The sequence below is a fragment of the Echeneis naucrates genome, chromosome 3, assembly GCF_900963305.1.
Source record: "Echeneis naucrates chromosome 3, fEcheNa1.1, whole genome shotgun sequence".
In the NCBI taxonomy this organism is placed as follows: domain Eukaryota; kingdom Metazoa; phylum Chordata; class Actinopteri; order Carangiformes; family Echeneidae; genus Echeneis; species Echeneis naucrates.
Genome location: NC_042513.1, coordinates 14341676 through 14410000, shown reverse-complemented (window position 1 = coordinate 14410000; position 68325 = coordinate 14341676). Strand labels below are relative to the sequence as shown.

Sequence of the window (68325 nt, the reverse complement as noted above, 5' to 3'; positions counted from 1 at the left end):
TGAAATTTGACTATTAGATTTTTTTTGCCCTGATTAAATTATATTGTGTATATTAGAGATGCTGAAGCTGGTGGTGCTAATGCTCCAATTTTTTATTTGCCTACTGCCAATAAAACAAGGAGAAGTAGTAGATGATGTTCATAATAATGTAAAACAGTCTAGAGGTTCTTTGGCAACATCTTGTTGCTTAATTCCCTTTTTGTGTTTGTGTTCCGGTGATCCGTTTTAACTAAAACGGGGGGATAAAAAAATAAAATAAAATTCACAGGAATTGGGAAAAAAAGTCCCAAGTATCGGAGAGTTTGCTTGAATTTGCTGTATTTAATGCAGTCTTGTGATTTGGGGCAGATTTTTCTTTTGACAGTCATATTATCAGGGATTAACAGCTGCAGAGTCAGTCATTCTATTAGAATGAAGAGGAAAAGAATTAAGACTGACTATGATGGAAAGAGGGGGCATCTGGATGGAGATTTTTGTCTCATTTAAGTTTACATCTGTGGCGTTTTCAACTGTATCTGAAAACTTATCCTATTCGAAAGTGGAGTATTTAAAAATGTTAAATGTTCTCTTTTAAAGATTGATATAGATAGCACAAGACACACCAGTTAAACCATCGTCATCTGGAAAAATTATGTAAAGACCAGCAGGAGTTCCCAAAGCAGCACAGACCGCCCTCATGATGTATTTTCTCCCTTAATGATGTCCTCCAAGATCAAAAGTCATCTTAAAAAATCTGCACCCATTCTTCTCATTCTGAGCCATTTCACACAGTTACTTATACACAGTTGCCATGGCAACAGGACATTATGACACCTACCTAATCCACTTTGTTTCATCTCAGGTGACTGACGTGAGCAAAAGGAGAAGAGGCGATAACTGCCTACTTTGGAGGATGACGTCTCTGACAGGACCTGTTGAAAACGGACAGATACACCTGAGAAACCTGAGATTACTTAATATCATGAACCAGCCTCCACTAACAGCTATTTGTTTGCAGAGGGAAACATGACCTTGAAAAACAGGAGAGGCAAAAACCACAGATGACAGATCTATAAAAGACACTGATTAAATAAGCAACTGAAAACAAACACTGTGACAGTATTAGCTGACAAAACTAGAACTGAAAATCCACAATAAAACTGGTTTCAGGAACAAAATTTGGTGTATTGTTCTTTGACTCTCACCTCCATAGAGCCAGTCTTACGATTACGTATAAGTGGGGACCTCCTCTGAATGGTAATTGGCTCAGACAGCGGCACAGCACGATCCGTCTCATCTCTGGAAAGGTCCTCAAGGCTGCCAGGGTCAGTTTGTTTCTGCCCATTCTGTACGAGCACAGACAGAAATCATATTCAAACTGCATCTTCTGAGCAATGGCACTGAAAATGATTGGATGTGGTTGTACCTGTCGTCCAACCTCTGCAGAAGCAGGCCTGAAGCCAAAGCCAGTTGGCGCATTCTCTTCTTCCTCAACACCTTTGACGCCTGGGCTGAAGTGAAGCTCCACATGGAAGCGTCCCTCAGAAGTCAGGTCCTTCAGGTAGGGGGGTGGGGGGGGGGCATAAAGAAAAATCAGTAAAAGATAAGAGATTTTCTTCTGAAAATCAATTGAAACGTCATGCAAAATCCCTATTGTCTCTCATGAACCTATTAACATGAAATAAAAGTAAATAAAAAGGTTGGGGAAAAAATTTTTCAAAAACCTGTATACATCGCAAAACTGGAACCCCATTCTCCCAGTTATCCTGACCCCCCAAATAAACCATATAACCTTCCGTTTTAACACAAACAAACATAGCAGAACCTTCTTAATAACCTACACTCCAAAAATTGGTAATAATCTGAACAACCATTTGATGTCCATTTTTGGTTTCTTTCAGTTTTCCCTACTTGCCAATTTTGGTACATTTCAGTTGGTATCACAGTATCACACTCTTTATAAAGAAAATATAAAGATTAGCCCTACAGAGACAACTTGCAAAGCCAGATTGAAATATAAATTATTCAGCCTCTAATTTAAACATTGTAAAATTTGACTTTATGGTAACAGAAGTTCAACCTGCATAATACAATGTCACGTGTAACATGTAGCAAGAAAAAAAAAAATGAGATTAACAATCAAACAACAACACTACCTTATTGTTGTCCTCATACAACATGATGACAATCTGAGTCATGTAGTTAAGTTCAGAGACAGCACTGAGGTAATCCATGGCACGCTTCCACTGCTGGTCCTTCTCCTCCTGCCATCCACACGTACACACACGTACACACACACACACACACGCACACGTACACGTACACACACGCACACGTACACGTACACACACGCACACGTACACGTACACACACGCACACGTACACACACACGTACGTACACACACACACACGTACACACGTACACACACACACACACACACACGTACACGTACACGTACACGTACACACACACACACACGTACACACACGTACACACACACACGTACACACACACACACACACACACACACACCAAAACAAAGTTTATTGACAACTTGTACAACCATCTGAGAGTTATTCTAAATATAGGATGGAAGTTTGGTTTCTTACATCCAGCAGGCCTCCATAACGGAAAATACTGAGCAAGGAGTGGACATGGCTCTCACTAGTGAAATATAAGCGTGTCCTGACATGGCGCCCAGGAGACAATACTCCACGGGAATACCTGTGAATATGGGACTCAAGTCAAATCAGTTTCAAAAATAAAATCATGGGGCACTGTATCAGACACTTTGAAATATTCTCCACACATTTTGCCTCAGAACTCACAGAGGGTGTAGTTTGTTGACAGACTCATCCTCATGGGTCCTCTGCAGGTCAAGGCGAATCTTTCTGACCAGTGGGAGGCAGTAGGCATATGCTATGTCCAACTTCTCCACCTTATTTATGCCATATTCCTGCAAAAATACCAAAAATGATAAAAATGCCTGAAAGCTGCTGAACAGGTTATAGCAATAAATTAATGTCTCGGTTCACAGAATATGAAACATTTAATCAGATCTTATTCACAAACTGAATCCATAACAAAATTTGCCTGATGATTGCAATGAACTTTGTTTCGTGGACAAAAAGCTCAAACACATGAACAATAATTGTACATATTAGTTTTATTTACTTGGATGCCATGGTTTTTGAGTTTTAATCCATGTTTTTTTTTTTTTTTGGGGGGGGGGGGGGGGGGGGGGGGGGTGGGTATGTCTTGTAAATGTGAAATTATTTAGTGAAGTTATTTGGTTACTGCTTTATTTACTTGATTTTTTTATTCCTTCCCAAAAAAACTTCAGATAATGCTTTTTTGCAATATTCCAAAAGGTCACAGCCCTGTCCATTTTCACCTCAATTTCCTACTAGTCCTCTCTCACCTGTGGGATGACGATGTCTGCAAGCGCTCGAGACAGCCGGAAGAGCTCCAGTGTGTCCTCCAGGCCCAGAGTAGCATTGTGGATAACATCGTATTTCACACAGTCATAAATGTCAGGTATTTTACTGATATCATAGCGGCCATTCTTCATGCGGAAGTCTCTCTCAAGTTTGGACCAGCGTTGCAGCATCAGCTCCAGTGTCTCACTGTGGTAAAGCTGCAGGTCTGAGGAGGGGCACATGAGGAACAATTTAAGATGAGTACAAGATGAATCAAAGGCAATTTGATTATAACTGAAAAACATGTGCTAACTATTACCAGCTAAATGATAATATCAGCATTGGTGTAGCAGAAATTGGACATAAAGTAGAGCTAAGAATCATTTTTTAGTTTTGCAGTTGCCTTAGAAAAAGAAAAAAAGAAGCCAATAGCTAAAACATTTTGACTTAAAAATATAATGACAATTGGTCCAATAATGTTTGATTGCATTGAGGTTTCATTGAAAATGCGTCAAAGTTTAAGCAAATGACATCCATCTCTAGTAAACACAGGTGTTTGCTCACCGGCTGACTTTGGGTCCTCCATTCTTTTACGGATCTGGGATGTGAGGCTCTGGATGAGGGCATAGACCTGGTCACATATGGCCACTGGGTTCTGGACTATCTTCATTGAATTCACCAGAGAGGCACTACAGGTTGGGGCCAGCTGTCATAAAAAGACAATAGTATTGCAAAGTTCCAAAATAAAGAGCCAGTTAGGTAGAATAAATAACGATTGACTAATTTCATATCTCAAAGACCCCAAAAGATCAGGGCCTGCCAAAGTACACAAAACCTGTGTACTTCAGCAGAAATCTTTAATTTCTTACGTGACATAGAGAGGAGAGAATAGATTACTATTTAGAGCATCAGTTAGGGAGGAGCAGCTCTAGTGGTTAGATTCTGGTCATGCAAACAAACATGTATGCAGCTAAGTATAACCACAAGACAGGACTTGCTGTCCTATGAGCAGGTACAAAAATTGGTTTTTACTCATCTGTCAGGCTCTCAGGTTGTGCCTCAACAATGTTTTCCCAGAAATTAGAAGCATACACAGATGCCTTATTTCCTGTAGTATCCCAGGTTGAATTTTAACTATGACTTAAAAGAGCAAATCTAAATCTGTAACCATGAACTACTGACTGACCTCTAAGTTGCAGTCTGTAAATAATTGATCCAAAAGGTTGCAGGCAGCAACAGGTCATGACAGACGAAGTAGGGCTTCTCTTTCCAGGAGGTCCTCACAAAACAGAAGCACTATTGAGGCTCAATAATAAACATTTAAAACTAGTCACCCTGTCGTAGTCCTCATCAGTGAAGTCCCTGTCCTTCTGCAGAATCTCGTGGAGTCTGGCCTTGACACGGTGCTGGCAGCTGCTCAACGAGTCACTGTCATTGTCCAGCAGCCCGTTCATGTTGGCACTCTTCACCATCTGCACCAGGATTGGTGTCAGCTCACCCTCCAGAGCCAGCAAACCCTGCTCACACACCCACACAGACAGACTAACCAATCTGAGAGCAGCACAAAGTCAAAGTAGCATGCCACTGTTGGAAAAACAAGGTTTGGCCTCCAGCTTCAAACTTACTCTTTCTAGAAACCACAAACCTTTGCAAAAGCTGCAGCTGTCATCTGCACTCTCCCTTCATCAGATGCATATATCTTCAGGTCATGTCTGTAGGTGCTGTGTAACCTCAGTAACCCACAGCCTGGAAATCCAGCATAATCCCCTACAAGACAGAACCAACAATAGCCATCAGTGCACGAACAGAGTGCTGGTTTAAGTTTGCAGTAAAAACTGCAGAAATCAAGCTCAAATGCATCAGAAGAAAAGGACATTAATGTGAGGAATAAGAACATAGAGCAATAGGATGTGCAATAGGATGTCACCACCTTATCTAACTGGAGAGCTGACCTTTTCTGAAGCCTTTACTCACAAATGTAGCTGGAATAGCTTGTGACTCTTTTTCTTGCCTTGTAAAAGCCGAGAACTTGTTCCAAGGTTTTTTTGTTTATCGTTACATCTCATGTTTACTGTTTACTTTTATGTCAGAAAAAGAATGCATTTTTACAAGTTTACTATCCTCGTATTCCCTTAGTTTTTTTTTATATATATATATATATATATATATATATATATATATATATATATATATATATATATATATATATATATTTTTTTTTTTTTTTTTTTTTTTTTTTTTTTTTTTTGGCAGGTGGGGTTTCACTATTACTGCCATATTTACTTTGTTCAGGGTCAATTTGAAATATGATACAGTATGCAGTCTTAGACTTACAGTCATGGAAGTAACTCACTGAGTTAAACCAGCTTAGATGTTTACACAAGTTGATGGATCAGTGGCCAGTGCGAAATTCAGATACATTGAGAATAACTGTGCAAAAGCAAAGTCTACAGATTGTTATTGATACAGAATGTAATAACGCATTTTGAATCCAAATTATGATGATGTTCCAGCGTGCACAATAAAAACAGAAGTAATGGTCTTTTGGACCCACCTTTCAAATGACCCTCTCCTCACTTCTCTGACTTTACATGGATCAATGGCAGTTCAATTCAAACTAAGTAACGAAGGTCCCTTACATTTTTTGCCCAAAGCCTCTTAATAATTTAATGAAGGAGAATGGAGAATTGAATATGTAGCTATTTCTCTGCTTAAGCCTGTTGACATGTTGATGTTCAGACCTACTGTACTCAGAATAGCACATAACAGCACAATCAATGCAAACACAATATGGCAATATTGCAAGGTGGCCAAATCACTGGAGCTGCAATTATTTGGCAATGAGTGACAATGCTGTACCCCCGATCAGACCATAGGCATTGTAATGCTACACAGCCTGCAAATCATATTCTTCCTAATTATTTTAATGAAAATAAAATAGAAAAACAACAAACTTAACAAATCAACTGAACTATCTAACTGCAATATCTGGCAACATAATTGCCATATAACTTTTTTTGCATATCATCCAAGCCCCAGCACTTAGATTATTAAATCTTGGGCTTGACCACTGAGCATTTGGACAATCCTGACTACTCTCACCTTTGAACTCAGTGGTTATTTTGATGCTAACTATAAACATGAAAAGTTCCATGGCTCTAACTTTCAGAGTAAAGAAATCATACTGGCAACATCTGTCCAGAGACCTTAGCATTTGCCAAAATACTCACACATGCTGGTGGTTCTCTTTATAGTAGGTATTTCCCTGACTATATTTTGCCATAATGACACATATGCACTGAAAAGTAGAAGAAACACCAGTCGTACTGTCTTGGGTCTATTATTTTTGATACCATTATAATTCCAAAGGATCGAGGGGCAGTGAACAAGGAATCAAATACTGCATGACATTTTGACAGTCTCACCTTGTCCTCCAGGGTACATACAGCGGAAGGCCCTCCCTAGCTCCTCAGCCTGCACTCTGCCAGCAGGAGTTAGTTCCCCTCCCCACTTCAGCACCAGCAGCAGAGAAGGGCCCTCAGTACGTGTGTCTAAAAAACAAATTCAGAGGAAGGTAGTCGGTGAATGCTGTGTTTTGACAAGCTTGAGCTTGGCAGCATGTTATTATGAGGAGATAAGAAAATTATATCTTCCTACCTTCTTCCTCACTGGAAGTTTTGGGCTTTCCATGGGGCAGGTAAGTTAGTTGCACTTTTCTGTTAATCCCAGAGAAATGGCCGTACCTTTATGGAAAAATATAACAAATCTGTTATCATTTTCATGAATATACATTGCTGGGTGTTGTTCTATTAAATTCATTTAAGTTTACCACTGCCTGTCTATGTGGACTCCAAACAAAATGCTTTTAATTAATGTACAAACAAGACTATTGTGTGCAACCACCCCCAAAAACACACCATTAAAAAAACAATGCTGAGCATCAGAGAGTATAATTCTGTATAATTTACCAAACCAATATGTTTTCATAGTTTATGGAGTAGGCCTAAGTGCACACTGGATTATTGTGTGGTTGCATGATTTACTAAACCCCCAGTGTAAAATGAACAATACTTTCCAAGATGACCCGTATATTAATAAAATTGATAAGCTGCTATTTCATGTGGGATCAATGGTTAATAAAGTGACCTGGTTTCCTTGCTCCTTACATTTCCAGAACAGTCTTCAGCTGCTCCAGTTTTGACTTTTTCTCTTCTATCTCACAGTCAGTGTGCTGTCCTAGCTCTACTAACAACTGCCGTGTGATGTCCAGCACCTCCTGTTGAGAGACGCAGATATTTCCACAAGGTCATTCACTGACAAACTGGGAGCTAAGTGTCCCCACCCTCCTTCTGATTTATAACTACCTGCAGCTGTTTTGGCTTCTTCAGCTTTAGTTTCCCTGTTTTGTATCCTCCATATTTTTCAAACAGATCAAAGAACCTAGATGAATCAAAGATAAACTTCATATTAGCCAAAGACCTTTAATGTGTTATAACAGTAAAAAAGAGGGCAAAAAACAAAGAGCATACATGGGGTTTCGAACTTCCATCTTCATCTTTTGTTTAGGTGTTCTGTCTCCATGACGGATGACAGCAATAACACAGCGCAGCTCCATCCTGATGAGAAGTTTAAGCAGAAACAAACACAATTCATAAATAGACTTTTGTGGATCCAAATCAACGCAATCCCTCAACGCTGATTTTTTTTCATTTGTTTGTTTTTTTTTTTTATGTAAAAGACAATGATCAAAGACATTTTTTAAAAGGAAAATAACATATTTAAAGTTATAATTTTTTTCCATCAAATTCACAAGCTTTATCAAGGGCTCATAGGAACCCTGAATATAAAAAGAAGCTGCATAATTGATTATTGTCAAGTGTCTTGACACTAAGACTAATTGTCCTTTGTTGAATACATCAGATCAGTAACTGGACTTGCCTTCATTCAGCGTTTCTCACAATTCAAAATACATAGGCCTCTAATGTAAACGCATTAACTGTCTTCTTTCATCTTCTACTATTATGACTCACATAGTCCCTGAAGTGGTGGGAACAATGGGGATGTCCTCTGCCTCAGTAGGAATGGACCAAGGAATATGAAACTGAGGAGCCAGTTCACGCATCACAATGTTTCTGGAGACCCATGAAGACAAATATTGAGTCAATTATCAATTAACTAAGACCAGCTCAACAGAAAATTGTCCAATGTCAAGAGCTACTCCTAGTACCCAAGGATCTTGGCACAGTCATCATAGTACTTCATTGAGTTCTTCACAAAACTGAATCCATTGACATCACACACATAGGAGTGGCCATTGGCTCGGAGAAGATCAAAGCCACAGACAGTTTGCTGTATTGAGATGAGAATAGGGCGTATATGTGTCAGTGGTGAGGGGAAGAAGTATAATTGTATTTGTTAACAATGGAAGAATAAGTAAAGTGGGACAAACCAGATTTACCTTGAAGGCTAAGCAGACTTTACGGGCTACCAGTTTCTCCATGGCTGAGAGCATGACAGGGTAGCGGACTTCCTTCCCTTCGCTGTCTCTCTCCACCTTTCCGTCTAAAGCTGGGGACTTCCGCGCCTCAGCGTGAGCATAGTCTGGCCCCACAGTGTAGACCTAAGGCCGCGCCATTATCTCAATTACAAATTTTAACACTTGATCCTCAAGCATTTAAACTGTTTCCTCAACAAAAGAGAATGCAGATGCAGTAATTGATTCTATTACTGGTTTTACTTCATACTTTATTTTCATTTCTAAGAAATAATGTTTATTACAGAGGGAGACGAGGCCAATCAGAGCCCTAATATATTCAAAACACATCATCTTGGCAGTAGAGGCTACATTATTGTTCCCATATCTGGTGAATTTATTAAAAAATATGTTGAGTGGGAAATATTAGCACTACCCTTGAAATAGATAGGAGTGAGAATCACAAACATTTTATAGTTGTTAATCATTTGTACTAATAACTCAAACATGTGACTTCAGAGGTGCAAAATACTATCCATGGGAAGACAATAATTAACAATGTTCTACCTTGACATCAGTGCCATCTGTTGGCATGAACTCTTCGTAAATGTAAGAGCCCGTCTTCCTCACACAGCTCTCAGGTGAGTACACACTGCTTCGACTCCCAATCTGCACCAGTCACAGGGTGGAAACACCATCATGCTTAAGTAAAGGCTGCAGCTCTGGATTTGACAACATTCAGCCTGATTTATTAAATAAATAATATTATTATTATTTGTTTTAGTTAGGTTCAAGTCAATTAACAGTTGCTAATCATTGTTGCTTAATAGAAAAAAAGAAAGGTACGCAAGCATTTAGACTGATATAACAGACTGTCATTATGGGTGGGACCTTTCTGAAGAGGCGCTGGCTTCCACCACCAGCAGTGGTGGGGTAGTAGATGTAGACGTTGTGGTCTTCGGCACAGACAGGTTTCTCAACAAAAGGCTTCTGGAATATCTCTCCATTCACCTCCACATGGTCCTCTCCCTCCACCAGGTTACACTCTGAGATACACAGACATAAACAGTAAATGTTTTTTTTTTTTTCCCCCAGGAGGCAACTTTTTCAGAACCACAACGTTTGATCTCCTCAAAATGAAGTAACCCTTCACTCTGAACAATGTGAAGTTCAATGGCTGTTTTAAAAAAAATTCTTATTGTCAAGGAAGGCAGATATCTGATTGCTCATCATTTCAAGATCTGTCTCCCTGTCATGGTGTAAAAACAGCATTTAAATTCCATACCCATCATATCACAGCACTTAAGTATGGGACACTTGCAACTGCTTGACATTTGATATTATATTTAGCCACAAGCTGAAATAAAACCAATACTCTCGAACTGAGTGACCTTGGGATGCTGCATGGACTGGGCTCAGGGTTGTTTGTGTGAGGTGAATAGAGTCTGCAATGTATTGTTTTTTTTCCTTCATATGACATTAGGAAAGTGCAAATTTGTTTATAAGAGGAGTTCATCATCAATTGCAAACTGACCATCTGGCTTATCTGGGTCACGGTTGAGCACAGCATAGCGTGGCAGATCAATCCCTTCCTCCTGTAGGATGCGATACACCTCTCTCCTTTTAAAAAATAAATGAAATTAAAAATCTATCTATAATCATAATTTTACAAAGCTAATACTGATTTGCATGCACAATTTCAATCATTCCTTCAACAGAAAGTTAAGGTGGGCGGGAATACCTGTCCTGTATGTAGTACTGCATGTTCAGGTCATTGATGAGCAGAGGGTTTCTGACTTTGGCGTAACTCACTGCCTTATCCAGTGGGAAGCCTGGTTTAGATGCAGAGAAAGATTTCAGTATGTGGAGCTCATAGGTAATTTACTGTTAGGAAATTCAAGTTCCAATATAAGGCCAAGACATTGTTTGAGAAAACACCCAACAGTGACAACTTTCAGGCAAACAGAATGAACCTGAAGTAGAACGGTGACATTGTTTTAAAGGATAGGCACTCTGTGTACTGTGCTTAAAGTCATCTACGGAATCCACATGATCTAACAGGCTATAAACAGGATGAGTATCATGCATCCTTACAGTGCTTTTATTTAGTTTGATGTCCTTTTCATAACTCAAGACATCACATCAACTCAGTAGAAAACAAACTGAATATCTACATTGCAGAATTATTACTTAGCGTGTCTGGGCATGCATGTGTTGTGTGACTGTACCCTTGGAATGGAAGGAGATGAGGCAGTCACACAGAGGCCATTTGTCCACGGGCTCATTAAGGATGACATCCTCAGGGAAGATGACCACAGTAATGTACTCAAATCTGCACAACCTCTCCAGGATCTGGGTCATTGGCTTGGACTTCGATTTCTTCATCATGCAGCAGATCCCCACCACGATCTGTCGCTCTGGGGGCTGGAGAGGGAAGGCGAGAAGGAGAGCATCACGTCAATTATTTGCCAGTTGGTTGAAAAATACAAACTTAGCTTTGTTTCCGATACTGAATATTGTAAAAATAGATAAAAAGTTTACATTGATACAACCAGGGTCGAGCATCCCTTTGATTACCTTGGACCAGCAGCACACTTTTAAATAAAACCTTAATCAAGTGTGTTGTGCACAATCACAAGATAGCAAAGCTGGTATTAGGTATGCACTAAACTCTGTTTACTTAGAAAAAGACTGCTAAGTTGGCCCGTAGCTAGCATGCCACATTCAGTATGAGTATGTCCTTTGAGAACCCGTTCCACCAAGCATCATGAAAACAAGGAAACCTGTTTTATGTCAGATTAGAGAGCTGATGGTAATGCATAGACAATCTGGTTTATAATTGCACCTGCAAGAAAAAACCTTCACATCAAGACTGGAAAAACCAGTGGCGGTTGTACACCACTGCCAACCAGCCAAGTTTCAGGAAACAAGGTCACACTCTCTCCTTCTTGAGTTACAGTGTTGAATGAAACCCTGAAAGGCTTTTTCAGGACTCTATGATGTCACATTGAAGGTAAACTTTAGACAACTTGCATGTGAATTGGTACCACATTATGAACTCTAATCGTATTAAACATTTGTGTTAGATTGTTTCATAATTGCTGCATTATTTATGGCGGAAAATGTAAAAAATTTGTTTTTTCTGAGATCACAGTGTCTTTCAATGACCACAGTAATCTTTTAATCCAAGTGAATTTTGCAGGAAATTTGAAAAATACCCTTATGGCATGAAATCAAAGGCATGAAATCAAAGTCATGAAGCCAATTCTGTTGAGTATTAAAATACCAAATGACCTGTCAGAGGGTTTAAACAAAATCTGATCAGTTCATGCTTGTGTGCAAGTGAATTTGATGTAAAATTTGAAGAAATTCCCTCAAAGCATTATTACAACATTTCAGACAGGTGAATTTGAGAAAACAGACCTTTGATCTGCAGCATGCAGACTAATTTTCAGTAACCAGGTTAGGTCAGTCCTTGTAAACACTCTAAAGTCTATTTAGGGTGCCTGATTTATTGAGGGGCAAATAAATGATCCTGGTCAAAAGCACAATAGGCATTAACAAACAAGACCTCTTTTGAGAAGACCATGCGGTGTTTTCACTGTGGTCAGTGGGGTGTCCAGTGTTAACTGAAAGCCCTCTGCTGGTGACCCATTTGCATGTTATTCTTCACTGACAACCAGATACCTTTGACTTTCTAACATGTGAGTTATGTGGAGGAACCAATTATAGTATAGGTTTCTTAAACTGAGAAAAATCCTGCACCGAGTCTGTGTCTTCATCATCCTCATACAGCTCCATATCTGTCCTTATGCTGTCCTCCAGGACCTCGCTCTCATCGTCCTCGCAGCCCACGAAGAATCTGGGAGCGCCACGCCGGCTCTCGCCTGGGCTGTTGGGCTCTGACATCACAGTCCCCCGCGGCAGCCCTCAGCGTCCCACCGCGCCATCTTTCACCAACACATTTCTGCAGCAGGCTGCCAATGGGAGGGCACGAGGCCTGGGTAAAAGGAGAGGTCCACTCTGGCCAAGTTGGACAACAGAGGTGCTGCGTGAAGGTGCGTGTGTGAAGCAGAAGAGCAGAATGAAACAGAATGAGCAGGACTCAAACAGAGGATGATATGTGAGCTATTATGATGTAAGTCAGTCTTCCACAATGATGTCGTTGCAAAAGCGCCACATTCTTCATTCACCAATTTCACATCTCATATGACTGGCTTGGGTTTCTGATGACCTTCAGCAACTTGGAAGCTGAAGCTCTAATTGTCTGATGACATTTTCTTCTTTCTTCCTCCATTTGCATGAAATAGTCCTAAAAGCCTACAAAAAGAACAAAATATTTAATTTTACTTGTGGAATCTTGCTTTGTGTTTTGAATGCTATTAATGTGTGATGTCATGTAATTATTAATTAATAAAGTAATCACAGCAGTGCACAACCTTCAGATGATAATGTATACTCTTCACTCTTCATCCATGTTTGTTGGATGGATGAAAACAGTGTTCATTTGGGTCAAGTCTGTGGCTGTTGAGTACAACTATTATATCATTTCTTACCTGCTGCCTGGTACAGAAACTCATTAATGTCCCAATTTTGGGACTGGTCTGTTTCAAAACAAACTCTTGCCTAAGTGGATTAGTGTTTCAAATGTTGAGCATAACAATTAATCTCTTCCATTACATCGCCTTACTCAGGATACAAGCAGGGCCACAGCTCCTACTGTGCACACTAAAATTTTATTATTATTATTTTTTTTTATGTGATTTTGGGATTTAGGCAACAGGGCCAGCAGGCTACAATGCCTGTTGTGAATTCCCCTGTATATCTATTGTGACATCTTTTACGGATCTTTAGACAAACATTTTCTGTTTTAACCATAACATAATCCTGACATGGTTTTAATGAACCTAAGAAATGGGAAAGAAAAGGGGAAAAGGGGAAACAGGGAAACTGTAACCAATCCAGTGATGGGACAATGTGAACATTTATGGCTGCAACTAATTCTTCTGGTACTCTTCGTGTTATTGATTAATCTCCTGGGCATTTTCTTGATTTATGTTTTACTATACAAAGTATATAAATAATTTCATTAGTGTCTAGATGCCACGTAATGACATGTATACTCTGTTTTCTTCTATTTAAATACCAAATACAGAAATTTGAACGACTTGTAGGACACAGGACGCTTTAACAAGCATCTGTAAAATTTTTTTGAGTGCAGGGAACATTGCTGCCATTTACTTAGCAGTACAATTTAAATAATAATAAATTAACATTTTCAAGGTTGCAACTTGTTGACTTATTATTATTATCATCAGCATTATATTGCAACGTTGGAGAATTGATTAGCTCATGAAAGAAATTCACCATACCATCGGTGGCAATGAAGAAAGAATAATAATTAAAAAAAATAAAAACTATCTTAAGAGACAAGAACTAATGTGGACCTGGTCTCGAAATCATGTCTCAAGTCAATGTGGGATCACATTATTGGAAAGAAAACTAACACACAATTACTGTGGCAGAAAAAAAACAACAACAACAAAAAAACACTGTCATCCAAGCAGCACCTCCTGTTCCCATTGGACATGGACCTGATAATTTAATGGTGGCCATATGGCGGGACGATGCACCGACATAGGGCCGATCAGGGAGCAGCCAGAGCTAACGCTGACCTTTACGTGAGACTGATGGTTGCTAATGACACTGGTTTGAGGCGACAAGTTCACCGACATCACGCACAATAACACAGTAAATAAGTGTGAACACGGGGGCGCAGGTGCCGTGTGTAGGCGTCAAACACAATAATGAGACAATGAAATGATATTATTGGCGTGTGAAACGAACCTCCGAGAGGACAAGTCGTTTTAAAGCGGTTGTTTCCCGTTATTTTAGCAGTATAACGGACATTTAGCTGGTGTTAGCCTTTTAGCATGCAGCTAACTGCTATCCCAACTATGGAGACAGGTCGTCAAGGGCCTGCATTTGATACACATATCAAATGTTCGGGCTGTTAATGATGTCAGCGCATTTAACACCGGTGGCATGTCGGCGGTATTTCACGTACAAGACGGAGACAGACAGATTTGAACTCACAGTGTGGCTGAAGGGCTTGTGTCGCTGCCATCACCCCGCTTCCTTTCCTCCTGACAGTTTGCCCGTGAAACCAATCTTTATTTTTTCAGTTTGACGCACTGACAATGGACCTCCGAAGTAACCAATGGAAGAAGAGAATGACGTGATGAAGGCGTATCCAAGAGTCAAACGAGCCAATAAGCGACGACCAATCTGGGCTAAACAGCCCCGTAACGTCAACGATTATACTGTGCAATGACGAGGAAATGACGCCAGGTGGCGTTTTGGGGATTAGATTTATCATTAAATCTGTAATTATTAAGATGCTATCTGTAAGTATTCTTACTGTTTCATCTAAACTTTGTATAGCCAATCACGGTTTAAATACATTCACGTACCGCATTCTGGACACTTAAGAACAGCTTAAATGAATATCCACCTGCACTAATGTACACTGATGGATAATGCATTACAGACTCTGGGTCCCAGGGGACCAGGGGACCAGGGCACCAGGGGACCAGTGCACCAGTGCACCAGGGGACCAGGGGGGAAATTTTCTCAGAAGAGTCCTTTAGCTGAGCCACTGTATAAAATGGCATTTATTGATATACAACTTAGACACCAGGGCTTTTTGTGTTTTTCTTGTTTTTCTTTCTCGCTGCCATGTGGAGCTGCTAAGCATATTTTCACAGTTAATGTTGGTGACAATGTGAACAGTGACAATAAAGGATTCTATGTCTATGGGAACACAAAACTATAAAATAAAATTACAAAACGAATACAAAGAAATATTGAGACAAAGAAACTCATAAAAACACAAAACAGCTACAGAGAGGGAAATCCCCTCAAAGAGCCAGAAAACAACCATTCAGAGAAGGAGAAACTGTTCGTGCACCAAATCACAAAATCAATACTGTACAAAGAGATGCAAAATGGCTGTAATTCAAAAATAATCACAGAGGCAAAATAACTGCAAATTTAACAACCACAGCAATACATCCGAAATCCTCATGGGGATGGAAAATAACTTTACATGTAGATTAGCTGGAAATATCTACAGTATCTAAAGTAGCAACTAAAAGATGATTCATTAAAAGTCAGCACAGCCAGGCTGAAAAGAATTACAATATATTCTGTCTACTGTTTTTGCATGACAGATTCACTTATTATTGCTTCTGGTATTGCTTAAGTTCACAACAGGAAAGTTTATGGTGAGCTCCCCTTCACAAACTCAGCATTTTTTTAAAAGACGATCATGCCCTCCCTCAGCAAACTACCGCCGTTGATGTAAGAGTCAACACTGATGTCAGCCTGTCTCTGAGCCTTGCTGTGCAGACCAGTCCCTGTGACTACCACACCAACCTGCCCATTACGTAAATGTGCGCAGGCCAGCTGGAGCTGTTGCTGCAACAAACTTCCCATGGTCACAGTGTGCCACTATGCTGCTAATGAAAAGAGCATTTTATAAGCTGCAAGGTGAACAGAGAGCAAACAAGGCTCCTCTATAATCGTACTGAACATGGGAAAGAGAAGACACACCTACTTGCACAAATATTGTCAGGATGAAAATAAAAATGCCTTTTACCTGTAAACATGTGTGTGTATATATATATATATATATATATATATATATATATATATATATATATATATACTATATATATATATACACTAAGGATTTGCACTAAAACTAACAGGCAAGAAGGGATTTTTGCAGTTGGGACTGAGCCCAGATTGAAGTGTGCGGGGTGAAGTGGCAGCATTTGATTTTCAGTCTAAATGATGCTTGTCTCTTCCTTTATTATACCTCCGGCAGCTTTCACAAAGACCCTCTGTGAAGAATCGTACTGCATACCACCGTCATATGGCTCCAATTTTCCAAAGCCAGGGGTGTTACACTGTCTGTGACTTACAGGTCAGACCAGGACAAGGTTCCTCGTTATAAATTCAGTCCCAGTTTCTGCTACTGGATGCTTTGGTCTCCAGGCCAGGGCAGGAGTTGTTGGGCCCCAGACTGTCAGTAAGTCATCCCAACTCCATTTGGCTGTTCATGCACAGATCTTCAATCTTCAGACTCAATGCCACATTCATCCTCCTGATGCCCCAAATACTCATAGGAGCACCAAATATATATTAAACTGCAACTGAAAATAGTCCTGGCAAATGCAGTGTTTCATCCTGTTAAAATGTATGCTCACACCTCTGTGGCTAGCTGTTTTGCATCATAATCTAACTGCATTTTTCCTCTGGCAATAAGTCATTCAAAAGTTTAAACCAGTCCTCCCACATTTACATCTTGGTTGTTAGCCACATTCTTTTTGATAAGCACTGAAATGAATAGTTTTCTCATCTGAATCACTTTTTAGCATAGTTAAATGTATTAAAAAATAAGGATAAGCAATCTCATACAGAAGGAAACCGTTACTTGCTTTATTTAAACTCATATTATCTATTCAGCATCCTTTTTTTGTATCAAAGGTAATGTTTGCCTCTACAGCAAGACAAACCGCCCAGAAAGAGAAGAATTTATGACAGCCTGTCACAAAAACAAAGACTGAAACAGTTGCTTTAAGGTATTTGGTTTGTTTGACCAGTGCAGTGTGCATGGTGTCAAAAAAACCATATAAAACATGTACAAGACGTCTTTCAGAGGGTGAAGGCACGTCTGTCAACACTCAGGTAGCTATGTGACTAATGCAGTGGTTAATGACTCCAGATGTCACATAAATGCGGGCTGCTAGTTGCCTGGCCTCCGGTGGATGTCGTCTTTTATCAGATGTGTTTTCCCACCCCACTTGATGAGAAGAAGGTCTGTTTTGTACTCCATCGAAAGGAAACACTGTTCTGTCAAACACACGCTGAAGTCCACACATTAAGTATTCATTCACATTTTGACAGAAAAAAGGTAAACGTGATAGAACAGACACGGACATTTAGTAAGGCATCTACTGTTTGGCAAAATTAACTGTAACTGTAGTTTCAGGAACTTCCATGATTTACACATCTGCGGAAAGACTATGTCAGCCAGTCACCGTTGGTGCAATAGAACAGCTTTTAAAAGCCATAGAGGGAAAATGCTTGGTCATCAAGCTAAAACATGAACTGTTGGTTTTCTGCTCAATGGATTAAACAACTAAGACATTATCTTCAACTGCAAGGATTAAAATTGGTAAAGTACTTCCACAAAGGAGGCATTTTCTATCCCTAATGGACATTTGCACTTTTCACATGATTTCTCAGCTAATCCATATGATCAAGAAATCTTTACTGTGCCACAAGGGCCCATTTGTGGAAAAAGCAGAATTACATAAAAGTAAACCAGCACTCAATATCTACAGTGCAAATAGCAACAATGAGTAACATAAACATTCACTGTGAATCATTGAAAATCGCCATTGCAGCAAGAACAAATTAGTTCTTCAGTCTGTTCGGACTGTATTTTGGCTTTATTAATCTACAGCCTGATGAGAGCAGAGCGAATATAAATATGGACAAAGTGGTGGAATGTGTGTGGATCTAAAACTTTGGTGTATGTAGTCTTAATAACAGGGGCAAATGCTTAATGCTACCATTAGCATTATAAGCACAGCTGGGTGTCAAGACTAATTCATGTGCTGCCTGGGGCAGTAGGCCTCGGGGCAATTTATGCTGAGCAGTTAACCTAATGTGCAGTTGACTATATGAGGGAACCAGAGTAGCTTGAGGAAGCCCACGCAGGGACAGAAAGAACTTGCAAACTCCCCAGGCCCAGGAATCGAACCCAAAATTCTTGCTGTCCGCTGCGCCACCTTGTAGCTACAGCGAAATCGCTTGCTTAAAAGCTAGTAACAATGAAAGCTGACAAGCCAGGAATGATGGGTACCTGCTAACTGATGTTAATATATAAATAAAACTATATTGTTAGGCATGATGGAATTGTGATTGGTACTGTTGCCTCGCAGCAAGATGGTTAAGGAGTTGAACCCTCAGATTAAAGTCTTTTTTACGGGGAGTTTACAGGCTTGGGGGGTTCACATTAGGGTAACTATGATTCCGATTTGTCCTTTGGTGTGACTGTTTTTTGTGTAAAGATATTGGCTCAATATTTGATTTGCATTTATATATAAAAAACCCCCAAAACATTTCCCCATATTATTTACCATACAGGAAAATCAATATTCACATAAAATTCCTCAACTGTCACCCAAAGAAACTACACCCTCTATAATATGTAATGTTAAGCCTGAATAAAATTTAAAAAGGTGGGCTTTAAAAAATGTACTGTAATGAAGGAGGACATTATATATCACGGCCAGAACTAATTTTGTGCCACATGGTAAACATGTTTATTTCTCCCGTTTAGTGTGTGCGTGGATTTGAAGAACTGCAGTTTTGGCAGTTTCGTGATTTTTCAGCCCTGGAGGTTGTAAATTGGTCCTTGTTTGCTTTCCCCAGAACTACACCCATAGAACGGCTATGGAATTAATGCCGCCCTTTGGTCACACAGTAGATATTTTGGAGTATGTTTTGTTTCAAAAGGTTTGTACTACCTTGCCTCCAAAATGACCAGCATACAGAAAGTCTGACCTCCTGGAGACATGCTGCAGATAACCCAGGTCTTTGTCAGGTAAATGTCTCACCTGAGGTGAAGGAAAAGCTGCAGGTTCACTTCAGTCCTGCAGGTACGAAGAGCGCTGCACACAGTAGCCATTCATAAGAACAAGGTGAGAAAAAATAAACACACTTTGCTTTCAACAAAGAATTCTCATGAGAGGTTTTTCTAACAAACTCCTTTCAGCAGTGACAGACATATTTCCTGACTCCGGGGAGGCATCTCCGGTTTTGAAAAGTGCTACAGGTCCATCAACCTGGAAAACCCCTGTAGATACACATCAACAAAAAGGCTGACACACAAAGGAGTATGTGTCAAGGTAATCTCTGCTGGGTCCTTCTTGTTACCGCAGCACAAGGCTACAAAGTCCAAGTTCAAAATAACAACTGTAGGAATGTTTCTACCAGAGATGCTCAGCAGCAGTTTCTGGTCTCAGGCTGTTTGATTTCATCCCAAGTCACAGTTAACTTAGTATTAGAGCAGGACACAGCTTGACTGGTAGCTGGCTGCTATTTGCTGCAGGTAATGGACGAGAATTTGTTGGGGTTAACATAGTTTTGACCCTGTGTGGATGAGAGAAAATCCAAAATAAATTCAACCTTGCGTCCTCAATTCTTGTTTTTTAAAATCATTGAAGATGTACATTGTATAACTATTCCACCCTGGAAAAAGAGTGATTCAAATAATTGATTAAAGACCAAAAATGAATATAAGTGCCTTCAGTCTTTATTCCTGTACTCCCTTTGCGTCCTGTCAGAAACCAGTCCTGTGCAGAAAGTGGCCTCTGCTGTGAAACAAGCTCATGAATAGGTTAAATGTCTTCAGATCCCAGAGGATTTAACTGAAACTCTGTCATCTACCGGTCACTGCTGTGGCTCAAATAAGCTCCATCTGTGTGGGTCAGCACTGTTAAGATAGAGAACTCGTGATATGAAAACAAAATCACTGCATTATCTTTGCATCAGTGCAAAACAGCATTGTTTTGTTGATAACTTCCTAAGGTGGGGCTGGAGTGAACGTTTATTTAGCTACTCTAACAATTTTCTCATTTTCCCCAACCCTGCATCCAGTATAAATAGCCTTCTCCACAGGCACCACTTGTTCTAAATCCTCTGAACAAATATCCTCAATATGGAAAAGTCTAAACTTCGAGGAGGAAATACTGGACAATTGTTGACACAATCTTACCACAGAAACAGTGAACACCTTCTGGGTCTCCCTCCACCTACCCGTTTGAAGTCTGGTCCAATTAGTCCAGTGACTGTACTCCATTCAGATTCAAAGGCAAACCTTGAGGCACCAAGCCATTTGATTTTAACATCCTTCCCATTCCTGAGTCCATTCAGCCTCTCACTGTGTGTTCATGTGGAGAGCAGATTCAATTAAAAAGGATGGGGACAAAAGAAAGACTGCAGCACTGAAGTTGAGTGCCGCTGCCATTGGAAACGTTGCATTATTATCATTATAACCCACGCGAACTCAGTCTAGACTCCTGTTATAAGTTAAATGGGGCTCATTTTTTTCTGTTGCATTTTTAGGTGTGTGAAAACTCAGTAATTGCACATGTTGCTGTTTCCTGCACAGTGAGTTTCTCAGCAGTGCTGAGCTGAAAGAGTGGCTTTGTCTCCAGGCAGAGAGCAGTTAATGGGGTGAAGCATGATACTCTTAAAGGTTTATACTGCTCTTTAAAGAGCCAAAAGTTGATGTGGGGAGAAAAAAATACTATAGCTATTAGAAATTTACCAAGACACTACATAAAATTGCAGCTCTTCTATTTTTTTCCCTTCCTGTCAGGGCGAAAATGAGTGTACAATTTCCAGGTGCATGCATAAGAAAAAAAAAAACAAAACAAAACAACGCAAGTAAAAAGAATCTGTAATTCCATTTCAAAATATTTCAATTCAACTATTTCAAAATGAACTAAAACTGTAGAATTTAGAGAAAACGCAATATTGCCAAACCAAAAGCCCTTCATCTTCATCTGAGCTCACCCAAAAATAAGGCAAATTTATGAACTCAACAAAATTTACACAACAGATGACACCAAACAGTGCAGGCCATACAGACAGCTGGGCTCAGAGCAACTGCCTGCCGCAACATAAGGACAGAAGGTAAATCGTTATTCCAGCAAGCAAGAACATTGTTGGCACTGCATGATTATCAAATGCGGCGTACTGATGAGGTTGAAAGTACAAGCTCTTGCTGATGACATGTGATTCAGCTGTGGTGAGTTTGTGAAATATGGGGGAAATAAAGAACAGCAAGGAAAACAAAACAAACACGAGGCATATAATTTTTTTGAAGCTTCACTAATGTGAAGCCTTGATAGCATGTGCTGTGTCATTTCAGATCTGAGCATCAGGACGTCTGAGGCATTGTGAGACCAAAAGAGGAGGAAGATATTGAAACTGATATTCTGAGAAAGAATCAGCGTCATAAAGTGCGATTATAAAGAACGATCTGATTGAGGTTCAAAGCCTCATTTTTGCCAGGTAGATAGAACAACACTCACCCTTTTTCCTTCCATATGTCGTCATATGAGTAAGGGGTGCCACCCAGGTTAATTTCCTCCAAAATAAATGCATAATTTAGCTTTTTTTATTTGTTTTTTTTTTTTTTTAATCACACACACATATTTGGAGAGAGAGTCAAACAAACAGTTTCTGTTGTTCACTTTTTAGCAGTTCCTGCTCGGAATCAGCCCATTCCAGTGATGTAAGCTATGAGTGATGTAAGGCTAGCAGGATGGAAAAAGACTAGAGAGCTTTACTTGAGGAGTTAATTTGGCAAAAGATAAAAAATGCAATGATAACAAGAGAAGTATTGGAAACAACAATACCTTAAAATTAGTATGTAATGTGGTTGTGACACCAATCCAAATATTGGATGTCCTGCAAATCTGATTTTAGGTAAGCTACTGTAGGAAGGTGTGTCAGAATAAAAAAAATCTTCACGTCAGCAGTTTAATATGAGTAAGTCTTCAAACGTTTACAATTCATAGACTTTACTTGTATTGTCAAAGATGGTTGCATATATATGTTTAATTTTATAATCACCAAGTTTGAAGGTTGAGGATGTGAAAGCTTTTTTAACAATTCTTCCCTCCACTCTTCTGTGAGTAACTCCAGAGCTGAGTTATGGTTTTGAAAAGCAGTCTGCTTTTATTTTGAAAGCTGTAAGGAGGACCCCCCCCACGCCCCCTAATGAGTGGCTTGACAGCGGTGGTTCCCTCTGAGCTTTGACACACAGACCTGGTCCCAGTGTCTTTCCTCTGCACACAGCCAAGCATCCAGAGCTCTGTGTTCCTGCTGCCGCTGTTTTAAACACACGACCTGGACACCTGGAGCAGCACTGACCCAAAAACACGCCAACGAGGAAGATTTCAGCAGGTGTGAAGGTATTTCTGGAAAAGGTAGGAAATAACGTCTCTTCCCAGTTTTGATGAACAAGACTAGAGTGCTTTCAGACAAAATCACACCTGTTACACTAACAAATGGATGCATCACATCCATATCTATACAAACCCTCATCACTGTATTATCTATTGAAGTTGCATAAATGTTCTTTTGTTTTGTTTATTTGTAAGAAATTTATCTGAATCTGCCTAAATACGTTACCATTTGGTCTTTTTTGGGTCTTCCTTGTAAAATGGAGTGTATTTTCTGAAAAATAAAAAGATTGAACTTTGAACTTTTGTAAGAGCATGTGAAAGAAATTGGATTTTTTCTGAAAGCCTTTAATGGACTAGAAAAATATATCTCAGTGTCATTTCTGTGTGTTTGAGCACAGGATATGATAAATATCATTCGAATAAGAGCTGACATAATTTAGATATGATAATTATGCTACAGCAACTTTTTATTGAACTTGATGTTGTTTGTCCTGTATGTTTATGATGTTTTGTCCTCATTTGAAAGTCATTCTAACTTATTATTGGGTATTAGGACGCAGTTGTTCATTATATTTGAAGCAAGTTTAAAAGCAGCTGATGTTGTTGAAAGTTATGTAAAAATTGCAAAAGCTATGCCGTGTAAGTACAACGGGTCCTCCCTGTGGGAGTGTAAAATGAGTATTTAGATGACAGCTTTTCCACTGGGCTTAGGGCAGATGGAGATTAAAGCCTCCTTTGACTGTTCCCATCATGTCTCAGACTTTTCCGAGCCTCCTGCCTGAATGTGAGCAGTGTTGAGACGTGATGGAAAGGCACCATGTCGGAGCCCACGCCTCACTGTTTACATAGGGCTTCGGTGTCGTCAGAGATGCCATAATACAGGAACAGATCAGGTCTTATGGGTCCGGGTCTCCGTGGGAGGGGACTTCACCACAGAGGCTGAATGAGAGCAGTGTGGAGCGTGGCTCACACTACTCAACTGTCACTTAGTGCTCAGGAGGCACTCCCTGAACGTTTCAAACACTTTCGGATGCGTTTAAATAAAGTTAACTCCAACTCTGACAACAGACTCCTGTTCTCAAAAGCTGTACAGCCCACTGAGGAATGTTGGAAAACGCAGACATATCATGTGAATTATATCATTATAACCGGTTCAACTTGAGAGCAATTTAGCAAAAAAAAAAAAAAAAAAAAAAAGAAAGAAAAAGAAAAAGAAATAAATACAAAAGAAGACGTTCTGCACCAATATGCTGATTTTAGTTTTGACCCTTGTATGGCGGATGTTTCAGTCAGTTTCTTTTAGTCTTTTACTTTCCAGTTCTCCATTGCAGACTTGAACTACTACAGATATGATTTTACAGTGGTCAGGTTGTCTTGAGGTTGAAGCAAAACTTTGTTTCTGGCCCAGAAAAGACAAATCATACAAACGCTGGCTCTGTTATGTTAACCTGTGGACCCCCATAGGTTCAACATACTGGGAAAGGGACTGTGAGGGGACAGGCATTCAGCTACTAGATGTCACTAAATCCAACTGACCCTTTAAAGTCTGATTTTCTCATTAACTGTTGACTTAAATGAAAGATAGCCCAATAAAACCACATTTTTTAACAGATTCTAAAAAATGTATCGTGTATGTATTAAATGAATCTAGCATTTGTAAATGCATAGAAAATCTAAAGGATTCAGCAAAATAACATTTTACAGGAAAATCTATTAAATATCTTTGTTTATTTTTATTGCTTTCAGAATTATAACTATTTTTTTTTTATATTTATTTTAGATGACGAGTTACACTGACAAAATCTATTTTCGCTGTTTTTATTGCAATGGTACCATTTAATAATGTCTGTCTTACTACCAATATAAAGAAATGTTCTCATGTTGAGTGTAAATTCAAAAATAAGAACTGAAGTACAATTACCTTCATGAAATAGTAACCAAATTACATAACATTGTCATTCATACACTCTTTCAGACTGTTCACAGTATTAGAAAAGATTTCTTTTAATGCTTTTTCTGATGATTGGCACGACTTTTTAGCCTATAGACTCGGATATAAGTGTGTATTGTTGTATGTTGTGTAGACCTTTGCTCGTCGATATAAAGAAATACAAGCTGATTTGAGGAGAATTTATACTTTTCAGACTTTCACTGTAAAAGGAGATGGAAACCAAAGCTTTGACTCAGATATTTTACTCTTGAAAAAAAAAAACCCAACTTTATTTTAGTTATTTTCCCACCTGGAAATATGAGAATGTGTGTTAGCAATTTTTGAAAGAAATATCTCTTCTTTTTCTGCTGTAATTGAGTCTCTCACTTCTTGATTCTATCTTTCTCAAACAAGACTGAATTCAGAGACCTGGCCTTGAGTCAAACCTCTCTTAAAGAGACATACACTTCACATATATTCACATTTTGTCAGAAAAATCACAGAAAAGGTCGCTGCCAAATATTTAGTTGAAGCTGATGACATTTTCATTCCATTTGAACGTGTATTTGACAGCTGCATCAGCCTGGAAAACATCGATCAACATCATAGATTACACTGCCCTTGAGTTGTTTTCCTCAAGTCTCACATATTTGGCTCATTCATTTAGTGTCATGAATATGATATGTTCCACAGGGCTCCATCCTTGGTCCCTCTTTGTTCGTCTTGTATAACTGACTCCTGGAACATATTATCCACCAGTTCAAAAGGGTTGCTACAATAGTTACATGGATTTGTACAATTAATCAAAAACGGAATTCTTATTCATCAGCCCAGTTGGCCGAGTCTCAAAGTACGTAGGGGTATAACTCAGTCTGACTGCATAACTCCATTTGTGTTGGAGTTGCGTTTGACATTGTTCTCTTCACCAAAGTTACCCAAATAATCTTGCTCGCTCTTATAGGTCCCATAGATCCATCAGTCCAGGTTACTCACCAACTCACTCACTCAACTCTGGGACCTAAAACCTAGTTTGCCTGTATTTTGCTCATTTTACTTTGTTAATTTTCAGGTAAAATATGATTAGCTGGGCTGTGCTGCTTTGCCTGTGTCTGAATGTCATCTCCGCAACTTTTGACTACATGTATGAGGAGCATTCATTTTTGGGTAAAGTATTTTATACATTTTTAATTTTGAATCTATTTGGTTACTCTTCAGATAATTAGATTTTAAAGTTTGTGTTTTGATTTTCACTGCGTTTTGTGTTTTTCTCCTTCATAGACCCAGAGGATGTTCTGAGTGTGAGCATACCGCTAGAGGGGCCACAGCACCCTCTTTTGGGGGAAACAATGCTACTACCATGTTACTTTGAGGTGTGTGATTTTTAGCTGTCAGTTGTTTGCTTTGTTCATAAAACTATACATTTTACAGCCACAGCAAACCAAATGACTGTGTGAAATGCAGTTTGCAGTTAAAAATTCACTGACATTACTCAGATGTGAAGCCTCTTCAAGCTCATTGCGTTTGCAGTAAATTTATTGTATGGTTGTAGTTCAAGCTATCCATACCTTCATTTAGAGGAACACAAACTGCAGTTTTCAGCAATTAAGTTGTATATAAACATCTGTGCACCACCCAACTTCAAACAGAAAACAGACACACAATCACGGAATGGAAGTGAAACATTTAGCAACCAATGAGTCAATTTCCATCAGGAGTTGGTGGAGACCAAACAGGGACAGAAAAGGAGCATGGCTTTTGGAGTAGCATTTATTAAGTTCACAAAAACACTAATGGTTATACTTTAATTAATTTATTTATATTTCATTAACACTGAAAATAATTTGATGGTCCCATGAAGGATCACACTGTCCAGGACCCAGGGGCTCCCACTATTGGCCCCCTCTCTCATCGCATCAAATGGAGCCTTGTCACAAAAGAAAAAGTCACAACCATCCTTGTGGCCTTGGAAGGAGAGGTTCATGTCACAGAGAGCTACTTGGACAGAGTTCACCTGGTGGGATACCCCGGAACCCCAACAGATGCTAGCATGAAAATATCTGAGCTCAGATCTAGTGACACAGGAGTGTATCGCTGTGAGGTTCAGCACGGGATTGAGGACAACCACGACATCGTCCATGTGCAGGTTCAAGGTATGCACAATAACCTGTCACAGAAATGTCCCATACACCTTGCCTTCTCAGTAACTTTAGTCCTGTGGTACTACCCATTAAGACTTCAACAATTTTAAAACATTTGTTGATCAATACAGGTATTGTGTTCCACTACCGGGCCATCATGGGCCGCTACAGTTTGACTTTTGAGAAAGCTAAGGCAGCATGCACCCAGAACAGTGCAGTGCTGGCTTCACCTGAACAGCTGCAGGCAGCATACGATGATGGCTTCCACCAGTGTGACGCTGGCTGGCTCTCCGATCAGACAGTCAGGTTAGTTTGTGGTGTGAACTACTTGAACAGAGATTTGTTTGTTATTGAAGGTGTGAAACACAGTATTCTCTATGAAAGTGTCCTAACAACACAAAATATACTGAACATGCAAACAGCAATTTCAGAATTAATAAAAAAAAAACAAAACAAAACACTTAAAAAGTGTTAAAAAATTTTCCCTAGCATGATATTCTTTTAAGGAATCTCATTTCCCATTAACTGAAGGAAAAATCTGCAAAGAAACAGATTCAACAGTGGTCAGTAACATTAATATACTGTCCAAAGAATGTTCTTAAATTAAAGTCGAATATTCAACATTAAAATATCTGATACTATGATTCTACTGCGTTAGTTTTCACCTTAAACTTAATTTGAAATGCGTGAGCTCGAATCAAGACAAAATGAATAAAACAATTCTGAAAAATATGAAACTGTTGAAAGAAGATTTTCTTTTTTCATAAAAGATGGTGTAGCCCTAACCCCATCTGAGAATACATTGCAGTCTACAGAAAATAACAATTTTGTCAAACAAACAAACAGGAATAAATTGGTTTAAAGTTGTGGCAGAGCAGGAAGTATCAGAAACTGGTGTGCGTTTAGGAACAAGGAGTTTATAATACCATTTCAATAACCCATAGTCACATTCTGAAGCAAAGAGTGGTACTGACTATCTTGGACATGCTAAAGCAAATTTTTATTTAACTCTAAGGTACCCGATCCATGACCCCCGGGTGAACTGCTATGGTGACAAAGAGGAACTGCCTGGAGTCAGGACGTATGGAGTGCGAGACCTCAACGAGACTTATGATGTCTACTGCTTTGCTGAGAAGATGACAGGTACCCTTTAATGAACTTTGCAGAGACTGTCAGCTCATTTTCACTCTTACAAACTTTTCTCTGCTGCAGGCAGAGTGTTCTACACTGCTTCTGCTGAAAAGTTCAGCTTCTATGAGGCTGTGGAGGCGTGCTCAAAGGAGGGAGCTCGGCTTGCAACAACAGGTCAGCTCTACCTAGCCTGGAAGGGCGGGATGGATGTCTGCAATGCTGGCTGGCTAGGAGACAGGAGCGTTCGCTACCCCATCAACATTCGTCGGCCGCAGTGTGGAGGTGGTCTGCTGGGGGTGCGAACAGTTTACCTCCACACCAACCAGACAGGGTATCCACTCCCTGAATCGCGCTATGATTGCTTCTGCTACACAGGTACATTGTCCTTTAGAAACTGAAAATGCTGCTCGTCCTCATTATGTTCACCAACACTGACACAGCTCTGGGACGTGGTAGGACATCCAATTGGCATCTGACAAGGCAATGGATATTATGAGATGAAGCAAAGTCTCAGAGGAATGTTTCCAACATTTGGCGAAAATGTTGATACTAGGAATTGAGGCAGTTTAAGAGATGAGATCAATGTTTGTCTGGAGCTTCTATAAGTACAAAGCAACTTTAAGGGCCAGATATTTCCCTCAGAATATTTGTACAGAATGGAGATGTATTTCGTTGTAAAGATACTTAATTTCAATTATTAATAATTAACTAAAGATAAGTATTATTTATCAGCCATGGAAACAACAAAGTTTCAGTACTTTTATATATCTTTGTCCTGCATCACCTTCAGAGTCACCTGATGAGGAAAGTTCAGGCATGATAGACGGAGGAAGTGACATTCTTAGTGTTACCACGGTGACACAGAGCCCAGACATGTTCTTCAGGAGGACAACCACAGAGAGCGAGGCGATTGGAGAGGTGGAGACTCAACAACCCACCATTGTGGACTCAACCTACAGCCCCACCGAGCTCCCACTCCCTGAGCCACCCAATGTCACTGAGCTCATCACTGACGTGATAAAGTCAGTCACTGCTCAGCCCGTTGTAGGCAGGACACCCACCAAAGGCTTCATAATTCCACCAACTGGTCAGTGATGGAGCTGCTGATACCTGTAACACCAAATTGCAAATCCAGTGGGTCTTACTTGTAATAATGTTCCCATTGAGAAGAAAATATAGATTCCTCCTCATGAGAATTCTTTTGGTTTGTGTTTGCAGGAGTGGTCTTTCATTACCGCTCGGGGTCTGCTCGCTATGCATTCACCTTTGTTGAAGCTCAGCTGGCCTGTCAGAGTGTTGGGGCCTCCATCGCCACACCAGAGCAGCTGCAGGCAGCATACGACGACGGATATCACCACTGTGATGCAGGGTGGTTACTGGACCAGACTGTGAGGTGAATCTGAAATATATTTTCATAAGAGGTAAAGACAAAAAGATTCCTTGCCTCAAGAAAATTAAACCTTCACATTTGTTCTTGTCAAGGTATCCTATTGTTTTCCCTTGTGATAAGTGTGCTGGAGATCTGGGATATCAACCTGGAGTTCGGTCTTACGGCTTGAGGCCAGCAGATGAAAAATATGATGTGTACTGCTACATCGATAGACTCAGAGGTACGACATACATTGTTAAGGTTGAAAAATCACCAGCTTCTCAAAATTAAAAGCCCAGGGAGTTATCAACACTTAAATTATATTGTGCACAAGCTAGGTTGAATTGGTTGAATGACCATGAAAAGACTCAGGGTCTGGTCTCTAGTCTGTGGGCAAGTCCGGGCTGTATAGGGGTCCAGTCTCTCATTTACATCCCAGTTCATATTAAGGTGCAATATACAACATGGATTGCTGCATGTAGCATACAATGCACAAGTTTGCTTTTGTTAAACTATTGAGCACCCTTTAGGCCCATAGCCTACTGACGTTGAAATTACTTATTACTTTATTTGCCGGTAGGAGAGCATTAAAAAATTCTATGATGGCTATTCACTTTAGCCTAGCTGGTCACTGAAGACCCGACGTGTCTGAATTTGTTCCAACATAAAGGCAAATTAAACATCCATCCCATAGCTACATAGTTAACGTTAACTTTTGTGCTAATGCTCTGTAGGGATCGTAGACTGGCCCTACCTCAGGAAATCAGCATCGGAAAACCCTCGATGTTAAGGGCCAGATTCATAGGCCCTACCCCTTCATGAAAAAACGCACAAATTTTAGGGGTATGGGTTGTATTGGGACTGGGCTTTAGCTTTATAACCAGCTGTTCCATACTACGATGTGGAACAACAAAGCTGTGGAGCAACAGCGGGCTCAGTGTAGAAATTAGTGATTCCTTCCCAAAGGGCATCATTAATACTGGTGAGGAGAGCTATCTGACTAGAGGATGTGGTGAAGTCGGAGAAAGAAAACCACCCTTTTTTCCCCCTACCATTATATTAGGGGGCCCCCCCGCCCTCCCAACAGCACCTCCGCCCCGGTCAAATTAATTTCATGTAATTTAATTTTCTGTATAGCGCCAAATCCCAACAGACGCCGATTCAAAGTTAATTTTCCTATAGAACATGTCTATAATTACCTTGTGCTTTTATTAAACAACATGTTATTTACTCGACAGACTTCAAGACAACAAGCGGCATCACGTCAACAACAAAGGGACTGTAAACATGTGTACTATCTTTACCCCGTTTCTTTCACCTCCAAAAAATCCTATACTGTCATAGAAACAACACCAAAGTTCAGAAATGGAGTTTATTTCCCAGTAAAGGTTTCAACAAGCCTGCTCACCAAAAACAATGTTCCCCTTTACGCTGATTTATTGCTGAATCGTGCGTAGGTGCTATGTTACCGTGCGTACTAAGAAACGTGGTGATACACACCAGGTAATAATACGACCAAGATGTATGATGTAGAATGACCCGATTGTTATGGAGAAATAATCCAGGTATGGTGAGGATTATACATCGTGGCCGTATTCTTAACTGGAACATGTACAGACATGGCCCAACTACTCATCACAGAATACAGGTCTGTCTGTCTGTCTGCGCGCACGCGCGCACACACACACACACACAAAACATTAATAACGAGTAATGTCCCGGTCCTTGTGTGTGTTGTTGTGTCTGAAGTGGTGGAGTACTTATTCTAAATTTGCGGTCAATTTCTTTATGCAGAAATAAACTGCAAACTCAGCTGTTTCTGTCAAAGATAACGTTTTGTGTCGGGCTTTAATACAAGCTAGGCTAATGGACATTAGCATTAGAGCTGTCCAGTTAGCTTACGTTACAAGCTAACGGCCCTGTTTCTTACCTTGCTCTACGTTTCTCGTCCCAAATTCACCGTCACAACCTTTTTACAAAACATTTGTATAGAAAATTTCTCAACCCTTTATTTTCTTATTCTTCTTTCTTTTCCTTTCTGATCACTGGACTGATGCTAACTGGACATTTTCCTACCGAACTTCAGACAACAGGCTAGCATAGCAGCAGTAACCAATGGGGGCGGGGCTTAGCGAAGGATCGGTGGCCAAACCATTTGTTGGGGGGGGGGGGGGGGGGGTGGTTACAATTAGGAAGAAATATTATCTAAATATAATCTTTCACTAAAATAGTTCATCTCAGTGGGTGACTTGTTCGCTTTACTGGTCTAGTCTGTGGACGTCCTGTCTCCGGTCTGGTCTCGGTCCGTTCCTGGAGGGGTACCGTCACCGGTCCGGTCTGGTCCGGCCTAGGTCCTGGGGGGGCGTATCTGCATTAGCCCAGTCCATTACTCGCAACCAATTAACTCCATAGACACGTTCAGGTGCCCTCACCGGGAATGGACCTTTACATACATACATTACATACATTGATATTCATTACATACAGTAAGTCATATAACCACCATTACATTACATTACATTCACATACATATTAACATTAACCATCACTTAACCCCGGGGTTACATTACATTTACATTTACATTTACATCACCTACCCTAGCCGGGATTCGAACCCCTCCCACCTAGGTGCGGGGCGGCAGCGTTACCGCTGCGCCACAGCGCTGTTCGAGTTGCAGCATAAATTTGCGCTACTTCACCATTTCCCATTTACGTCACCTGACCTAACCGTGATGACGTAACACCCAGAGTGGGCTGCGATTGGCTCCAGCACCCCACGTGACCTCTTCCTCTTCGCGACTAACTAGTGTAAGTGATCTGGCAGTGATGTTTACTTAACGTAGGCTACTCTCGCACAGCTAGGCTAGCTGGTATCTATTTACACAAAGATTTACAATGAATGGCCGAACAAATGCATTCTCAATGTACTTTTTATATAATACATAACATACCAGTAACCTACACATTGGCTTGTTCCATTTCGCTTTCCGTACACCCAGCTGTGTTTCTAGTCGTGTTTCTTCCTTAAGTACGCACGGTAACTTAGCAACTACGCACGACTCAGCAGTAAATCAGCGTAAAGGGGAACAGGAATTTGGGGGGAACCGAATCGGTTGACACACCGGTCATTGTGTGTTGTGTCTGAAGCGATGCAGTACTTCTTCTTAAATTGCGGTCAGTGTCTTTGTCGGAAAGTGCTGAAATAACGCCAACAACTTAGATAAGTTCCTCTGCTTTACAGGCTACATGCTGTGGGTCAGCAGATCCCGCTTCCACATACTCTGCAAGGTGTAAAATGTCTCTCACCAACTCCCCAGAAAGTTGAAGCACATCCTGCGTCGCCGCCATGTTTTGAAAGACTTCCAGGTTTCACCAAAGCGATCATTAGACTCGATTCGCGTTAGCCCCGTCCAGGCCAGCTGACAGTCTTGCCTGTGCCCGGGACAATATAATCTTAGATAACGTTTCTTATTCTCTTTTCTTTTCCATTCTGATCACCGGACCGATGCTGACTGGACATTTTCCTACCGAACTTCAGACAACAGAAAACAGGATAGCATAGCAACAGTAACTAAGGGGCGGGGCTTAGCGAAGGATCGGTAGTAAATCTCTTAAAGGCCTTCAGAATGCTGCTGCACAAATATTAACAGGAACTATTGAAAAGAGATCATATGTCTCCCGTGTTAGCTGCTCTTCAGGCTGTCGGTAAAATACAGAGTAGAATTTAAATCCTTCTGTTAACATATAAAACTCTTAATGGTCAAGCTCCATCATTTCTCAGAGAGCTCATCGTTCCTTGCTGTCCTAATAGGCCACTCCGCTCTCTAGATGGAGGTGTACTTGGTCCCTGGAGTGTCCAAGAGTAAATCTAGAGGCAGATCTTTCAGTTATCAGTCTCCTCTGATATGGAACCAACTTCCAGTATCGATCCGAGGGCGGACTCCTTAGCAATTTTGAAGACCAGGCTTAAAAAATTTCTGTAAGACAGAGCTTATAGTTAAAAAGTTAAAGTCCATCTACTCTGTAGCTATGCTGCTGTAGGCCTAGGCTGCTGGCGGAAGGACTGAGCATCTTTCTTTGGCGCTTTTTTCATTTGGTGCTATACGTATAAATCTGATTTGATTTAATCAATTAAATTTACTTTGTTACTGTCCACCTCTGCAGAAAGCCACCTGCCCTCCCCAGAGAAGACAGTACAACAATGATTATTTTTTCTTTGCACTGACCGTTTGCTATCTCATCATCAGGTGATGTTTTCCATGTGGGATCCGCCGAAGGTCTCACCTATGATGAAGCTGCTTTTAGCTGTCAAGAGCAGAACTCTGTATTGGCCTCCACTGGACAGCTCTACGCAGCCTGGAGAATGGGTTTGGACCAGTGCCGAGCCGGCTGGCTACTGGATCGTAGTGTCCGTTACCCCATCAAGAAACCCCGTGCTGAGTGTGGAGAAGGAAAATCAGGAGTGCACACTGTGTACGCCCACCCCAACCGGACTCAATACCCTAAACCTAACACCAAATTTGATGCATACTGTTTCAGAGGTAGGAACTAAGTTAAGAATTTTTTTTTTTACCATTTATTATTATTGATTCACTCACCATCATCTCCCACTGTTAATTCCTGCAGCCGACTTTCTTCTTCTAGCTAATGAAACTGGATTAAACATCACAGATATCCAAGAGGCTCTTGTAAACATGACATCAATTACTGATTTGTTGAGGCCTGGTAAGCTGTAATTACATCAACTTTTTTAACTTTCCAAATTTCCCCATTATTTCTCGTGTTTATAACACTTTTTCTTTTTCATCTGTTTTTAGTTGTTCCCTCTATTGCACCACCCATCCACGTGGAGACATCGGGCTCTGGGTCAAGCTCAGCAGTTGATGGTGCCTCTGGGGGTCACTCTGGAGATGTGTCTGGTTCTGAGGACCAGGTAACCTCTGGATACCTGTCTGGTTCTGGGGACGAGGTTACCTCTGGATACCTGTCTGGCTCTGGAGATGTGTCTGGTTCTGGGGACGAGGTTATCTCTGGATACCTGTCTGGCTCTGGGGATGTGTCTGGTTCTGGGAACGAGGTTATCTCTGGATATCTGTCTGGCTCTGGAGATGTGTCTGGTTCTGGGGACGAGGTTATCTCTGGATACCTGTCTGGCTCTGGAGATGTGTCTGGTTCTGGGGACGAGGTTATCTCTGGATACCTGTCTGGCTCTGGAGATGTGTCTGGTTCTGGGGACCAGCTTACCTCTGGATATCTGTCTGGCTCTGGAGAGCTCACTGGTTTTGGAGATCAGCCTGCTTCTGGGGACCCATCTGGCTCTGGCAGTGGAGGGTCAGGTCTTAGCAGTGCCGATGGTTCTGGATCAGGTCTAAGTGGAGAAGAATCTGGGTTCTCTGTTGTTTTTTCAGGCATTGACCGCATTATCTCTGAAGAGCGTTCTGTCTCAGGAAGAATCCAAGAAGCTGGAGAGGGGAGCACAGGGATCCTTATCTTTGATGCATCTAAAGTAGGCTCTGGAGAGATCAGTGGCAGTGGGGACCTCTCTGGATTTGGTTCAGGATCTGGATTCAGCTTTGTGGACTTTGGTTCTTCCACTGATAGCTCTGAGGAAAGTAAACAATTAAATGGCATGCCATCTGGTTTCCTCCTTACTCGGGACTTTTCTGGGTTCAGTGGTTTCCCATCAGGATTCTCTTCTGGAAGTGCCAGTGGACAATCAGGAGAGTTCTCAGGTAGAGAGCAGATGTTACTGATCCACGATGAACTGATTGATACATCTACTACTATTACCCACAAAGAGCATGAGCTTGGTGGAGGCTCACTGATGTACAGTGGCTCTGGAGACATTTCAGGATCTGGTGAGCTCAGTGGGGAACTCAGTGGCGATCTCAGTGGTTCAGCTTTAGCGAGTGGCTCCGGGTTTGGCTCAGGTGTGACCTTGTTGGGCTCAGGATTCACTGAGCTTACAGTGTCATCCTATGGAGAGCAGGAGGCTTCTGGATTTTTACTCTACAGCTCTGGACAAGCAAGTGGCGAACATCTGTCTGGATTTGGAAGCTCAAGTTTCCTTTCTGGATCTGGTGAGGAAATGTCTGAATCTGAGTCTTCTACAAGTGGAGAAGAAAGTAGTGTTACACTTCTGGGTAGGGATTTCATATCAGAAGCATCTGTAGACGTGACACTGTCCATGGAGCTTGGACAGGGATCTGTGGAGTACAGTAGCGAAGGAGGAAGTAGCAGCAGTGGCCTTTATTCTGGGAGCAGAGATTATGACTCATCCATAGCCAGCAACATTTTAGCTACCGGAGCTTCTTCTGGACACCTACCAGAGATGGTGCTACCCTCTCCATCCAGTAAAGGGGCACTTACAGAGAGCACGAGAGGACCAGAGGCAGCCTATAGTGAGGCTGATCTGTCCAAGACCCATCATGATGTCTACATGACCCATGGCCCTGCAGTTGTCCCTGCAGGTCTGGCTACTCCCCCAACAACAGCAACACTAACTGCTATGCAAATACCAAGCACTGTGGGAAGAACAGAGTCAGTAGAAGGTAGGCTGACCAGAGAAAAAAGTCATTGGGTTTTTGGGAATTGGCCAGAATTTAAAAGCTAATTGTATATTGTCTCTGACTACGGATTTGTAGTTGAGGAGACTGTAACTTATCACTACAAGTGTCCAAACAGAGTCCAAACAGATGACAGAATTCATATTCTACTGCCTTATGGAGTCTGTAAAAAGATTTAAATCAAAGACCATATATGTTCTCACAGAACAACAATTTCTACAATCTATTGGTATGTGTCTGTTCCCTACAGTGAACACCAATCAATATATTCCTTTTAGCAAAGAGATTGACTCTGTAGTGTGTAAGAGTGTTTTAGCTTTTCCAGCTAAAATGTCTGGGTTAATGATCCTTCAAACCCTTCATGGGAGCGTCTACGGACAATTGCCTGTCCTTGGTTTTGACCATTTTATGCTAAAGTGTGTCAGTCAGAAGCAAAGTCTTCATTTTAGTCTTCATTTCAGTCTCGACGTAGAAACATAGCAGGTTCTGTCCCTAAAACAACTTAACAGATTATAAGAGAGTACTTTAGTGTTTTTATAATTTCTTCTTTACTCTGTAATATTGTGGCACCACTGCAAAGTCGATGCATCTTAAAGCTGTGTTCAGGCGTGAGGAATGTAGGAGTGGCCCCGGTGTCTTATCTGTTAGAGCATAAACAATCCTCTAAACAACAATCCTTAAATCCTCTAAGGGTTTGAATGGGTCCCGTGTGTAAAAAAAGTGTTCACAGTCACACTCGTAAGCCGGTAATAAGGGAAAGAACAATCATCGAATGGATTGTGCTGTTTTTTTGTTTTTTTTTTTTCATGCTGATAAGAACTACATTTCAAAGTCAAAACTACCCTATCAGCCCTCTACTTTAAATTACTCACAAATCCCTATTTTGGAAGTAGTATTTCCTGTGCTTAATGGACGGAATCACATTTGTTTCAGGTGGCTTCAACCCATGTGATCCCAACCCATGTGGTGCCGCTTCATGTACAGTAGAGGATGGAGTTGCTCTCTGCCATGGTGAGTCCCCCCAAAAAAGGCATCTAAATTTTTTCTTCTCTTCTCCCCTTTGTTTCTCTTATTGAATTCAGAATCAGTTGATGGTGAATTTGTCTCCACCAGTAACATTTTTCTGGACGTATTTACCGTTGCACATTTTGCATGCTTTGTATTGTTGGTTTGCATTCTATTTATTAATCAGTTATATTTTCATATAAACATTCAGCTGACTGTGATTATATTTACTGTTTATGAATCAGCCTTACCAAAAAATGTCTTTTCTCTCCCTGCTGTTCCTTCCTGATGTGTTTTGCATCCCATTTTGTGTTGTTGTGATTTCTTTTTATGTTGCATTTTGTCTTTGTCTGACTCTGGGTCCTTCTGTGTTTGTGTGGCAGATTTGAATCGCAAGGTGTTTGTCATATATGTATCAACTCTGCTGTGATGTAGTACAAACTTTGTGTCATGTGTTTATCACAACTGTCTACAGCCAAATTGTTGTTTTTGGTATGCTGAGCAAGTGTGTCCAGCTCTGCTTTATGCATGCTTAACCTCAGGCAGCATACTGTATGTACTCTCTGACATCATGTGCTTGCTTTCGTCCTGCTGGAAATGAATACTGAAATTCTGCTGCAACTAATCACAGATTAGATAAACCTTGTGCAGATATTTAAACTACTTGTTAATCTTTACAACAACATACATTACGTTTCCGTTTTTCCGTAATATATTGCCATCATTTTGTAACCTGAAGGATCTCAGAGAATATGACTCACCATAAACACAAGAACAAAGATAGTGACTGAGTCTGCATTAAGGCCTATCTTCATCTGTCGTTGCAGCAGCTTCGGTATTATTCACTAACTCCTCGATACTGAGGTGTAATAGTCCCGCTATCCCACTCCCTCTTCCTTTTGGTTTGATGCCCACCTCCAATCCCTCCCCACCCCATGCTGAAACAGTAGTGTCACCCGCCCCCTTTTTTGCAGAGGTAGATGTGTGCCATTCCAACCCGTGTGCCAATGGAGCCACCTGTGTGGAGAGTGCAGACTCTTACAAATGCTTATGCCTGCCAAGTTACGGAGGGAAACGCTGTGAGATCGGTATGAGATCAGCTTCAGCTAATCAATACTAACACCAACCCCTCAAAAACAACTGAAGGGAGAGAGATGCTAAAGTTGACCAGCTAATAGCATCATCACTCACTGTGGCTCTGTAGGAATACAAAGCAATGGTATTGCAGTTGCTAAGGTAAGGCAACTTGGAATTTGGGTCTTGCTGAGGTGCCAAACATGTCAAAGTCCTGTTCATGAACACATCTGCTGAGGTAATCAAGGAGCATGCAATTACAGCTGATTAGTGTCCCATTATTGCAAAATTTACCATTAATGGGTCTGTCCCCATTCATAACATGAAGTGCCTGAAGGTTAAAATGGAAAGAATGACTGGCATGGCAACTTTAACTAAGGAGGGAGGGGATTTAGAGAACATTACATTTGCAAAATTAAAAACTGTGTTCCCTACTCATAAACCACAAAAACTCAATGTCCTTAGAAGAAAGTACTTCCAACTAAAACTGCTGATAGAAAAACATTTTCACTTTGACTTGTTCCAACAGGACTGAATGTCAGTACTCATATCTGTGAGTAATGCTGAGTATCAGGGACTTTGTTTTTGAAAGGCCTGCTCTATGTGCACAGTGAGAGATTGACATCTCAAAGAGCAAATAAACTAAATTAGTTAGCTGGGGTGAGTGGGAAAATATGTTTCATGTAATCCAAGTGAAGTGACCCTTTAAATGAAATCATCAAAGTCAAGCAAGAGAATGAATGGAGCCTTTGAGTGTTACAGCAAAGGAAAAAAAAATGGAAATTCATATTTACATCACCATGGGCCGTGGGCTTCCTGGCTAAAGTGAATGATTATGTGTAGTTTTCCATGATTTCTCTTTTAGGACATTTGGTTTGTGCACCAGGATGGAAATGTTTGTCATCAGATTCATCCAACATGCCAGTGACTGAGAGCAGCACAGTGGGAAAATATGTTCCTCCTTGACTCACAAAACAAGCACAGAATATATAAAACATTACTTAATAGGTTGTGTACGGCATCAAGAGCTGCATCAGTAAATACTTAGGTGAAAAAGAACAGAAATGGCTCTTCATCAACAACTGAGGCATCCTTAAGTGTGGATAAAGAATGATGTTGAATCTTCAGAGGCATAAAAACTGAACTTGAATGAAGTGACCTGTTTATCAAAATGTTCCTTCCTCTGTGTTGTGGCCGCAGATGAGCAGCAGTGTGAGGATGGCTGGACTAAGTTTCAGGGGAACTGCTACCTGCACTTCTCTGACAGAGAGACGTGGCTGGATGCTGAGGGTCGCTGCCGTGACCTCAGTGCCCATCTAGTCAGCATCATCACCCCAGAGGAGCAAGACTTTGTCAACTGTAAGTGCTCATAATTGTATTTTTGTGTCCATGAAGACAGGAGAATGGAAAAATACAGTCCTAAGTGAATTCCACCATTTCTGTGCTACAGCAAACGCACAAGACTATCAGTGGATCGGGCTCAATGACAAGACAGTTGAAAATGACTTCCGCTGGACAGACGGCGCTCCACTGGTGAGTCAGCACACTACAGTGGGTTAAGGCTGGAGTATGGGTGGATGGATCAGTGGTTCCTAACCCGTTTGGCCTCAAACTACTGAAATCAAGTTGTTTTCCATGGAGTCTTTGTACATTCAGAAGGTGGCTAGTTCAAACTTTTTTTTTTCTTTTGAGGGAGGGAGGTGACAAAATTCAAACTAGAACAGTGGCTTAAGCACATGGATAGTCTTTCCTTAAAGACATCCAGTGGTGGTCAGCAGAGTCCAGAGTTATATCTAAACTCCTCACTGCCAGAACCAGCTTTGCACTGAAAGGTCTGAGAGTGTGGAGTCCCTGCTCAACTATGAAAGAGTTGGCCCATTGCTATTTTTTTTTTTTATTCTGTAATTTTATCTTCCTGGTTTTAAGAAAATTCTGTTTTGATGCAGAAAGGCTTTAATACCTGGATTTGAGAACTGAAAATATTTGGTTTAGCTTGTCTGCTGTTCCCCTGTTGTAAAGTGTATGTATTTCCTTCTCTTCTTCAGCAATTCGATAACTGGAGGCCAAACCAGCCAGATAATTACTTCAACTCTGGAGAAGACTGTGTGGTGATGATCTGGCATGAGAAAGGCCAGTGGAATGACGTGCCCTGCAATTACCACCTGCCATTCACCTGCAAGAAAGGTCCAGGTACAGTATAATGGTTCAGGCAGTACGGTGGCCCTGATGGCTATTTTGCAAATGGTCTAAAAACGGACTCAACTGTTGACTTTGGGCCCAGATTGTATGTGTTGAGAGACAATTAAACATATTGATACATAAACTGGACACCCATTCAAAAGCAAAATTTATGGGTCATGTCTCAGTTAGTACACACCAAACTGACTTTGTGGTAGGTAGCATGAGGTAAAACCAGGTGTCAATCCACCGGGTTGTCACCTTTTGCTCTGCGAGCTGCCATTTTGAAGCCATGAGTACGTAAGTCGTAGTAACTTACGTAAAACTTTTTACATAGACTTCAATACAATCTGACTTTTTTTTACAACCAGTGAAGTCCTCCCTTATGGTCGTTAAATAGAAGGTTTAAGGTTTCTGCAGCATTGGTTTTTCCTTCTAGACCAGTCTGTCAATTTTTATAGAGACTATGAGTAAAACCCAACACTTTTGTTCTGGCTACTGTGAGAGACACATAGACAATAAATGGTCTGATTATCTCCCCAGTGTCCTGTGGCGCTCCACCGGAGGTCAAGAACGCTCACATGTATGGTAACATGAGGGAGGAGTATCCTGTCAACGCCATCATCAGGTATCAATGCAACCCAGGATTTAGACAGCGCCACCTGCCAGTGGTCCATTGTAAAGCAGACGGACAGTGGGAGAAACCCAAGGTGGAATGCACGGATGGTGAGCATGCCCTCTGTGGATGTCCTGCTATCCACCAGTCCACTCAGTGTTAAGTGAGGACAGGTGTTGTTTTCAATCATTAACTCATCCGTAATATTTTTTTCTGCCCCTGCAGTGAAAGCCAGAAAAATAAGACAGCAGAGGGAGAGCAGAACTCCAGCAACCAGCAGGAACATTCACTGAGAAAGAAGGAAGAAGAGAGATTGTTTTTTTGAAAGCACATTTACACAACAAGAAAAAGTGCATTTTCCATTTTGGTGAAGATGATATGAGTGGGTAATTTGCTGGGAGACCCTCATGAAGGGTGCTTCATCATGGTAATGTGATTTTTGTCTGCCCTTTCCCCTGCCCCTGATAATACATTTTGATTAGATGCATTCATTTTATTTCCATTGTGTGCATTCTAATGTAATTTCATTTGGTGATATCATTGCTGGGCTGCTTTGTTCTGTAAGAGTTTTACATTCATGGATGGCAGCATCTGTCTGATTTATTGTAGTCTGCTGTAGATCTGTAGCACAGAGATGGATGATGGTGGATATTGCCATGTTAGGATTTCCTCAAGAGGTGGCATATGGTGGAAGGTACAGAATAATTGAGTTTCTGATTGCATGGATCTTTGAAATTTCTTTTGGAGGAAAACAATGCAGGGAGGGAATATTATTATATTTTCCCCCATGGCTCCTGCTCCTCTCTACACTCAGCAGTCAGTGTAGTTGAAGTTATCAGGGCTCATTTTTCCCTCTTTTAAGAAGCACCATCCTGTGATACAGCATAAAAAACACAGCCATCCAACATGGTAAAATATCCCAGTTTTAATGAAACTGAGCACATCAGAGCACTCTTCAGAATAAGAACAAAATGAGATAAATATCATAATTAACTGTGGAGCTTTTCAAGAACAATCAGTTTTTATGAAAGTATATTTTGTATTATGGACTGTGGCTCTTTATACATTTTACTCATTTGGATTAAATCCAGTTAAATCTAATCTGTTATCTCAGGTTTAGGGGTTGGTTTATTGTCAGCCACATTTGTAACCAAAACTATTTCTTTTGTTGTTTTTTCCTTTTCTTTTTTTGTATTCAGACACATTGAACCATTGTAAAGAAAGAAATAGTTGAGTAACTAATAAATACAGAGATTCATACCTCCATAAGAAAGTAAGAGCCAGGGTTCAGTCATAAATTGAAGTTAAATTACAACTTATATAAATGTGTTATAAATACCTTAATTTAATTGAACTAATTTAACACTCAGCAGAAAAGTAGATAAAAGTATTTCCCAAAAGACAGGGACAATTTATTTCATTTTAGATTCCTATAACCGAAAAATAGGTCTAATATCTCAACGTGAATGCAGATCTTTTTAGGATTATTGGATGGTGTGGAATTATTTTGACACCTATAAAGAGGTTTTATTGGAGATTTTATGTGATCAGAAATGTATACAAGAAAGAGAAAAAAATCTAATTACTGGTAGCTACGAGTTGAACTAGACTAAGAAAAGCAAATAAAACCCAGTAAAGTAACGGTCAAGTCTTGTCATAATGATGGTTTACAGCAGCGACTTCTGTCAATGTGAGCACACAAGTTTTTATTTATTAATTTTACACAGTGACACTGAGTCTTTCTGCTGGACTGAGCCAGTACACAGGAGAGATTCATATAAAGCTACAGCAGCATCAGGAGCACACAGTTGGGACGAATCAAGTTCTTCTAGCTTCACATTTCATATTGTATTTGTAGATGGAGAGATACAGACTTTCATGTCTGGCTGGTTTGGGTTTTTTGTTTTCTGTGTCTTTGACACTATCATTTTCCACAGACTGTGCAGTGCATGGTGTTTGTGTGGAACAAGTGTCAGTATAATGAACCTCCCATCTCTTCCATTTGTGCAACCTCAGAGAAAATAACCTTGCCGTAAACACTACAGGGTCAAATGCTTGTTTGTTTGTTTTTTTCCTTCGAACTTTGACTGCTTTCATTTTTGTACTTATGTTGTGTAATTATTGCTGTATGTGGGGCTGTGCCTCCTTCAAACATGCAGCCATCTGCAGAGTGATAACCCAAAGACTTGTAACTTGTACATGTTCATGTCTGTTCTGGTCCATTTTACTCACTGATTTAAAGAGTGAGGCTGGATGGCAATCGACATTTCTCTTGTTTATTGCATAAAAAGACTAAAACCAAGCATTGTGTGTGCATTCACAGCCTGGTATATATCATTCTTCTGACCCACATAGCTCCATTGTTATTCCACATGAACAAGAGCAGCAAATGTCTATGAATCCACAGGTGAAAACACTGACTGTACGGAAAAGTTAACAGTGGACTCCTGGTAAAAAAAGAAGCCAGGTTATATTAAAGTCTGCCGGAAAATGTCCCTATTTCTCACTTATCAGCTCAGCAAAAGTTTTTTTTCTTTTTTTTTCTGGTGATTTTATGATCTCAGCCTGTAGTTTCAAGTCTTCAAGGCAACGTGTTGCTATTTTTTTTAAATGATGGTCGAATTTAGAGGATAATAGACCATAAAGCAATGGATGTATTAGGGGGTGCAGCTACTATGTGATTGACGGAATACAGAGCAGGTCAGATTCTCCCTCCTCCCATGAAGGGTTCGAAGAAGCAGGTCCCAAACAGTGGGTGACGCCACAGGAGGTTGCCACTTGGTTAATAAAGGCATCCAATTAATTTATTATTTCTTCCTGGTTGTCTGATTAAAACAAAGATGTCCACCAGCATTTGGGGGAAAATTTGGACCTTTTTAAAATTTGAATGATGCATTTTCATTTTGCTGACTTTTTCATGTGACTGATTTATTTTTTATTTACTCAAAGAAAGACTTCAGTCTTATCCTTTTAATGCACGCACACATCGAGTTGATCTGAAAATCACAGGCACTGCAATGGTGAAAAAATTATTTTTTTTTTATGGGAGCAGATAAAGGAAGTGACACAATAGAGATAATATATAAAAATACATTTGATTTTTATCCTTGTTGATGTTTTATTGCTCAAAGTGCACAGGAATGAACCGACATGAGCCCCAGATCTCAGTGTACTCTGAAAATGCACCAATCAGTGCCAAATAAAAACACTTTGTTCCCTGCCTACTGTGATGGATTCAGCTTTTTGCCATGACTCTCTAAAGCTCATCTCTGCTTCCACATACACGACTACCTGAAGCTGTCTCTAGTCTCAAGGGGGGTCTGCTCTCTGTGGAAGTCTTCATCCGACGTGTTGTGATATATCATAATCCATCCATCTCCCGCTTTTCCAGACTGCGCTACGGACAATTTAGTCACCAATTAACCTGGACATGCTCAGGCCAGGCACCGAACCACTATCTTTGGTGGTTGTGTTACCTTGTGTTGCTGTCTCTGATGAACAGACAGTAAAGTGTCATCAAACTTATACTTATCTAGAAATTCAATCTCTTTTCTCTTTCCCTAAACTGTTCAGATGATTCTGCTGGTCCGCTAATCTAATAAACGATGAGCAACGTCTTCCTCCTCTCCTGTCTTCTTCTTCTTCTCACATGGTGCCATTGCCTGCAACGCTGCTGTTTCTGTTTTTAACCCTGCTGTGTCGAACACCTGCCAGTTCTGTGGTCACCCTGAAACGGTTTTTCATGTTTTTATCAAGTGTGAGAACAAAATGTCTAATAACCTGCAAATTTGACACCTGGTGCCATGATGATGTTTTATGCTCTGTTAAAAACAACTTTTTACACTTTTTCCAACTTTTTAAACAGTTATGTAATTGTTAATTGTAAATAAAGTGTTTTCAGTGTGTTGTTTTTGTTTAACAGTGCTTTTTAGGTTGGCGTGACTGTACTGACATGAACCATCTTAGACTTATTGTGTGAAAAATCGAATCTTCTTCGTTTTCCGGTCTGAGTCTCTCGTTCACTTGTCACATGACCGCTGCACGTTCTCAGTGACTGATCCGCGAATCAAATGTACGGGTCTTCGGGTCTTTCGTTCATTATTCACGTGGTTACAGCAATAACATGACCAATGCTGTTATTACTGGTGAGGAGAGCTACCTGATATTAGCTATGTCATAGACAATTTTACCTTCAAATTCTAAAAAAAAAAAAAAAAAAAAAGTATGGAAAGTTTGTTGCCAGTAAATCAGAATCACTGCTCTGCTCACTTCTGTATTCAGAGACAACACAGTCAGTGAAAAAGGGTTTGTGACAGGGCTGGGTGTTAGTGGACATGTTGAGTGTAAACAGGAAAATACAACCACTGTAGCAAATAGAAATGAAAGTGAGCTCTAACTATTGATTTCATTTCTGTGGGCGGAACCAAAACCACAGCACCTTTTCCGGCCGGACCTTAAACAAGGAGGACTTCCTTCGGTGTCTCGTTGTTTCTTACTGTAGTACAGAGTCTTCTCCCGAGTTTAAAGCGTGGAAAAAATAATCCGGCGTGATAATAAACGACCAATCCAAGTCACCGATCCCGTCCGAAGTATGTATACAGATTTCAGTCAGTAACATCGTTTGTCGGATCAACTAAAGCACCGGAGCTAGACGCTGCTAACCAACTATTATCGACTTTGCTGCCGTTTGCGTCAGAAATTGCGATGTTTACATTTTAATTGTAATTGATCGTGTACATATTGTTGCTCAGCATAAATGCTGACGTCCTCCAGTCAAATGAAAATGACACAATCATCTTGAAGCTAACTCAGTACTGCTGCTGTGTCTATTGTTGGCAAAAAAAAAAAAAAAACATTTTCCCTTCTTTAGTGAATTTAGGGCGCGAGTTCAAGATGAAATATTTCTATAGTCTACATCAACGGTGCTCTTATTACTTCCTTTATTGGGAAGAGTGTTACATGACTCGGAGAGTAAGATGAGATGTTGTGTGGTCTAGTTAGGCCAGACCAAGAGTTAAACTAATTAACATCATAACAGCAATATAATATAATACAATATAATATTTGTGTATGTTCATTTATATGATGTTTGAGTGAAATAAATCTATTGAGATATCCGATTTAAAATAAGAAAGCATCAGTTAGTTGTGGACTTAGTAAACATGACCTTCAGTAAACTTGAATGCAGGACTTTAAACTTGCAGAGCAGACTACTGGTTTTACATGTACTGTGGTTCTCTGAATACGTTTTTCAGAATAAAATGGCAGATTAAAAAAGAACACAATGTTTTTAAAAAGCCTTGCATAATGTTAACTAGAGGGTGTCTGCTGAGTGTTGAGCTTGTTGCAAATATGTGCAGCATAGTCAGTTAAAGTAATAAGTAACCTTTCTGCAGTTTGATGGCCGGCCTTCCTTCCATCCCGCCTGTTGTTGCCTCATTTCTCTCCACGCTGCTTCCCCGTGGCTTTGCCGTGGGGCCATCACAGCTCTGTGAGGGCAGGCTGGGGCTGTGGTGGGTTGGGCGCTCGCTTGAGGCTGGATCGCAGCTGGGGACCGAGGGGAAGTGGACCTGGAAGTATCACACTGACCTGATGAGTCGTAGTCTAGATGATGAACTCATGATTAAGTCCAAGACCAAGTCCAAGGAAGGTCAAACAGAGACAGAAAAGGTAAACAGAGGCGGACGGAACATTTTAATTTAAGTTTTCAATCTACATATTTGTCAGAAAGCAGCATGGACCCAGAAAACAAAACAGTCTTACAGCAGAACACGTGCTGGAGCTACAAAATGATCCTATTGTACACACATTCAACACAGCAGTGGTTCAGTGCAGTGCATGTTCTCTCTGTGCTTACATAGGTCAAAAGACATGGATGTTTGGGTTAATCGGTGACTCTAAATTGTCCGTAGGTCTGACTGTGACTGTGAGTGTGAATGTGAGATGTTGTTGGTCTCTGTCTCTGTATGTTGGCCCTGTGATGGACTGGTGACATGTCCAGGGAGACCCCACCCTGCCGTGACCCAGAAACAGATAAACAGTAGAAAATGAATGAATGAATCGAAAGGCTAGAAGTGGCACCAACTTCCTATCAGAATGAATGCTTAACATCTTCTGTTGCTATTTCTCTAATGTCACCTTGAAATTCAAATCAAAGCTGGAATTCTTTCATTCAGTAGGTCATGCGTATTCTATAAATTTACTTAAACACCCCTTTCATTCTTTGTTACACAATAGCATTATTACATTCTTAACTGTCTTCCTTAAGAGGACCAAAGTTTCTGCACCATTCAGGGAGCAGAGAGATGCCAGTCATCAAACTCAGGCTTGTACAGGAACCTACAGTTATGATGTGTTTGGACCTGCATCAGCACAGACCGCCTTTATATATAAAAAAAAAACAAAAAACAACAACAACAAAAAAAGAAAACGGCTGAATTGGTCATCCCATTCAGATTCAAAATGCCTCAACATATACCTTAACAAGGGAGCAACATTATAGTGATTCATTATTCATTATTCATACAGCAGGTATCAACTCATCAGTAAGTCCTAGACTGAGTCCACCTTGTCTTAGTGATTGATGCAAAGACATGTCAGTGAAGAGTCAACCTTGAGATTCTTCATTGCAACTTTTTGCATTCACTGTTTTTTGTCTGAAACCATTTTGTCCTCCAAGCTGACAGAACTGGTGACATAGAAATTAAACCTTTCAGCTTAATTAAGTGCAAAACCTGTGGGAGGATAATAAATCAGCCCTTTTAACTTCCACCAAGTGTTGAACAGAAGAAAACACAAGGAGAAAGGGTTAGAGCAGCTTCAAAAAAAGTATGTGCCACTCAATTTACAATGGTGCCACAATTAACACATTGAAGTAGTGACCTAGAAATCAATTCTTTTTTATTTTAGGAATGTCTGTGTCACACGTGGATAGTCATCAGTTTTATTATGGACATGAATATAAAAGTAAATAGTGTAAACTCTGTTGTGTCTCGCAGGTACTGATAGAGATGGCAGCAAATAAGGAAGCTCTTCTGCAAAAAGCTGTCTGGATCAAGTAAGTTGACCCACTGACTCAGATTGTGTGAAATGCATGTTTGTTTGCAACGACTTGGTCATTTCATAAGGTTAAGGAACTTGATATAAATAATACAAAAGGCATTTTTGAAGCAGGAGCTTAGAAAAAAAAACAAGTACAAAAAAAATGTAGGCAGGACAAAACAAAGCAATCGGAAACGAATGAGCACCAGCAGGAGGAGAAAATAAATGACACGGATGGGCCAGAAAATCAAAGAGGAAAGAAATGGGACAACAACAGGAAATAAACTGATTTGAGACAAAGAGAAGTGATTTCAAAATAAGGCATAAATCCATAATGCATCACACGAAGTCCAAAGGTGCTCTAATAAAAGCTGTCTGTCTGGGTAAACCACAGCAGAACTATCTATATGAAGAAAAGATGCTTCTGTAAGGCTTTAGGCATTGTTTAGATTTTTTTTTTTCCCTTCGGTGCTCTGCTTACACATGATTTTTAAGAAATGTGATTTGAAGCTCTCTCTCATCAAACATTATTAATTCTGGACTGACTCATGAAGCGGTGGTGTTCGTCATGTTGTGAGCAACTAACAAGTAACCACGGCCTTGTGTGATCCAATCACCCAAGGACAGCTCAGGACTGATAGTACATTAAGCAGTGAGGATAAAGTTTTTGGTCAGATCACTCAGACATCTTGCCTATTTCATTTGAACACAGTTCCATCCATAACTGATAAATGATTTCATAGATGCGTGGGCAGTGAATTGATTAATACAGCCAATTCTCTCGCTTTTGGTCTCATACACACACACGGACACTCACACATAGAAAATATGCTCAGATTGGTTAAAAATAACACATACATGTTGTATTTAAAGTGCGATCATAACATCCCATCACCCGTGGCCCCTGGAGATGCATTTTAAAGCCGTGTTTGAACAGATGAAGAGCACCAGAGAAAAAGTGCTTAATCTGTCTTTGAACACTAAGCTTGGTCTTTTATGTCTTTGTGAACTCTGGCTTTGTTTCATACACACAACTGCATAAACAACCACAGGGAACAGCTTTCTCCTCATATCAAACCACATCTGATGCAATACTTAAAACAAAGTGGCAGGAAATCTCAATTTGATTGATTCATTCACTATAACATATTTCTGCTCCCACTAGCTTTGCCTGCAAGGTGCGAAGCAGAGCCAAGGAGAATGTGACAGTGCAGTGTGCATGTGCAAAGGTGTGTGTGGGTGAGTGTGTGGATGTGTGCCTGCGTGTGTGTGTGGACATCAAGCCGGGAACAGAGCTGCTGTTGTATGATAACACTGTGGGAAAAACTGGGACAACAAACATACCTGATGCACGTGGCAGCTCCAATGCCCCAGACTCAGGTAACAATGTTACTTTATAACACAAGCTAATGAGATTTTATCCAGCTCTTTTCTAATTTCATTCATGTTGTGTTGTTATTTATTTACTTTTTTGGGCACAAGTTGCCCCACAACAACAAGGGTTCGATTCCCGGCCTGGGGCCTTTTTGTGCAGAGTTTACATGTTCTTCCTGTGCTTTCATGGGTTTCTCGTGGGCCTGTCTCTGTATGTTGGCCCTGCAATGGACTGGAAACCTGTCCAGGTTGTACCCCGCTGTCACCCTGAACATTGGATGGGATTGGCTCCAGCAGCTCCCGCAACCCAGAAACGGATATGCAGTAGTAGATGAATGAATGAATGAATATCACTTTGCATATTAGTAATTACGTTAAAAAATCCTTATCTGTTTACAACTACATTGTAATGTGTTATCAACCTTATTTAATTTATTCATCTGCTCAGGTGAGTACCATTGAAGTAGTTATCTCATTTTAAAGAGACACTTAAATGTACATAAAGAAAATGACTCATGAGCAAATCAGAAGTAATTTACAAAAGAATACAATTTAAATGCCAAGGTATTGGAATGCTTAACTAGGGATTAAAAACATGCACAAAGGAATTTGAAAAAGCATAATCATTTCAAAATTAAAGCACCATGAAACATTTATCTGGTCAGAAAAAAGAAATGGTACAGTTTTGTTACAGTATGGTTGTGTTGGACAGTAAAGTGTTACTCACTATATTAATTCTGAATTAATGTTACTTTAGCAGCAATTTTGTCAGTAATAACATTAACAATGTATAGATCCTTCATATAAATGTTATGATGAAGCGGTGGTGACCAAAATGGATTATATGGCCCTGAATGATGTAAACAGACTTTAGTGGACTCAGGTTGCTGTTCAGCTGGAGGAGCTAGTCAGTATCAGACCTTTGGCTCCAGTGGACTCAGTTTTGATTTCAGAAAACCTAATTTGCCATCTGGTGCCATAACTAAAATGTGTGAAATGTGAAATGAAATGTTCATTCATTCATTCATTCATTCTTTCATCTTCTACCGCTTATCCGTTTCCAGGTTGCGGGGGCTGCCGGAGCCAATCACAGCTCACACTGGGCGAGGGCAGGGTACACCCTGGACAGTTAGCCAGTGCATCACAGGGCTGAAATGAAATGTGCAGTATGTGAATACAGAGCTCCTGGTGGGTGAATGAGAAAGCTGAAGATGAATAGATAGAGGATGAAACACCAAAGTACACAGATTAGAAAGGAAAATAATTAAAAAGAATTAAAGTGGTAGATATAATTTGCCCTCTAGCTCCACTAATCCTCCATTATTTCTTTTGGAGAGGCGTTTATCTGCCTTGATTGATGAGACTGCTGCTATTTTCATGCTGATGATGCCAGCAGCACAAAGCAGCACCATCACAGACTTCAAGTGTCCTAATAAACACGGATTTAGACAAATTGAACATATAATTAATCAAAGCATCTCTATGATAATTATGAATCGTAAAATGGAAGATTATGATGTAAAAAAACAATTGATCCCTGCAGGGTTTTTTCAATTGTTGTGCAAGAACATATTAATTACACTCAGATGATGAATAGAAGAAGGAAACACTAAAGATTTTATAGCCAGTTGATAAAAGAAGCATTTAAAGAACTCACAAATCCTCCTGTCTTGACAACATGCAACAACCAAATGTTAAATGTAATACTTAATACTAGATATATAAGAGAGTACAAATTATGAATACAGAACATGAGCATGTGAAATGTGTTTTTAAATCACTCATGGAAGATAACTGCATAATATAAGGGAACTTGTTGAGTTCATATAGAAATATTAAATTCCTTGTTAAAATAGAACGTGTCATTTACAGTTAAGTGAAGATACTTTGTTAAACGCTTTCTAAGCTTAAAAATACAGTGCAGCTTTGCAGATGTGGCTCTGCTGGTTAAGCCTAGGTCTTGGCTGGTGACTAAAGGTCACCTGGTCTTTGCTATTTCAGTTTTGGTTCCGTTTCTGGGTCGTGGGGTGTGCTGGAGCCAATTCCAGCTCACATTGGCGAGGGCAGGGTACACCCTGGACAGATTGCAGGGCCAACACACAGACAGACAAACAATCACACTCAGACCTTCGGACAGTTTAAAGCCACCAATTACCCCAAACACAGGGGGTTACACACACAGTTTTGTAAAGCCACACAACATTGCTGCAATTTTAAAGGCTTTTCTGCCATTTAGTTATTTTCATTGAGAGAGACAGACACAGTCAGTAATTATGACACAAAGGGACTGAATAAAACATTCATTTCTCTTTAACAATTGTTTTTTTTTTAAATGACTGACATAATTACAAACTCACAGAGCCAGAAATATTTTGTTAGACTACAGTCACTGATTAATTTTGACATTTTCTGTCAGTCAACTAACTAGTTCATTATGCTTCACTGTGTTTCTTGAATCGCACAGGGAACAAGGTGGAACACAAAAAACACCCAGAGACCCAAGACGAGGAAGAGACAGATGACAAACAAAAGGAGAGGGTACAGGAGGAACAGGAGAAGGAAGAGTACAAAGACCCTCGAAGGTGCATCAAGAGAACTCACCCAACCAGACAGCAGAGAAAGAGGAGAGTGGGGAAAATCCGGTCTGAGCCGAGTTTGGACAGTGATGGGCGGCAGGACAGGGGCACTGATGGTCAAGCAGCCAATGATGTCACGGCAGCAGGTGGTCTCACTGACAGCAAAGGTGCAGGACCTTGTAGAGTTCCGTCTGCAGAAGACATACAAAACAGTCAGGCTGACTCCCGAGACCTCCCTGCACCCGTTGCTGTTCGCTGCAGCTCCCGCCTGGCTGCTAAACCACGACGGGTTCACTGTCTGAGCAGCCGGGCGCAGCAACCCCTCGCCCACCCTGACTCACCTAAACAGACAGAGGAACTGAGCCGGAGCTCCACTCAGGTTGGCATGCCCATGCCAGATAAGGAGGTTTCTGTGAATGTGCAGCTACAATGTGATGGTGAGACTGTTGTGGAAACTCCGACATGGGGTCCTGAGGTCAGGGAGAGGCGGTACAGATGTTCCATTTGTGGCAAAAGGTTCTACCAGCTCGGCCACTTAAAGAAACACCAGTTCAGTCATTCAAAGGAGAAACCTTTCAACTGCCAGGAGTGTGGGAAAAACTACACCTCTGCAGAGAGCTTCAGAGCCCATCAGGTAGGGCATCAACTAATCCCAGTCTTCCTTTTTTTCTTTCTTTCTTAATATACATTATATTGGTTTTTGGAAGCAGATTTAATGTCGATAAGGATGTTCATTATCATTTAACTTTTAGAAATAAGTATTCCCTACTTTGGTTATTTTGGAACCAACATATTTACCGATCAGGACGTTTTGCTGTTAAAGTGACTCCAACAGCAAGCACAACAGAAGACTGTTAAAGCTAAACGTCATGAGGTCAGTTGTTACAAAACTTCTACAACTCATTTCACTACCTGAAAATACAGTGTCCCACTTCTACCTCCATGACAAAGGAGAGGCCAAGTGATGCATGATCAAACATTCAGGACTGAACTAAAAACGGAAAAGGGACTTTATATTTATTGTTTATCACCAGCTATCTATGTCAACACTCCAGTTGTTACTATGAATATATATATATATAGGGTTAGGGTTAAACTGCACAGGTTCCAGCAGCAACAACATAAAAGTTTCCATCACTGTGTTGTGACCTGAGAGAAGGAAAAAGAAGCACTTTTTAAATGTTTACACAAATATAAGAAAATCTATAAAGATTGGCAGCTTGAACTGTAATCAAACCCACCCAACATAACGGGATAAGATTGAAATAGTCAGATTTGCATTTTTTTTTTTTTTCTGGGATGAACTGAACTCTTGTTGTCATCGGCTTTGACACTGAATAATTGTTCTTTTGACACAAAGTGGTAACTTCAATAAATCACCACAATAAATGACCACAAATATTTTTTTGACACTACTACTTGTTTTTGACCAGCAGATATTTATGCTAGTTTAATTTTTTTCTGGGACAAGTAGCACTGATAATATTCTTTGTTCTTTTTGTATGTATGTTTTTTCCAACTAAGGACTTCCTGTTAGTGCTGTCCATGTTCGTGCAAAGTGACAGACTTTTACTGTGGGTGTTTCAGCTGAAGCTTTTCTATTATCTCATTTCGTGTCCTCTCTCCACAAATCACCAGGAAAAAAAAAACACTTGACAAATGAAAGGGTTTCCAAATGCAAAATACGACAGCGGTGGCTTTTTTTAAACAGTGAGTGGGGGTACAGGGAGCTCTTGTTACCCCTTGCTGCTCCCTTAGTGACGGTCAGCTGAGTCATCTTGCAGAGCAGCAATTTAGCCATCCTAATCAGTAATAACAGCAGCAGGCATAATGATACATATTATTTAAAATCACAATGGTGCCATTTGTAGATGAGTCATCGTGGGGAGCGTCCATTTTCTTGTCCCAACTGTGAGAAGACCTACGGACTGAAGCGGGACCTGAAGGAGCACATGGTGCTTCACACGGGAGAGAAGCCGTACGCCTGTGAGCACTGTGGGAAGGCATTTGCACGCCGCCCCTCCCTACGCATCCACCGCCTCCTTCACTGCAGCAGGATGATCTACAAACAGCCTCCGAAGGTAAAGACACTTAAGTGCTATTCACTCATCTGTGGTGACATTTTCCAATTGTTGCCTTTTTAATGAGACAGTGGGGAACTAATCACTGACAGTAATTGTCCTGAAAAGTGTTGTCAGCGAGGAGGAATATCTTTAAATTGCTGCAGCTTTACCTGCTCTTAAGTTATTTCAGGCTTTCAAACTAAGTGGTTCTGTCTCTGCACCCCCCAGTTTTGAAAACTTTGATGTAATGTCTTTAAATTTGAATGTTCATCTGGTTTTCCTTCTGGTTTTCCTTCTCCAAACAGCAGTTTTAACTTCATGTACTTACACAGAGAGCAAAAGCACTAGTTACATTTGATTGTGGACTCCTCTCCAAGGTTCAGTGCACACTCTGTCCCAAGCTGCTGGCAAACTTTGGCTCTCTGAGAAACCACATGAAGCTCCACACGGGAGAGAAACCGCACATTTGTCAGTACTGTGACAAGTGCTTCAGTCAGAAAGGTAAGGGATGATCCCGACAACCGAGACAATGACAAAAAGCTCTTTCAATATTCATCTCTTCAGAGAGCAGCGCCTCTCCTGGACCCCAACATATCTAACTGCCTCTAACTCTCTGTTCTCCCCGACTTCGTCAATACATATCATACTTTGTACTTACACCAAGGCCTTTATTGGACAGAAGCTTCACTTTTATTTTCATTTGTAGGTTACTTTGGAAAAGTGTCTGACAGATGATTAAATACAAATCTAAGCTTTCAGTTGTACTCAGTTTGACAATACTGCTGTGGCCAGATCACAATTTGACTTGGACTCATGGTCTGAGAGGTGAAGTCATTGCTTCACCTCAAGTGTGTCTTAAACCTCCATTCCATCTAATGTCGTCACTCCACTGGTTTTAAAAAGAAGCTCTAAATAGGTTTAAGCTCCCTTAAAAAAAACCGAAATGGTGACGGGCAAATTTTAAAAAGTTGTGAATTCCAAGCACTTTGACCACATACAGTTCAGTCATATTGGCTAAAACCAAAAACGCATATCTCTTTAGTTGCACATTCTTATGTTCTCTGTTTATGTCAGAGGAATCATATCTCCAGTACCTCTGACATCCTTGGTGCTTATGATACTGTAGGAAAACAAGTACCCTCACGTTTTGTCCTCGATGTGGTTCCTAAGTATCTATTAATAAGTGTGTCTGAGTAATCCCCGCTAATGATTTAGGAAATATGTCAACACTTGGACCGCAATGCAATTTCAGATCAAAGACCTGCCGTTGCTTCATAAACCACACAAACCAACTTTACTGTTTGAAAGAGTACACTTGGTTAGCAGTTTATCAAAACACCTTTCTAATACTAATAAACTCTAATACAATTGGCCGATAAATCAGTCAAATAATCTGAAACCATCCCTGTAAATATATTCAACAAGAGACAACAGACCCCAACTGCCCTACATTTACGTTTTCATTTCAACAGCATGAGTCTTTTGAGAGGACATAATCTTCAAACATTACTGGACAAATGCAGTTCACCTCTGAGACCACAATCTCATTTTGCCTCTGTCTGCCTTTCACTGTCTCAGGAAACCTTGAGTGCCATCTCAGAATTCATAGCGGAGAGAAGCCATATCCCTGCACTGAGTGCAACTTGAGCTTCTCACAGAAACCTGAGCTCCGTCGACACATGCTCTCTCACACTGGAGGAGGGTTCCTCTGCAGCTACTGTGGAAAGTCGCTGAGGGACCCCCACAGCCTTAAGTCGCACGAGAGACTGCACACTGGAGAAAGGCCACATCGCTGCCCAGTCTGTGGAAAAGGTTATAACGGAATATAAAACTATTTAAATTCAAATGCAGGAGAAAAAACTATCAAGGGAGGCTGGGGAAAAGTCCTGTTATCTTTCACAGCTAACTCATGCAAGAGCAGCACATTTTATCGTTTCTGTGCGCATCTCCTTACACTGCAGCTCATTAAAATCAGCATTTTCTTTTTTTATTAAACTAAGAAAGTATTGAAAACCTGCTTCTTGTTAATTAAGCCCCAGTTTTTTAAGAGAGTTTCACAAAAACAAAAGTGCAGCTAAAATCAAACACTGAAAAATTAGTCAACGAAAAAGTCTATTAAGGGCACGAAGCACAGGCTTGCCCATTCCCCTCCAAACCAACCATTTATCTCACTTAGTGGGCTGTAGATGTTCTGTCCTGCATATAGGATTAGAAAGTACAAACTGCTGATTGCGAGGTTGTTCATATTTACTTTTTATGAGGCATTGTTCTCTGAGTTCAGAGTTTTCATTATTCATCAACTCACACTGTTTTTAGACATTTACAAGTGGCGTTTTATTCCTCATGAGTGGAGAGTGCCAGTTTTTACATTTTTTATCATTTCTGTCAAACATAATTACAGGGGTTAACTTACTATATAGCTATTTACTGTTACACAACAACTAGGTGGTATTGTGTAACTTCACAGCCCATAAGAGCTTTTAATCCATTTTACAAAGTTTAAAAGGGCTATTTTTAAATTTTTCTCTGCGGTTACTAACCACTATTAAGACTTCAGGCTCAGTTTTTCCGCTCATTCTGGCTCAATTGCACTTCCTTTTACCATCAATCCATCCATCCACAGCCACAATGCTGCAGAATCACAGAGAGGGATCACTTTAAAAATGTGTTGTATTAATGAGAAGGGGAAACAAAATTATCTGCTTAGTGTTTTTATAAATAAATAATAAATAATGCAAACTTCATCCGCTAAGCAAAAAGAATTAAAAACAGAATGATACAGTCGAACTTATGAAAAAGTGGAAAAAATTGTTTAAAATTCTTAATACCTTTCAGCTGTATGAATGCAAGTCACCTGTTCTGGTTTGTAAATGTTTACACCGTTATTTTTCTCAGGATATACGTTGGCCACCAAGCTGAGGAGACATATAAAGTCGTCCCACATGATGGAGAAACCGTACAGCTGCCACTGTGGTGCTTCATATACTGTGAGACAAAGTCTGCTGAGGCACCAGGCCCAGCACAGGACAGAGACAGGAAGCCAGGAGGAGGTGGAGGAAGGACACGGACATGAGACAAACAGCAGCAAGAAAGATGCTGCGCAAGAGCTAGCAGTTTTAAGTTCCAGTCACCCGAAGCCAATCAGAGGCAGACCCAAAAAGAACTCTCACCCTCAGGAGGCTGGCGAAGTGAAGCTGAGAAGGAGACGAGGAAAGGAGGAAGAAAATGAGGAGAGACAGATTCAACAGGATGAGAGCTTAAAAAGAGGAGATGGAGAGGCTTCAGGTAATGCTCAACACGCTGTCTTCTACGTCCATGCGGAAAACCTGTCCACACCAGGCTCCGCCTCTTTGCTTCTCGCATCAGAAAACACAATGCCTGCAGGGACGGGGCAGGAGCTGGTGGAGGTGATGATATCAGAGGGCACAGAGCAGTGCATTGTGGTCCAGGGGCAGCAGACAGTAGGAGAGCTGCTGATCTTACAGGAGGAGGGGAACGGACTCTGCACTGTGGCTCAGACTGTTGAGATAAACACCATGTAGCCTCAAATCCCAGCTTCCCTGAACCGTCTCTGGTGGATCAGATGGTTGAGTGAGACCAATATGTAAAAGTTAAGAGATCACATCATGTCATGTTCTACCAATAAATATCATGAATGCAATATGTTAAGCACGTCCCAGGTACTCTTTTTTTCCATACTCATCTCAGTGTCACTCACAGCTTAACATTTGTTGCATACATTGCCTTTGAAAAAGCCCTGACAGACCAGATTCAACCTCAGAAGGCATAATTAGCAGCTGGTTATGGGGGTGGAGTGGCAGCTGTCCCAGTTTAAAAAGAGAGAAGTCGAAGTCCTGCCCCCCCACCCCCTTTTTTTTTTTTTTTTTAATTCCAATATGCTATTTTCCATTTTCGCATGGTTTCTCCTTGTGTTTGGAAATTGGTTCATAGGATTGTCCAGGTTTTTGGTGCTCTTGTATGAATCTGAGCAGCTGACATTTAATGGTGATCCTTAAGATAAAACAAAACATCAAGGTGAAGGTGGATATATCTCTTTAGTTTGTTTTGTCATTTTTTTCATATTCATTATATTATGCATGTATTATAGTGCAGCACCTACATCAATGTTCATATACTTGCCTGCATAGCTGGAGTATTAAAGCTCTATGGGCTGGGGAGTATGGAGAAGCCTGGCGGCATGTCAGAGATGCCGACTGAGAACAAGAAGAGAACTCTTTCGTCAAATCTGTGATCTAGCTCAGTGCTTCTCAGATGTTCTGGTCTTGAGGCACATCCACATTATTGTGTGTTATGGGTAATTGATAGTCTCTGATTGGATGTATGTAGACACAGATGATGCAGAGGCAAGGTCATGTTGCTGTAAATGGAGCCAAACTCTTGAGCCGATGAAGAGCAGCAGGATGAAGACAGCCCCTGTCTACAATAGACTTGCCATTAATCCAGAGTTGATAAGCCTTGACTACCCGATAAACACAGAGAAATGAAATACCACTTCATGCTTGAAGAAAACATCCACTCATAGATGCATTATTAATAGTACTACTCCTCCTGTAGCAGTCATATTGGATATGACTCAATTGCACTTAGACTGTGAGTTTTGACAACCGCATGTACATTTTCAACAATTCTCAGCAAAGTCAGCAAAGTTTCAAGTCCAACACCAAAGTCAACTTCCAAGTACTATATCTTTGGCTTATCTTGTTTATGTTCAATATTTATCTGCCATCCATCATATTAATATAGCAACCTGTGGTATTTTTTAGCAAGGACAAGGTAAAAAAAAAAAATCCACCTCAGCATCTCTGTGGTTTAACGCCAATACTGACTGAAGTAAAAACTTCCTTTAAGACATTTTCATTTTCCACCAAACATACCATCCAAAAACAAACATTTTCGATTTGAAGGAGGATTTAGATTGAGACCAAAAATATCCAAGCCCGTGCTCACAGCCAGGCTTTCTGTGTGAACGGGAGTACGACAGTATTTCAAGGCATCATCAGTGGAGCGATGATAGAAATAAATGTAGACAGCACGTGGAGACAATATTTAATGGTACAAATACAGTTCATGGTTGGTGGCTTAAACTAATCGGCCAGGCTATAGTAACTGCTTTAATAATTTCTACTCATTTTAATCCTAAAATATATTGGCATCTCACAAATGAACCAACCCCAATGGACCGCTTTGTTACAAATCTAATATTGTTTATACTTTCAGTTTCCCGCAGGGCACCCAGCTGCTGTCAGTCTGACGCATACTCTCATCCCTGTTTAATTTGTTCAGAGGTCCTGACACCCTTAAGGTATAACAACAACCTCTCCTGTAAAGCTAACCTGTGAATTATGTTAAAAAGAGGGGTTTTTTAAACAGTGCAAGAGAAGGTTTCAATTCCCTGTCTTATAACGTGCCAAGTGTTCTTATGTCCCCCTGGTAAATATAGTAGGAAAATAGAAACAATAGCACAACAGCAAAAGCAGGTTTTAGGAACATCCATGACACATCAGAGCAATTCAGTGGTTTAGCTGTGGGCTTCCCATCCTCCATCCTCAACCTACATATAGGGTTTCTTCTTTTGAATCATGTCTGACTTGGCTTCATCACCTTCCTCCACAGATGGAGACTCAAAACAGATCTCATTTCATTCTTGACCGGAAAGAAATAAACATCTCCATAGTTGTTGTTGTTGTTACTACTGTCCTGTACAGTCTGCCAACTCTCAGGGGGAAAAAAATCACTGTCATATTTCATACTTTTCAACTTTTTTTTCTTACGTACATTTTCCTCATATTTATTATGTGACGCATATGATAGAAATTAAATGGCATGCTAATGCTATCAATCCAGAGATTCATACCTGTTTGTTTGAATCCATCTTTATTTTAAAACACAAACTTAATGTCTTGCCAGATAGTTCTTTTTTTCAATCCATTTTGTGACAAAAATAATAAATAAATGAAAACTCAATGAGACTTGGAACAGAAATCGAGCAGTAAATATTCAAAGACTGAATGAATCAATGAATTTCTGTTCTTAAGCTGACACTTGGGATATGTGTTATGTATTGGAAACATAAACCCCAGAAATATTACTTCAAGAATTCACCAACAGCTTGAGAAATGTGTCTTCTCATGTCGGTCCTCTGGGTGGGACACTCCTCTATATTAATACAAAGGAGCTTCTGCCTTTTGTCTTTCTTCAAAAGGAACACTCATACGTGCTCTTGAGCAAGGCGCTTGCCTACTTTGCATGCCCCACCGGTGGTCCTCAGTACTCAGCGTGGTTCCTCTTCTTACTACATGTGCACTTTGTCACAAAACATGGTTTTAATCCATAACCATTTTCCATATCACTTGATAAAACACACATTTAGTTTGACTCCTCCACAGCATCTTTCACCGGGTCCAGGAAGCTGTTGTTTTAGCGGTAACCCAAAAGACACAGTTTTGTATTAGAACAAAAGCACATCCAGTAGGTTGGTGCCATTGGGGAGCTGCCTGGTTTGACCAGAGCCTCTGGCAGTACTGTCACACAGGCTAATTTTAGAGAAGGAAAGATTTCTGGCCAAAATAAATCCTACATATCAGGAATAAGTACAGCGTATTCGCTGACAGCCAAGCAGTGATTTATTTATTTATTTTTTACTAGTAACTCTTCACAAATTAATGTAAACAACAACTCAGAAAACAACATCCATTGTCTCATGCCTCTCTGGGGTTGGGGCACAGTGGCAGCAGGCCATGCACAGTATTCGGGGTGGATTAGATAGCCAGCATAGATATGCTGTCCCACTAGTTAGAGCTGCATTTACTCCGGTTCTTCTCCCAGTATGTTCCCAGAAACCCTCCAATGGAAAGGAGAGAGGAATCGACACAAAGAAATGTCCCAAACATTTTCATGTTTGCCATGAAAGAGCACTGAGTCTTCTCCAAGCTGTGTCCAGATGTCCAAGATTTAGACTTTAGACTTTCCACCCAAATGAAGAGGAAACCCATTTGAACCACTTGTACCTATGATGTTGTTCTTTTGCCCAGAAGAATACACAAATCCCTAAATGGTATTGCCAGATCTGCACTAAGTGTATGGACCTCAAATCAGTGAAGCTTGGCTAAGCTCAGCCCAACGAACTGACATGGATGGACCAATGTATAGGGTGATAAACAAACACATATGACTTGGTTTGCAGATTTTTGGGGGTGAAACAGCAGAGAATTATAATGAAGTCCAAAGTCCTTTTCAGCTTTTGTTTAACAGCATATTTACGTTTTCATAGAGAGAATATTTTTTATGAGTGCTGACAGGCAGCTCTGTGCTGCTAAGAGACATTTAGACACCATCGCGATGTCAACATCTGTGAAGGAGGCGTGAGGCTGTGCAAAGTTAACAAAACACTCCCAACCCCCACCCCACAGTCGAAGTGAATCACATGGATGATCTGGTTACCATGGCACGTGCCAGTGGGTGGGATAGATGAGACAGCAGGTGAACATTTAGCCCTAAAGTTTATTAGCTGATGCAGGAAAAAGGGTCCAGCGGTTGATTAGAGCTACTTTCTCCAGGACCAAACTGTGAGATGTAGACACTGAGTCAGAGCATCTTCAACACTGCAGCTCTGTGGGACGATCCCGGTCTGCGGGGATCAGGATTATCAGATATCTCAATGTTGTGCTCAACAGTCGTGGACAGTTTGTTGCGTCAAAGCTGATCTGACTGCTAGACGTAATGCTATAACATCCCACCATTACCAGCAAGTACACTGCTCATTTTACTTTTCCATGTACTGTTTAGCATAAAAGCATCAAATACGGACGCTCTGCTTCAGCATGCTACTGCTTGTTTGTTTGTCTGTGGAGGTTTCCAAGAACACTGATTTAACTTATCATGTGCCTTCATCCTTAATCGTTTTGGTGAGCCCTTTGTTACCACCTCACCAACCTTAATGCAATTGGTGGTGGCCTGAGAGTTTTCTGTCTCCGAGCTGCATTATACAGAGCTTATCCATACAAGTAGAATAAACAGCCTCAAACAATGCCTGGTGGTGAGCGAGGCCACTTGCTGATGTTTATCCAACTCGATAGCAACAAACAACAGTAGGATGGATGGTGTACTTTTATGTCCACAGTCCCTGATCTGCTGTTGACTTTGCCCACAGTCTGTGGCATCATGAGATGACATCCCCGTCCGGGTGTGTAAAACGCCGGGCTTTGAAACATCTCCTAGAGCTGCTATCTAAAACACGCGGGAGTATCAGGGCTCGAATGGTCGTGGGCTGCATTCAGATCCAGGAGTGTGAGCGGTGCAGGCGGGCTGCGATGGATCTGCCCATATGTCATCATTCAGTGCCAGCCATCTAAATTAAGAGCATGAGTGAGTGATTAAATAAATGATATCTTTTCATCTGAGAGTAAATTTGAATCGATTGATCACCCCTCACAGACGGACTCATCTGTAGCACTAACTGTGAAAGAAACTATTTTATTTCTCTATCATCACCCCATAGATACATCTCTCCACCTTTCTTCTCCTCTCCTCTTTTCATTTGGATTCCTCCTCTACTCTCTATGTCCTCATTTCCTTTTTCTTACAGTCTGTCCCCCAGTCTGTCCCCCAGTCTGTCCTTTATTCCTTGCAATTGTCTCTTTCGCGGTTTCTCCTGTCTCTCCTCTCCTCCCTCCTTCTGCCCCGCTGTCACCTGTGAATTACTCCTCCTCCTTATCCTCCACTCTTTCCTTTCTTTCTGATACTTATCTTCTTCTCTTCTGTCCTTTTCTGTCTTTCTTACTTCCCTCCTGTCCCTCCTTCTGTCTCATGTTCTCTCTCCTCCTCTCTTCTTGTCTTTCTCTTCATCCCACCTCTCCTCCTTCTAAGAATTCCCTCTGATCCATCACTTTATATACCTCTCTTCTCAATGTTTCCTCATTTCCTGGCCTTTTTTTATATATATGAACTCGAGTCCCACTTGTCTTCGCCTTTAAACATCTCTTCCCCTCTCCCTCTCTTCATCTCTTTATTCGTCTCTCTCTCCTCCTCCTCTCCCAGCAGTAGAGAAGCAGTGAACAGCAACACCAGCAGCAGTGTCACTCAGCACAGCAGACTCGCATGAAAGTGAGGACGTCTGTTTTTCTTTTTCCTGTCTTTTCTTTTTTCCTACATCATCTCCTCCTGTCTTTCCTTCTTCCTCCCGTTTTCTCTTATCACCTCCTCCAATTCAGTTTTTTTCTGTTTTTTTTTTTCTACTTTTTAATCCTTTTTTTCGGAGTGAAGCAGTATGAGGGCACAATGCATCCCTACCAGGGTGTCTGTCCTTGCTCCAACTACAGCATATGCTTTTCTATTTTTGTTATTACTATTCTTTTCCTTTTTTTTTTTCATCTTATTTGAAGTAAATAGGCCAGTCCTGCAGCGTTAAAGTGTGTTCACCTCTGGTCTCAGATGTGCTTATGAATGGACATTTGAAAAGGTATGACTTTCAAAAAAAAAAACAAAAAAACAAAAACATACAATTCTTTCTGTCCGAGGCGGAATGTATTGTGGCATGACCGGAGCAATGAGGCTTAATGTTTGTTGGTCTAATATTATGAAATATTGACCATAGCTGTAGCGCTGCAAGGATTTGAGCTGTGCATGGTAATTTGTATTTTGAAAGGGGGATTATTTGTATGTTGTCAGTGGTGAGATTGATATTGGATGATTTCCCCCTAGAACCAAAGAGACAGGTTTTTTTTTTTTTCTGACAGATTCTATTTTTATGGTTTTTTCTTATTGGCATTAAAACCTCTTTGTGGTGAAAGCACTGGGGGTTAAAATAAAAACAACGCCAGTCATTTAACCAGGATGGACTTGTCAGATGTATTGGCTCCTGTCCTGGCCACGATGCCGGCCTCTTCACCAACAAACTCCTCTCTAGACAATGCCAGTCAGACGTCCTCCTCCTCCTCCTCCTCCTCCTCCTCCACCACTTTGAGATCTCCTCCTCTACCTCATCACTCCCAGGTGGCATCAGTGTTCATCGTGCTTGTGGTCACAGTTATCATCCTAGGGACAGTGGTTGGTAACGTGCTGGTTGTGGTGGCAGTGTTCACTAGCCGAGCCCTGAAGGCGCCACAGAATCTCTTCCTGGTGTCATTGGCATCAGCCGACATACTGGTGGCAACGCTTGTCATCCCCTTCTCCTTGGCTAATGAGGTGAGGAAACTCTTTGTTCAGACTCACATTTTACCAGTTTTTGGTAAAACCCAGGTCAACACAGGCGCAAATTCAGGTGGAAGAGATCTCAATTACTGTACTTCGCTAGAGACCACGTCTGGAGGTAGGGGCTCATCTAGTGATCAGATTTCAGCCAGATGTTGGTGCCATTTGCACAGTTGGAGTCTGCAGCGTTACCAACAGCTGATTTGAGGCACTTGTGATTATTCATTCATCTTCTACTGCTTATCCGTGTATGAGTTGCGGGGATTGCTGGAGCCAATCCCAGCTCAATCAGCACCATGCAGTGCAGAGGAAAAGTCAGGGGATATGCCAGTTGGGGGCCATTAAAGTTTTAAACAATTTCAGAAGCTGTCAAATGAAATCTATGTGACAAGCTGGAAAAGTCACTTAACTGATTCCCCCTGCTACTTCACTGTCTTCTACTGGGAGACGATGCAGGCAGATTTAATTTTAACATTTGTCATATTTGTGTGAGTGACCAAACATGTCTGTAATAATTCAGTCAACAGAGCTGCTTTGTAGATGCTGACTTTTTATATTTTTGGATATGTAGTTTTTAATATTAGTTTTCTTTGGTGGCCTTGACGTGGAGGTTCCCTCACTTCAGTCATTATTCATGTAAATTTCCCACAATTCCCAGAACGCTTCAGTGTTTGGCTGAGGTCGATATTCCATCGCATTGAATAATACTTTGCATCCAACACTGTGATTTTTATTTACTTTTATAGTTTTGCACCCTCTGCTGTGCTGCTGAGTCCAAACTCATTCACTTCTCTGCTTACAGGACATTGGCAGTTGATAAATAAAACCACTGTTTACTCACCAGAAGTGATAATATAGCATATCAAGATATTTGGACTGGACTTAACAGTGATATTAGATTTGAAATCACCAAAGTTTATCCTGTACATGATTGGTCGTCTCCTTTTGGAAAGTCAAAAACTGTTTGGTTCTGTGTTTGTATTGAAAATTTCCTATGCAGTTTTCTGATTAGCTGAAACCGAAAACATGTTTGGTGACTGTGAGAAACGCTCATATTTTGTATTAAGTGTGGTTCCAACCCCAGAGTGACCACTTCAGGTTGCTTGTTTGGGACAACCGAATGTCCAAAGTGCATTTCCAGGTATATTGTGGCACATCAACAATTATTTATATTTACAATCTGGATCTTGATTTATGCCCCGCCTACCACTGCCGGCTCGGTCTGGGTCGACAGGTAAAACACTTGAGTATCAAATGATTAGAGGAGGAAACAACAGAGCGACTCAGTTACACGTCTGAGACCCAGACGGGGAGTCCGTTGAGACTGAAATCAGAGACAAGCAGGCGTATCAGTTTGCATTGCTAACTTTAGCCCTCTATTAACAAGAGCTCAGGTTTGTTTATACTTTGCAAATTCTTTATTCTTTAAAAAAAAAAAAAATCTTATGGCCGTTATCAAGGTTTTAAATAAAAACTGAACTATACCAACAAATTACAGGGCTCAATCAGATATGGTGACTGGATCCTCAAAGTTGCTTTTGGGGTCATTAGAAGCTGATTTTTGATTGACAATTTGTCAATGAGTTCAGTTACCTCTTTCATTGGTAATTAAAAAGTTAAGTGGCACAGCCAAAGATAGTTCTATAGCTTTTTCTGACCCAACACCAACAAACCATTAAGACGTTTTGTCTTTGGTTTACACTAATGCTGTCAAGTACCAGTGACTGAAGCCTAATAGAATCAAGTCGTCACTGCTGCTGAAATCTGTCATTAATATATCTCATTTGGCTTCTCCCCTGTAAGGTCATGGGCTACTGGTATTTTGGTTCGACATGGTGTTCCTTCTACCTGGCTCTAGATGTCCTCTTTTGCACCTCCTCCATCGTCCACCTCTGTGCCATCAGCCTCGACCGCTACTGGTCCATCACCAAAGCCGTCAGCTACAATCGCAACAGGACACCTAAACGGATTAAAGTGATGATCAGCATTGTGTGGTTCATATCTATCGTCATCTCATCCCCGCCGCTCCTCATGGCACAGAAAGAGGAGGATTTGGAGAGGGAGGGCAATGACGACACGCAGAGGCAAGAGTGCCTCCTCAACAACCAGACGTGGTACATCCTCTCCTCCTGCATGGTGTCCTTCTTTGCCCCGGGAGTCATTATGATTCTTGTATACTGTAAAATCTACCGCGTTGCCAAGCAGCGAGCCTCCACCGTGTTCGTGGCAAAGAACGCAGTGGAGCAGCAGCCATCACAGTCTGAGACCTGCTTCACGGGCCTGGCCAGGAATTGCCACAGACAGGGAGCCCGCTGCAGTAAATCTCAGTACCAGCTCAACAGTCCAATTCCTGCCAACCAACACAGCTCTTCCAACATAGACAGCATCAGCAGCAGGAGAGGAGAGCTGGATGATATCACCTTAGAGGAGAAGAGCTGTGAAGCTGACGTTAAAATATCCTCCTCATTTTCCTCATCCCTCCGCTTTCCCAGGAGAGCCGGTGGACGGGTGAAGACCAAGGAGGAGAAGGCTGCAGAAGGATCGATGAGCAGGCTGAAGCCTCCTCCGCCTCCTTCCTGTGCCTCTATATCATGGGCATCATCTGACCACCTCTCCCACCACTGCCTCCTCCGCTCTCCCGTGCTGCTCCGCAGCAGGCAGATGTTTCTGTCCAAAAACAAAGTAGCTCAGATGAGAGAGAAGCGTTTCACATTTGTCCTGGCAGTAGTGATGGGGGTTTTTGTCCTCTGCTGGTTCCCATTCTTCTTCACTTACAGTCTCCATGCTGTCTGCCGGGAGAACTGTACAATCCCTGAGACACTCTTCAACCTGTTTTTCTGGATCGGATACTGCAACAGCTCCCTGAACCCCATAATATACACTATTTTTAACCGAGACTTCAGGAGAGCCTTCAAGAAGATTTTATTCCATACTCACAAACAGACATAAGATGTGAATGTGTGTTTTCCGCTGTGCTGTCATACTGACATTAAAGGGCTTGCCATACAGCTGGAGTATTGATTTTAATATTCCACTTCCCACTGCTTTTTTAAATAATCACTTTCTATGCTAGAGTAAACACACCGGAAGAAGATTACTGTGACACACAGATGCTGTGAGGGCAGGAGTTTCAAACTACACTTCCTTGCAAAAATAGTTCAACATTACAACTTGGGGTTCGCCTGAACTTGAATGTTAATTAGAAGAAAATGGCTATAGGGCATTGAAGTATTTGTCCCAGAAGAGTTGAGAGATGTCTGTGCACTGTAACAAATAAGTTGACTTGCATTGCAATCCAAGTATTGGCAGAAAAAAAGCTGATACACAAGAATGTGAAAAAAAAAGAGAGAAAAAAAAAAAAACAACAACCCACAAAGACACTTGAAAAATATGCAATGAGTTCTGAAAAGGATTTCTGTCCTTCAAAGTAATTACTGACCAGAAGCACCCAGTTTAACTGTTAACGTCAAGTAAAGGAGTAAAGGTGGCGAACACCAAACAAAAGTAAGCCGTTGTTCACACAGCAGCAGTGCTCTTTTGACACGGCACAGCTCCGGGGCACAAGCATTAAACATTCATGTACTGCTAGCAGATGGGCTGAGCTGCCGCAAACAGAGTGAGAAGACAAAAGAGAAAGAAAAGGAGAGGGAGGAAGAGCATGAACCCCACTGCACCAGCGTCTCTGAATAAATATAATCTACCTCAAGCTTGCACAATGACGGATATAATCCTCAAAAGATTTGGGATGACATAACTGTGCTGGTCGCTGCAGGCTGCGTGACTCAAATCATTAATATATCAGTAAGCAGTAAACAGTAAAAAAAAAAAAAAAAAAAAACACTCATGGAGCTGAATGCTGAACCCTGCGCTGGCCTGGGAGTAGCTGAGCATAAAGAACAAATCACTGACAATCGAATCAACGATACATTTTTGGTAGCTGCTTTTAAGATGGGAATAGATGTAGTGGATAATCAGACATGATGTTTTATCTTTCAATACACAAGCTAAAGATATGAGTGTCAGCAGAGGGAGAGATAACATCAAGGCCAAAATCAACTTCACATCCCTCTGGTTGCTATGCAACACAGTTTGAAAATTGTGCAATTAAGCGTCTCATCTGGAATAT

General features: G+C 40.8%; 4 protein-coding genes across 21 annotated transcripts in view; 3 read left to right on the top strand and 1 right to left on the bottom strand.

Annotated features, from left to right (window-relative positions):
• ppip5k1a (diphosphoinositol pentakisphosphate kinase 1a) overlaps nt 1-15041 on the bottom strand; it is a 27580-nt gene extending 12539 nt beyond the window's left edge. For 11 of the 15 annotated variants that reach the window (XM_029499168.1, XM_029499171.1, XM_029499176.1 and 8 more), the window contains exons 1-25: nt 14969-15041; nt 12638-13192; nt 11101-11296; nt 10614-10704; nt 10407-10492; nt 9764-9918; nt 9440-9541; nt 8858-9019; nt 8627-8748; nt 8430-8531; nt 7929-8015; nt 7764-7839; nt 7566-7675; nt 7057-7142; nt 6825-6950; nt 5045-5166; nt 4734-4916; nt 3964-4105; nt 3402-3625; nt 2809-2936; nt 2590-2704; nt 2136-2243; nt 1406-1534; nt 1185-1325; nt 818-911 (exon numbers count right to left, since the gene is read on the bottom strand). In XM_029499168.1, coding sequence (XP_029355028.1) covers nt 818-911; nt 1185-1325; nt 1406-1534; nt 2136-2243; nt 2590-2704; nt 2809-2936; nt 3402-3625; nt 3964-4105; nt 4734-4916; nt 5045-5166; nt 6825-6950; nt 7057-7142; nt 7566-7675; nt 7764-7839; nt 7929-8015; nt 8430-8531; nt 8627-8748; nt 8858-9019; nt 9440-9541; nt 9764-9918; nt 10407-10492; nt 10614-10704; nt 11101-11296; nt 12638-12781 — 3031 coding nt within the window. In that variant the 5' untranslated portion in view covers nt 12782-13192; nt 14969-15041. The remainder of the gene's footprint in view (nt 1-817; nt 912-1184; nt 1326-1405; nt 1535-2135; nt 2244-2589; nt 2705-2808; nt 2937-3401; nt 3626-3963; nt 4106-4733; nt 4917-5044; nt 5167-6824; nt 6951-7056; nt 7143-7565; nt 7676-7763; nt 7840-7928; nt 8016-8429; nt 8532-8626; nt 8749-8857; nt 9020-9439; nt 9542-9763; nt 9919-10406; nt 10493-10613; nt 10705-11100; nt 11297-12637; nt 13193-14968) is intronic. The other 4 variants (XM_029499170.1, XM_029499174.1, XM_029499182.1 and 1 more) reach the window with 2 other exon arrangements.
• A 7765-nt stretch (nt 15042-22806) lies between these two features.
• LOC115041067 (aggrecan core protein-like) lies at nt 22807-44156 on the top strand. 3 transcript variants are annotated; one of them, XM_029498355.1, is made up of 20 exons: nt 22807-22950; nt 25929-26023; nt 26138-26229; nt 26718-27009; nt 27129-27303; nt 28013-28140; nt 28210-28503; nt 28919-29215; nt 29347-29521; nt 29611-29738; nt 33745-34038; nt 34142-34222; nt 34315-36048; nt 36997-37074; nt 38043-38156; nt 39343-39501; nt 39593-39675; nt 40188-40332; nt 40864-41046; nt 41162-44156. In XM_029498355.1, exons 2-20 carry the CDS (start codon nt 25936-25938, stop codon nt 41227-41229), a joined length of 4608 nt encoding a protein of 1535 aa, XP_029354215.1. In that variant the 5' UTR covers nt 22807-22950; nt 25929-25935; the 3' UTR covers nt 41230-44156. The 3 variants fall into 3 exon arrangements, with proteins under 3 accessions (XP_029354215.1, XP_029354214.1, XP_029354216.1); XM_029498354.1 differs by having other exon boundaries at nt 34124-34222; XM_029498356.1 differs by lacking the exon at nt 38043-38156 and having other exon boundaries at nt 34124-34222.
• A 1232-nt stretch (nt 44157-45388) lies between these two features.
• LOC115040977 (zinc finger protein 408-like) lies at nt 45389-57629 on the top strand. 2 transcript variants are annotated; one of them, XM_029498184.1, is made up of 9 exons: nt 45389-45525; nt 46333-46606; nt 47935-47993; nt 49143-49357; nt 51816-52561; nt 53799-54008; nt 54368-54491; nt 55569-55802; nt 56886-57629. In XM_029498184.1, exons 2-9 carry the CDS (start codon nt 46337-46339, stop codon nt 57530-57532), a joined length of 2505 nt encoding a protein of 834 aa, XP_029354044.1. In that variant the 5' UTR covers nt 45389-45525; nt 46333-46336; the 3' UTR covers nt 57533-57629. The 2 variants fall into 2 exon arrangements, with proteins under 2 accessions (XP_029354044.1, XP_029354045.1); XM_029498185.1 differs by lacking the exon at nt 46333-46606 and having other exon boundaries at nt 45438-45525.
• Nucleotides 57630-63881: 6252 nt separating this feature from the next.
• Nucleotides 63882-67148, top strand: LOC115041198 (alpha-2Db adrenergic receptor-like). Its single transcript, XM_029498526.1, has 2 exons — nt 63882-64193; nt 66003-67148. Exons 1-2 carry the CDS (start codon nt 63882-63884, stop codon nt 67146-67148), a joined length of 1458 nt encoding a protein of 485 aa, XP_029354386.1.
• Nucleotides 67149-68325: the final 1177 nt, after the last annotated feature.

Excerpts from the sequence above, each read along its gene's own strand:
- LOC115040977 (XM_029498184.1), top strand. The coding sequence starts at position 46,337 with ATGGCCGGCCTTCCTTCCATCCCGCCTGTTGTTGCCTCATTTCTCTCC. Across the intron at positions 49,358-51,815 it reads CTCCAATGCCCCAGACTCAG|GGAACAAGGTGGAACACAAA; the intron begins GTAACAATGTTA and ends TGAATCGCACAG. Across the intron at positions 52,562-53,798 it reads AGAGCTTCAGAGCCCATCAG|ATGAGTCATCGTGGGGAGCG; the intron begins GTAGGGCATCAA and ends TGCCATTTGTAG.
- LOC115041067 (XM_029498354.1), top strand. The coding sequence starts at position 25,936 with ATGATTAGCTGGGCTGTGCTGCTTTGCCTGTGTCTGAATGTCATCTCC. Across the intron at positions 29,216-29,346 it reads CTTCATAATTCCACCAACTG|GAGTGGTCTTTCATTACCGC; the intron begins GTCAGTGATGGA and ends TTGTGTTTGCAG. Across the intron at positions 34,223-34,314 it reads TACTGATTTGTTGAGGCCTG|TTGTTCCCTCTATTGCACCA; the intron begins GTAAGCTGTAAT and ends ATCTGTTTTTAG.
- LOC115041198 (XM_029498526.1), top strand. The coding sequence starts at position 63,882 with ATGCCGGCCTCTTCACCAACAAACTCCTCTCTAGACAATGCCAGTCAG. Across the intron at positions 64,194-66,002 it reads CCTTCTCCTTGGCTAATGAG|GTCATGGGCTACTGGTATTT; the intron begins GTGAGGAAACTC and ends CTCCCCTGTAAG.